Consider the following 72089-nt stretch of genomic DNA (forward strand, 5'->3'; position numbering starts at 1 on the left):
CATGCATGACCAGGACACTACAGAGCTCGGCAGTAGGCTACAAACTACTGCCCCGTAAGTCGTCGCTAGGGGTTAATGTGTTAATACGTGCGTATAATATCCAAATATAGGATCAATTAACATAATCCGCACGAACTAAATGAAACTACAGATAAATGACCTTACACAGTACAAGGACAAGGGGTGAATGATTCACAGTGATTTCACAACGAAAGAATGACGTGTTTTACTCAAAAAGTATAACGGTGGTATTTTACTCATAGTAAAAATGTATTCACTCAAATAGTGAAAATGATGAAAAGAAAGGGACATATGTACGAAATATCTTTACAGTCCCAAAAACACACTGGGCATTACAAACCCAAAAGAATAGCCCACGGCTAAAAGATTACATGTATGGAGTTATCCACTCCGTCACCAGCACACTTGGCTACCAGTCACACTGGTTGATCAAGCAGTCAGCAGTATTCCAGGTTGGTCAATCAAACAATCAAGGCCCACCAATCTCTGTCAGCAACGCCCGATCATTTGCTACTCGACCAGCAACACTTTACTTATCTCTACGGCTGCTATGGTTCAGCTTCACAGCTGTTATGGTCAACTTCTATGGTTAGCTCTGCAGCTGGAACCACGTTGACTCCAATCACTCCGATAACTCTGATCACTCTGGTCACCTATACACAATGATCAGCTGAAAATACATCTAACACCGTGTACTATGCACGACACGAGCATTACGATAAAACGTAATGACGTTATATCGTTAAGCTACACAGATTAGATTATCGGCACAAAACAATGCACAAGTTCAGAAGTTAACCCAACCGTGCCCGACAAGAATCCTACAGTACTAAACGTTTCTTAAAATCGCAACTTTATATAGTGCTAATTTAAATATCTTGCTAAGTCACAAAAAAGAATAGAAAATATTTGCATGATACTACGTACGCCGAAGCTACATAGAAAATACACAAAAATAAACGTGGTAGTACAATATTTATATTAGGACAGAACTTTTAGGTAAAAGTATTACGATTGAAATTTATTCTAAATTGTATTAAAAGTAATTTTTTATTAATATATATTGAAAATAATTTTCCACTAAAATATATGGAGATAAAATTTATATATTTGTGTAATACAACTGTATGCTATTTTTCTAAAGATCGCACTTTACGAGCAGGTACAGAAACCCATACAATACATTTCGCTCGTAACTAAATATCAACAATTGTCAGCACAAAATACATCAATTTAGATTGGGGGAAGCTGCTGAACAGATAAATTATTATATCAATAATGGATGCGTTACACAGATGGTTCACACGATCGCCATGGAAAAGTTCAAGGGGCATGTTCTCACTAGACTGGGCGAACGCAAAAAATGTATAAATAGCGAAGCAGGCTTACGAAGAATTAGTTCTTTGCTCGAGTCAGAACAGCTCTGTCTTTTCCTTACACCGATTCCATACCTCATTCCCCAAGATGTAGTCGTATCTCCACGGTTATTGGTGACACCCTTGTTAGAGAACCTGAATTCCTTCTTCTTCTTCTTTCTCTCTCTCTTTCTCTCTCTCTCTCTCTCTGTCTCTCTCTCTCTCTGTCTCTCTCTCTCTCTAACCATGGGCAAAGACATTTCCTAACTTTTGAGTAATCCCTTCTCATAGCAAGAGATGAGAAGAAGGTTATGATACAAGCCATGTCATAACAGTTATAACTATACACAAGAAATTAATAACTCACATACCTCTACAGCTGAAGATGTGCAAGTCCTTAAAGTATGTGTTGACATCTTTTATTTCTCCCCAGCACAAATCTGGTTTGCAGTCAAGAGATGACACCCTGGTTTTCCAAATGTGTGTGCTTTGCAATGTTTACTGCCCACCCATGATAGATGTGCAGTGTTGATGTAAAAAAGTAATAGTGCTAAATAAGTAGTTTTTGTCAGGGTTGATCTTGGTTCTGTTCTATCAATGTTTCTTTAGTTATCTCTACTGCTGGGCCCTGGTCTGAACAAGTTTCTCTGGGGATTCATTCGAGAAGCTGGAATGTAATATCTTTAACTAACACACCGGTGGAGTTTCTGGTTGGGAGGACTCTTTGTTCCTAACCACTCCCTAAAATCAATTAGAATAGGATTATCCGTGGACATAGTCCTCGTGGATTATTTTCTTAGAGCTCCGGGCACTTTCCATTCCTAGACCCTGCAGGTTTGAACTTGGGTTCGTACTCCCCTACCCTTGTCACCGTTTTCGCTCCCTGTTAAGGTTTGTTTATTTTCAGTGACTTTTGCCAAAATCGGATTTTGTCCTCTGTTATTTGGAGTGTTTGCATTGTTGAGCTGCGCCCCAGTTTTGTAAGAGGACTGGCACTGTCTAGATCTTGGTTTGGGTTATAGTCTATCTATGATCTGTTTAAAATGGGAAAGTAGTTTCTTTAGTGTAGTAAATCTATGAATTATAATTTTGGGAATCAACACAAAGTGGTCTGGGCAGATTTTAAATCCAAAATGATTATATAGTAATAAATAAATAATGTGTCTAATAGCATGTGTGTTTGTTAGGTGTTTCCATTTCTGCAATTAGATTATTAGAAGTGTGGAAGATAAAGTAAAAGAGTGAGAGAAGAGGCAAAATGCATATTACGGTAATTCTGTATGCAAGAAATTCGTTTTCTTTTGGTTCATTTTCTGTTTCGTTGTTAAGTTGTGCAAGTTCGTTTTTGTGGATTATACTGTTGATTCAACACTTGAGTAAGTTGGTGCTCTATTTCCTGTTTCAGATACCTTTTTCTTCGCTTCTTTTAGCATAATTTATGTCCTGTTTGTATCACTTATGTACATTTCCACCTCTGTTCTGTTATATTCCATGAGTTTACTAATCGTGTTCTTGGTTAGGCTCCGTGAAGAGTCGTGTTTTATGGGTAATACTTCATAAGAAGTACCTTATTTGAAGTTCTGTATGTATTTTATCCATAGTCCTGAATCGAAGTCCGTATATGTTCCTGATCCGTTGCCGTTACTTAGGATGCTCTGTTTTATCGGTTTTATTTCTTTAGAAATTCCAAGTCGAGAGTTCCATTATCCTTGTTTTAATCTTTAGACATGAATCAAAGTCCATATCCGTTCCTGTTTTGTTGCCATGGTATTGTAGATTTGTTTTATGGGTTATACTTCCTAAGAAGTACCAGTTGATTCACTCTCGCCTCGTGGTCGGGCTTATATACGCAATTTCCTCCCTTGCTTCTTCCTGGAATTACTCCTGTTCAAGTGAGCAACAAAGTGAATTAGACCATTCACTGACAAGACGTTCCGTAAAGTAACGATTTCGACCTACAATGATATATTTATACATAGGCGATGCCACAATACATCGTCTATGCGCTGGAAGTATTCGGTTCTTCCCATTGAAAGCACTTCGCACGTACGGCATAGGATGAACCGAACTAACTATTTCGAAATCTTTGTACAATATACTTAAATCACCCTCGAGCATCGTTGTACACAAAAAAGAAACCCGAGTACACGTATTTAATAAATAAAAGGATTTATACAATCCCATGACATCGGGCAGCTTTTAATATCTGACAGCCACTTAGATCACATTAAAAATGAAGTCTAATTGATGACAGTCGCCTTTAGACTGAGATAAACTGGTGTACCAACCATTTTATGGCGGTGCCTCGGTCTTTAAGCTGATATCAATCGTTTTCCTAAATCCAGCTAATCCATGCTTATATTCCTATCTTTGACTTTGGATTTCGTTCTAATGCAATAGAGAGCAAAGCTGTCTATAAGACTCTAAAATCTGGACATGCCGATCTTCGTCTATAGGCTGAAAAGAACAGAACACAACATTAGTCATACAATATTTCTCAGGCCGCTCCCAGGCAGCATATGAAAAAGAACAACACAAGTTACATTCAGGATGATGCTACATGTCTGCCGCATTATGATCCAGTGTTAGACACCTATATAAACTGCCACAATGCAGACATCATAGCGATATGACTGAACAATTGCTAAAGCTACGTTAAAAATCCAAATCACACACACACACACACACACACACACACACACGGTTGGATGCACACAAACGCACATTTTGATAGGTGCTTGCGGCCCATTCATTTGTCATTTGTTGAGGGTATTTCTTGAAAAATGATAAACAACAACTGCTTCGCTTTTGTTAAAAAGAAAACACAATTGGTCACTGATAGCTATCACAAACAGCCATCTCCTCCTTTTACACTTTATCAAGAGCTTAGCTCTGAGGTCTTGTCAAGCTGACTTAATTTAATTGTGAGTGTTTTGATGCAGTCCATACACATATTCTTGTTAAATAAACATACTTGTAACTTCCAGTAAACTATAGAAAGTATTGCAAAAGCTTAAGAATTAATTTATTTCAATAGTGAGTGTTATATACCTGCTAGGACAAGTCATCGCTACTCGCAAACGTAGATGTCAGGAAATAGGGGCAAAAGAAATTAGACAAATCGAAATTAATGTTACAGTTTACTTGTATGCATATTTTCTCATCCATGGATTTCACTTTAGTTAAATGGACTATACAGTTCATTGGAAGCTGCTCATATATTGATTTCAGTGACCAAGGATCAGTTTATAACTTGTCGTCAGGGAACTGGCTGCCGTCTTCCGATTGGCTGAATTCATGCACTCCTGGACAATTTAGAATGATTTATTTAATATATTTTTTTAAAAAATAATTGTAATTTTGTCTTTACAAGATGTAAAATTTAATTATAAGGATTGACCGATTAGTTTTATTACGTTCATTTAATTATGAACCCCAAAAAAACTCGGTGTAAACTGTATGATCCGCTTCAATGAACGTAACACAATAAATGTTAAATCCTCAAAAATACTGTAGATAGGTAAGTTAATGTCTTACCTTTCATGTAAAGCAGAGGTTCCCATCCTTTCTGGGCAGCAACTCAGATTAGTTTGTGGTTTTAGCCTCGCCAACTATCAAATGCTAAAAACTGCTTGGGTAAAAGATTTCAAACTATTAAGGTTGATCTCGGCGACCCACTCAAAACAGCCTGACGATCCAGTTGCTTTTAGTCGCAAACCATGGGTTAAGAACCACTGATATAAAGGCTGACAAGTATCGCATTCGCTCATGTTAATAAACATAAGCGAACAGATGCCATCAAGGACAGGGAAAGCAGGTAGATTCACTTGAGTACACAGCAATTCAATGGGTTAAAATATACATGTTACCAGTCACACGAAATGGCATGTTCTATTACTGGACTTGGTTCAACATATTATTCTACTACACCACAGAGAAAGAGTTTTTTCACGTGTCTAGTGTCACAAAAATTAAATCCTTATTTCATGCCAACTGGTCTAAATATGTTTCCGGAAGTGCCAACATATTGCTGAATGTTTATAACACGTTAAAAATTCAATATCTCTGTGGTATAAAGAATCTGACTATATTCTCATAATATCTGGGTTTCAGAAAAACAATTTAATCCGATCTCAATCATGTCATCTGAGAAGGAGATGGGAGGGAATATGTCACTTCCATTATTTAGTACGTGGTTTAATACACTTAGGATTTCACTCTTTGATATATTTATGTATTTCCGTTCTCATACAATGCATATAAATTCAAATTTGTCACATTTATTATGTCTGAACTTTAGAAATACTATATTATAACTATTGATAAAATGATTAAAATGTGTATCGGTGACTTTCTAAAACTGATTAGTCACAGAAGTGAATACGTCAAGGAGATGGAAATACAAATATAAATTGATCGTAGAGACAAACACTAGATGTTATTTGAAGAAGAAAAAGGTATTTTTACAAGCTTCGCCTTAGTAAGTCAGTGTTCAATTGAAATTTAAGGTGAAATGCAGTCATTTTCCAGTTTCTCTAATGACTTTTTCAAAAATACATATATTTTACCTGAGATTTTTTCAAGAAAAGGTTGTCATTCTACCAGAAAAGATATACATGACAACAACTTTGTCATGAGCTATCAAAGTTTATCATGCCGAAAAAGCGATAATTTAGTACGATGTAGTGCGTCACGTCATGGACCGTGATCAGCCCCAACAATAGACAGTCGATATATGTGCGCTTAATCTAATGTGCATTATAGCTTAAAGTCCATAAAACAATATACAATCGATATACGGGTTTTAATGTACTGTGTTCAACTTCAGGTCAGCAAGTGCCTTTGTAGGTACATACATCTCATAATTCCTTTGATCATGTTACCTTCATATCGTGAAAAAATTACAATACTTTTACATAATTGTTTACAAATATACTTACCAAACAAAGCGTAAAAAATACATTCAAAAGTATGTGTGCTTATCATAGTGTTTATACATACATACATAGATACACACACACACACACACACACACATATATATATATATATATATATATATATATATATATATATATATATATATATATATATATATATATCGTGAGAAGATCCGATTATACTTGAAAATAAATTAATTGCCATCATTTTGACACGATAAATACTGTATGCACTGTCATTGAATTTAAAGTAAAACTACTCGACAATGATCCAATCTACTGAACCGATATGACGTCAGTTGCATGCATTATTCTCCTTTAGCAGTAGTTGCATACTGTTAATGTCTTTAATTGTCTTGAAATAAAAAACGTTATAAGACATTCTATTTTCTCTCATATTGGACCTGATATATTGACTATACTCGGTTGGCATGTTAATTTATTGTTCAATTTCATAATTGCTGTTAACTTAACATGTTTGTCTGTGCAGAGTGGGTCTAACTCCAAATTACTAAAATTATCGATATGCAGGTGCAGAAGGTAATGAATTTTCTATGACAGAGATATGCCGACATGATGTTGCGCCAAAGTTCATATCATGCCCATGGCTACCATTCAAAATATAAAGGTTATTTTACGCTTGCAAATTTTAAGTAGTCTGTTAACTTCATTTTGGATCGCAGTATCTTGCGAATTACCATGCCTGACAAGATTACGTTAATAAAGTGCCGGTGAAATCTCAGAATAGTCACGTACAATGGAATCTAAGTCAAGATATCTGAGAAAAAGTCATATAGGTCTATGAAATGATTATATTCAGTCTCTGGCTGGCCTCCATGTCAATAGACTTGTGAGTACATTGATTATCCCTGTGTTAGCATCAACATTTGCACAAACAGCATGGGCAACCTGCTGCACTTTTGAAAATCTGTCATTTGTGGGTTTCACTTATTGTAAACAAACAAAAATCTATTCCAATTTGTCATCAGTACTTCAAGATTTTAATTGCTCAAACAGAAATGTTTTTTTCCAGTCGTACTTTTCTGAGGACATTATCTCACGTAAAAAGGCATCTAAAACCCGTTGGTGTACTTTTACGATGTTGACAAAGAACTGACAGCACATATGCAGCGAGCCGGACTTAACCAGGTCTGTTTCGTATATTTAATTTGTATTTTGTGATTGAGCTATGTCCATAACTAAGGGTAGAAAATTGGGCCTTCCTGACTATTGTCATTTTTAAACATTTTTACTAGGATTTGAGCTCAGAACATTGGGTTTGCCCCTTGGAAATTCCTGGTCTACCTGATTTTTTGTTATGTTCCTTCCTAAAATTTAAGTAAAAACCCCTGACCTTGTTCACAACTTAGAATCTTCTTAAAATGAACTTTTGACCCTCATCCTCGGTCCTCTTATTGTGTCGAATGCTTTTATGCTAAGAATGTTTACATCATAGTTGTTCATTCATATCTTAACATCCATAGTGGAATCCGTCTTTTAGTTATGTTCAGTTATAATTTGGAAGGATTTATTTGTTTAAATTAATCACTAGAATTACAAACTGTTCATCAATTTTAGGACTAAATCACTATTTTTGAATTAAGTTTTTTATTCATTAAAGGATACTTTGGATTATGTCATTGTGATACATCAAGACTTTTAGTACATCAGCACATTTAAGACTATTGACACATCAGCAAATTCAATATTGGAATTAACCACCAGAATGCCTTCAGAACATTCTATAATTTTTTACTTGAGATAAAAGTTTTTAGGACTATTTGAGATTCTATTCAGAATACTGTAATTTCCTTTTACATTTTCACTTTGTATTCTACGTAAATAATTTTACTAAGCTTGTTGGTATCGATCTTTTCTGTTACTTGGTTTAAGACCAGATATTTATAACAGCAAATAATTCGCTATACCAGTGAACATCTGTATCCGTTTGTACCACAGAACAATCTTAATGACCAACAAGAGACAGGAAAGTCATACTTATTGCCACCATATTGTATTACTAGATAGAGAAGGCTTTAGTCATTTGTCTGGTTATATACCTTCCTTCTTTTTTCGAGTCTTTAATTTCAACACTCTAGATCAACAAGTTTGGGCGCATTAAAGACAGTTCAGCAAAATAAGGAAATATATTTTGTGTGACGTGTAGAAACACGTGGTGGAGAAATCTTTCTAGCTTCTCTGAGTTTATTTATGGCTTCAGAAACGATCAAGAATAGGCAGCTATGATAAGTTTCTTGTGTCTTTTGCGTGTGATTTTTTAGTAACATCTCGCTCAAAATAACATAGTACAATACATAGTCTTCAAAGCTAAGTAACACAATACGCACATTCTTCATCAAGACTAAATACTTGATGTTAGTCACCGAAGAGTTAAATTTGAGGAGTTTCAAGTTTGAATACAAATAAGCTTTTTGTGGTTTGGATTTTAATACCAAACATACTAGGAAGGACACAATGATATATACCAATAACAAAAATCTACTCATCCCATGCATTGTATCGACTTATTTATTTATTTTGCAAACAATTCCTAATTTCTATTAAAACGTATGTAGTCAATCACAGTTCCATCTAATAGGAACATACTGTTTTAGAGATACATTCTTTGTGTATAATGGACTGCTACAATGTCTATATTTGTACAAGAAATGAGAAAAATTAAAACTTTTGATGGCGTTAATAAATTTAGATAAATTGCACAAAATGTTTGAATTTACTTAGAGTAAATTCCTAGACGGAGTATGCCTTTAATCACAAGCAATTAAAACAATTAAATAGGCAACCTCATAATAAAGTCAAAACGAAAAGCCAAATCTGGTATATTCATGAAAATAAATGGAGTGTGTGCAGTCAAACAATCCATCATCCCGAGTTACATCCGCATGTAATAAAAGTACTTTGTATGCGCTTTGGTGACTTTACGGATAGCAAGGGATAATTGCGTAAACTTGCCCCTGTCGAATTTCTTAACTTATCGCTATGACGTAACTTCTTAAGTTATTATTGTTTAACAATTAATTATATGGATAAATTAGTTAATTAGGTAGTTTCGGGCTAGTGTTGTTCTTGAAGCTGATGTGAGGCGTCTGACCTTCTATAGTTACTTTGCTTTATCTAGTGAGTGAACACCAACAATCGGCTAGTAAGCAGTTCTGGTCACCCATAGCAACAGACACGCAGGTTCAAGGCAAATACATTGTCTATAAAAATGCCTTGGATGTCAACTGTTTTGAACTGCATCAAGATGTTTAGAACACTATTTTTGTTTCAAAATTATCACGGGGGAAAGGGCTTCAATTTGTACTATATCACTTTGTGTCAAAGATGACCATGAACCATGAAAAAGGCATGTATAAGTTTGGAGCTGGTGTGCATACACGTATCATGCGATAAGCTTTCATTGACTTGTGAATGATATTCTTATGTTTTGTTATATCATAACTTGTCAAGTTTGGGAGAGGCTGAACTGTAAACAATATAATATACCTTTGTTCACATTGTTTGTCATTATGTTCATAACAAAGACTCTTGTTTAGGACCATATTAACTTGACATGATATTTGACGAAACTAACTCGAGGAACATCTTGTTCTACTTTTATGAAAGGCATCCTTTTCTTCAGAAATGTTTTAACCAAGAAAAAAAAATCATTAAACGTTGTATTTTTCGAATAAATTAATGTTGTTTAGTGCTTGTTTAAAATATAACATCTGAGGAATTGAATTGCACATTACAAAAACTTGTTCTTATAGATGTAATTCTTTGTATAGATTAGTATAAACTTAGAAACACCATCTGTCTCCTGTCTATTATATTACACGAAACGAAACACTTACTTTAGAAAAATTATATTTTTTTATAAGAGTTCGTTTTTTGATAACCATGGCATAAAGTCTGTCCAAAACTTCTGAACTATGCAACATTCCCATACACCACCACCACCACTACCACAGGTAGCTGCCTAAATATATATATTATTAATACTATCTTCTATACCAATTTTAAAGACAATAATATATTTGTAGCGATAATTCTGTACAGAAATTTGATTTGAAATCAGTATCAAGAGAGCAAATAGTTTAATTATGCTACTTGTACATGTATTTCATGTGTAAGATTGGTTCATGGTCCACTTTTTTCATTAGAGTAGCATCTCGGTGTAATTCTCACCTCCTTGTGTTATGAAATTTAGCTTAATATATGCTTTCAATGTCATTTGAGCGATATTCTTGCATTACACGAAGAGTTGAGGTTCCTGATGAAGCAAGAAAGGAGGATAATGGTTATGTTTGTAGAATGAGCTTTTTCTTACCAATCTTTTAACTGGTTCGACTTCTTAGATCTTTAAACATTTGAAAATGTAGGCTTACTAATGGCTAATAGAACTTTGTTTTGATATCTGGTGGTTTCAAAGGTGAGAAATTATGTCCTTGACCGCTGCCATTGCTACAAACACCGGAACTCTTGTAGATATAGCATGCGATTGTGTTTTCACATGAATTCTGTAATTATTATTATTATTTCCCAAGAGAAGGCTTCACCTAGAAACATATTCAGAATTCTTTACTTCTTTCTTTTGCAGAGGACAATTTCGGGGTGATAATTTTGCACAATTTTGCGACGTGTTACCTTGACAATCATCTTAAAAGTATGGTTAGTTGCTCATCTTGGAATCATGTTATTTAGATGTAACAATTTCTAATGAAAATTAAATATCACAACTCTGTGTTTCTCTGTGTATCCAAAGGAAATTACACTCCTGATAAATATACTCGCTTTGATGTTATAGGACACATTCTCAATACCAAACACCATTTCCATACATATTGCATACAAATATTGGAAGTCATACTTGTATACATGGCAAGAAGGTAAAATGCATTTAATATATATTCTTTTTTTATTTCTTCACTAGTCATGTACATAATTCAAATAATCTTCATCAGTCATGTACATAATTCAAATAATCTTCACCAATCATGTAAATAATTGAAATAATCTTCATATTAGGTAGTTGATACAAAATGATTTACTTGTAACTGAGTCGATTAGTGTCCAATTTATTAAATAATATCCTAAAATAAAAACATGTCCATCCAAAAATAAGTTGAAGAACATCCACAGCATGAAACATTCAGAAAATACTTAATGCTGTTGTGAGAAAATAAATGTATATGAAATGTATTTAATCATTTAAAGGGATGGGGTGAAAAGAAAATAAGCGGATATATTTTGGATAATAGTATGCAGAAACATTTTTATAGAATCCCATTTATAAAATATAATATTAAAATTATAAACTGTAGTATTAAATATCACAGATTTATTTATATTTACATACAGTATAGAAAAAGACAAATCAGTGGAAGTGCAGATTGCTAATTTATGTTTACATTAACACAAAACAAGTCTCCAGATATTTAAAAACAAAATGATACGGTATTCTACCCGTGTGTAGTCTGCAAATCCGATACATTAATCCATACATGTTATTTCATTAATGGTGAATCTGTCTGTCTTGTGTACAAAATAGTATCTACAAATATGACAACTTATTTTATGACGTCACAGATTATGTGTATGCAACAAAAGATTATTTCAAACGTTTTTGTGACGTGAATAAAATGACGTTATAATAAAGTACAAGAACAGTACGTACAGCTGATCATTCAGATAATGATTAATAGTTGATTTTTCATTCATACGCACATCTCTCTCTCTCTCTCTCTCTCTCTCAAGCTTACTTTTGTCAATACCTTTTGTACATATTATCAAAGGCATAAGTCATAAAATCATGAAAGAAGGAGGTAATTTATGTACACATTGTCTGTACCTTACATATCAGGCTTGTGTTTTCCTGAAGATTAAAACAATAATTGATTTTTCATGAATTATATGAATATATTGCCAAACTGATACCAATTTTATTTTTATTTCAATATGCCATATTTTTACTACATAAATCGTTAATGAACGAAACTACTGCTTATATCATCATCACTAATTATAGCAAGAAATTATTTTGCAAAATAAATGGTATAACGCGATGCAAACTAAACACAGAACCTTTTCATAAAATGATGTTATGCTACAACGTCGAAATCTCTACTCTTTTATAAAATCCCATTAATAAACTATAATATTAAAATTATAAACTGTAGTATTAAATATCACAGATTTTTTTTCTATCTACATACAGTATAGAAAAAGAATAGTCAGTGGAAGTGCAGATTGCTAATGTATGTTTACATTAGCACAAAACAATTCTCCAGATATTTAAAAATAAAGTAATATTGTATTTTACCCGTCTGTAGTCTGCAAATCCGATACATTAATCCATACATGTTATTTCATTAATGGTGAATCTGTCTGTCTTGTGTACAAAATAGTATCTACAAATATGACAACTTATTTTATGACGTAACAGATTATGTGTATGCAACAAAAGATTATTTCAAACGTTTTTGTGACGTGAATAAAATGACATGTTATAATAAAGTATAAGAACAGTACGTACAGGTGATCATTCAGATAATGATTAATAGCTGATTTCTCATTCATACGCACATCTCTCTCTCTCTCTCTCTCTCAAGTTTACTTTTGTCAATACCGTTTGCACATATTAACAAAGGCATAAGTCATAAAGTCATGAAAGAAGAAGGTAATTTAATGTACACATTGTCTGTACATTACCCTATTAGTCTTGTGTTTTCCTGAAGATTCAAACAATAATTGATTTTTCATGATTTATATGAATATATTGCCAGACTGATACCAATTTTATTTTTATTTCAATATCCCATGTTTTTACTACTTAAATCATAAATGAAAAAAAAAACTACTGCTTATATCATCATCACTAATTATAGCAAGAATTTATTTTTTGCAAAATAAATGGTATAACGCGATGCAAACTAAACACAGAACCTTTTCATAAAATGATGTTATGCTACAACCTCGAAATATCTACTCTTGTGTGGAAAAGACCCATAAAAAGCAAACAATGATGATAAAGTAAAAAGCACAAAAAAATGAACTTTTGATTTTACATGGCGTTGGTTCAGCATTAAATTCCATCAAAAGGAACCTTAATTATTCAAATATAATCTCCGAAACACTGAATATGCGTAAATTAGAGACGCTAAAGGTAGCACAGAGAACCTTACAATTAACACTAATTGATTATGAATTCTCTAAACGATGATTTCAAGGAGCTAAAACGGCTGTACACAGTATGGATACTGTTTATTATTTGCAGCTGTTAATATAGAAATATTCTGCTACAATCGTGTGTCTGAAATACTGTCTTTATTCGCTTACAAGTGGTCCAACTGACTGGCTATTGCATAATGCTCCGAGAGATAAGGGTCTATGTTATTTGTTCTACTGATTATTCCAAACATGCTGCATAGACCCAGACCTGATTGTGTTTTATGTGATGGTAGATTACGGTATGAAAAATATCTTTTGATAAGAAATGAATACAGAAAGTATTATATACAGAGAATTGTGATCGTGAAGACATGCCTAAACAGGTACAAACTTATTTCTCAACAAAAAAATAATACAATTATAAATACTCGTAAAAAGATACATTGATGCAAGAACAGCATAGACAAAGACCCACAGACAATGTGCGCAAATATTGCTACTATTAAATACACAACAAAGATATCTTAAATGGTTCGATATGTATTGGGATGAAAAGAAATGAGTAGGAAATATCAAGTTTGTAATTCTGAAAACAATTATCAAGAACAATCGCCCATATATTTAATTTACAACATGTCGAATCCGTGATATTAATATATAATAACTTCTCTTAAAATTAGTATAGAAAGGGATCTGGAGAAAAAAAACTTTCATTACATTCAACCAAATGCATACGCTGATAGTTTTCTAATTCATCTCCATTGACCGTTTGTTTTTACGCCCACGTTTCTGGCGAATTTTACGTGGGAATTGCGCAGCAGTAGTGATGCATCCTCTCTCTTCATACTGGTTGATAAGTCGCTTCCACACTTCATCGCACTGAAGCAGGTTCCGGTTTCCTGTAAGAAACTTGGTATATCTTTAATGAGGTAACGGTTAACGGTTATTCATGTTTCCAGCGTTTGTTTCTCTATTTGTGTGTGTGTGTGTGTGTGTGTGTGTGTGTGTGTGTGTGTGTGTGTGTGTTTGTGCCCATCAGACTAGATGAGTTGCTTGCCAAGAAAGACAGGGTAACAAGGCATATTTTTACTTGTTACCGCTCTAGTTATATTTACTCAACCGTGTTTTATTTGATGAAATAAATGCAATACTATGCAGAGTGGTTACGCTGGTATAATGTTTTGTTGTTTCTAATGTTCCTAATACTTACCCACAATGACAATCCCTTTTCTGGCCCTGGTGAGAGCAACGTTGATCTGATGGTGGTCAGTGATAAATCCAAGGTTCTGCTTGCACCAGCCTAATGTTGGATTGCGTTCTATCATGTACTCAGGCAGGGACCTTACAGTGCTGAACAACACGTAATCCCATTCTCCACCTACCAATTGAAAGCATTTCATTACTTACGTCAGGAAATTTAAAATTTATCCCTTTGCCTAACTGCCAATAGTTTTTCAGTTTGTTCTTGTATGGCCCTTTATCTAAGCTATTAGACCGACAAGCAGTCTGACTGACAGAAATAAACAAATAGATACTGTCAAAATCGAAAGAATTTATAGCATTGGGATTTTGCTATTTCAGCCAAAGGTTTAAGGGATACATGTAAAAGGCCTCATGAAAATCGTCTCCAGAAGAAATGAATGCTTCATCACCAAAATTGTTGCCACATATAAACAGCGCTATATTACATTCTGAACGAATTTTTAGTATCCGGTATTACTTCTACTATCTAAAGGAGAATTCTTTTGGATTGTTCGCAGAGGGCTACTTTTAGTTCAAACTAAAAATTTCGAAGTGCCCGAAACTGTAATGTCCTAATCTATTTAATGTGGCATTCTCAAAAAAATCAGTGTTTATATCTAGCCACCTTTTGATTATTGAAATACACAACACTTCGCTACGCCAAAACTATCTGATGTAAGGTATTTTGTATCGATGTATATTCGTCATTTTTTTTCTTCATAAGAACAATAATGCATTACATTATTTAGTGAAAGTTACTGAGGGAATATTGAGGAAGTGTGTGGTAAATAAGGTAGTCGTATTGATAGGTAAAGGAAGATTCATTTTCGATTAGAAAGCTAAACATCTCTAACAAGACTAATTTCCCCAAATGAATTGTATTCTCATTTCCTGGCAAAATTATGCATAGCGTACATTTGTGTCTGCGACACTAGACTGTATCCGTGTCATAACCATGCAGATGTTTACATTCATAGACCACTGTTGAAGGCGAAATGTCCGAAACGTTTTATAAACATAGAAAGACTTTCGTTATTAAAACAATATAGACTACGTGTGTGTATTGTTATGTATATTTAATTTGTATTGTGTACCTGATGTTTTGTCATGTTTTGCTACCTGACATTTGTCATAATTATGAGTGTAAAACAAGATGTTTATTAAAAATTAAGTTCAAGGCCTAAACGCGTTTGCAATTTTATTTTCCATAATATTCTGTGACATCATTGGTTTTGTGCCAGTTTGTATATAACGGAGACTAGGTAAAAAATTATTCATTTCTGTTTATGATTAGTCTGTATAAATCAGTTTTAATTGTGTTTAGATATAATTTAAGAGGAATTATTTATTCAAATTATTCATTGGAATTACAAAGCGCTCATTGAGTTTTTAGACAAAAACACTATATTAGGACCATTGAGAAGTCATTCAAAGACATCCTGAATTACATCATTGTGGTACATCAGGAATTCCAGATTGCTGGAGTTCATTCGGAACATTCTATACTTTTGGACTTGGGGATGTAGAATTAATTGGGATCTAATCCCCAAAGATGTAAATATATTTTGCATGTTCACTTTGTATTCTAGGTAAATTATTTGTTGATTTAGCTAAAATTGTGGTTTAACGTCTTTCTGTTACATAATTTAAGACCATAGAGTCGTAACAGTATGTGTGCATTATTAGTTTACTGTTTATGACATTGTGCCAGGGTTTCTTACTACTCTAATAACTTTTTATTTGTTTCCGCTAATGCCTCAGGAAATACAGAAATACACCGTGTCAATAGGCAATGTAACGAAATTATTACCCTCTGGAACTTTGTTATTCTTTCCACAATGTAGCAGTAATTAAAAAGCGGCGTTGATTAAATTGAACAATTAAATTTAACTAAAATCAACTGTAAACTTTTTAAACAATTTACGAATGTAATATTTGAAACCCAATAAATTGTACCACCAGTTTATCAAATATTTTCAGCTTTGTCGAAAAAAGAGTGATATGACTGCCAGTCATTCATTGTTGAAAACTGATCTAAATCGATCCGATCTTGAGTCGTTAAAAATTGGGTAATTTCTTCTCGCTTGAACGGAGGTTTCATAATTTCTTACATGATATAAATTTCCCACATCAGGACTTTTTCCTTACCTGAAATCGTTTGGTACATGGAGAGGGAACTGACTGTTAAAATTGTATTGAGTCGGGAAAATATGCTTCTCGTCGGAAAGGTTACATATATAGTGATCTGTGTAGGATTTTGATAAATTATCGCTGTTAATAAACTTTTAAAAGATCTTTATACAATATCCAGTTTATAAATTTCGAATCGACAGAATGAACTATGCCATTTTTTAATTTACACAATTGCCATTAACGCTATAAAACTGAGCACCCCTCACAGCTGTTCTGTAACCTTCAATCGCTACCAATTCGATCCAGAATTAAACAAAAAATCTTTTTACTATGCTACCTTTCTGACCTCACCTGTATGTACACCCCATCTAGAAACTTATGCTCCTTTTCTGACACTCGCATTCTTATTGTGCCCACTGTTAAAACGAAGTCATACGGACAACATTCTTTTGCGTATCAATGCCATGCTACTTGGAACGGATTGCCCATATATCTTAGGCACAAGGACACTGTGATCTCATTCAAGGGTGTCTTTACAGCTAATTTATTTTGACCAAAACAACAGACTTTCAGACTTAATAATGTTTACTTCCTTAACTATTGTCTGCATTTTCTTTTGTACCTTCATGGTGTTTGTTTTTATATTATTGTTGTTGTATATGTCTTTATGTCTTATCTAAGATTATAAAGCGCAAAGCGCTTCTAAAGGAGATGCTCTTTACTAAATCCGCATTATTAATATGATTATTATTATTATTATTATTATTATTATATACCTTGACTGGCCACGACGGTATTCACGTTGACGCTGGATTTGGTGAACCCTTCCTTTCTGAGAGCTTCCCGAAGTTCGTGACATTGGGCATTGTACTGTGAGACAACGTTAATCCAATTACTTTTCACCCCCTCTTTTCTTACCATGTGGAGGAAAATCTTAACCTTTTAAAACATAAGATAAAAATACATTTACACATTTACCTTACTTCAGTATTGCTCTTTGCGATTAATTTGGTCTATTCTGAAATTGTTCATGCTGAATGGCAGTAATTTTAACGTGATATCAATATTAGAAGTATTAGCCTAAAAGATATATATATATATATATATATATATATATATATATATATATATATATATATATATATATATATATATATATATATATATATATATATATATATAACTAAGGAACTAAGTTATATATATATATATATATATATATATATATATATATATATATATATATATATATATATATATATATATATATATATATAACTAAGGAACAAGAACAAATTTTTTATTTTATTATATGTTGATTTATTAGTCACATGTATAGTGATCTGACTTGCCTAGTTCCACAGTGACTTGAGTGATCTCGTCGTTATGCATTGTGACAGACACGACTTTGGAACTTCCGCTTGCTTTAAGGAATGATTGGTGAAACATGTGGACCTTGCTTGCAGCCACGTTTATGCGATTTGAAAACACAGGACCAAGGGTCAATATGAATACTGATTATTATCATCAGTCATTGTTTTACTTTGCAAATTGAAATCCGATTCTCGCTAGATCAGACAAAACACATCAGAGATACTGTTATTGAATATGCAAGTCCTTTGAAATTGTACCCTGAAATTTATTTAAATTGTATTGTGAACATTGGACTCACTATCTGTTCGACTTCGGTTTTGTTGCTCCTGGATTGCTCATTCCCTTCCTCTGTCCTACTGGGCAATACTTCCTCCTTTCCCTCTGTGTGGCAGAAAACATGAGGGAGGTCTTGGTCAAGCCACATTCTTAGAAATAGACCTTCTTCCCATAGGTAAGAAGATCTTGTCTCAAGCTTGCCTTCATAGAATTCGTGTGAAGGAAAGTCACAGAGCCGAGGATTCTGCAAGTGTAAATAACAAAATATTCCAAATAAATCAATAAATAAATAAAATTACAGTAAGATGCGCACGATGTTTGCATGTATCATGTTTGTTTGAATAGTATTTAAAGTTTCTACCCTTTCTTTGTAAAATAATAGTTCTAATGTCATGATTGTATGAATAAAAAAGGTCTTTGATACAATTTCAAATCTAGACGGACTGGTAAAGCGAATGCCTCTAACCTGAATGGCAGAATCATCACACATATCATTCACCTTAAAGGTCAATCGATTTTACTGTAGACTCGGTACACACTATTAGATAATGAACGGCACATTTACTCAACTGAAATTCGATATAAATTACAATTAATAAATAAATTAATAATAAAGATATAAATTCAAATTAAGAAATACAGACATGAGAAGGTCTCAAAGAGATTCAACATACCATGCGATACTGATATTCCAAGAGAGTGTACTTCACGTTGTTGCTTTCCAGGGATTTGGACAGGGCATAACGCTCAAACAAAGACTTCTTTAGGCCAAGTTCAGCGGCCTCTCTGCATTTGATAATTGGCTGAAGTTGCTTGTGGTCCCCTATCAGTACCACCTGTTCTGCTTTGGTGGCAATAATTGGCACTAGACACTGTGGCTCAGGGCACATGGCAGCCTCATCAATAATAATTTGATAAATATCAGTACCTGTAAAAATATACATATTTCATTCATTCAGATCCGCATTCAATAGTCATTAGATCTACTGTAGCTGTTAGATTGTCAATAAAGAGTACAGCTCATGTGTTATTAAACTGTCTCTGACGGATTAAATCTATGTTGTAAAAAAGATGTGTTTTTAAAAACATACAGTAACAGTCAATGCATCTCATCCTCAGACGGGAGTGTGTGTGTGTGTGTGTGTGTGTGTGTGTGTGTGTGTGTGATTGATGTGGGTTTTTAAAGTAGCTTTAACAATTTTTTCAGTCATAGTGTATGGCAGTTTATAGTGATGTCTAGCACTGGAACATGATGCCACAAACATGTAGAATGATGTCCTACCCAGTTACAATATCCTGACTCAAGGCGGACCACTCCTAACATTAACCTCTTAATGCTGAGCGCCAGCGAGGCAGTTTTTAGTACTATTTTTATAAGCCTTTCGTATGACTAGACCGGGGTTCTAACCTGCGACCTACCGTACCTGAGGCGGACGCTCTGGCCACTAGGCCACCGTAGCGGTCTCCATAGGAAGATAACATAACATCGGGATATATTAATGTCATAAGTATGATAATGCAAACAATTTTAATGAAAAGCAGCACAAAAGCATGTGGAAATCTATAATACAGCTCTGCACGTGGCTTGAATAGGTGAGAGAAAAAAAGCAAACTGTAGACCAAAAACAATGAGGTTTCAATAAAGTACTATTAATATCATTGATACTAATCTGTGTGCATGTGTGTGTATTTTGAAAAAAAATTTAATATTGATATATGTTGTATCAATATTGTTTGTGAAAACACGTTTTAAGCGACAGAAGAGGAATTAATAGTTTCGCTTTTCGCTCTAAGCCCGTTCCAACCCTGCCCTGCTTGTGGTGTAAATTCTTTCATACTTGCACTAAAACGTAAATTGTTATAGACTCATCGCCTACGTGTCATAGGTAACAAGATACGGTGTTGTTAATGGCAAATATTGTGTAACTATTAATTGCGGTCAGTTTATTTTAAATAGAATGGGGAAACTATTACTCATTGTTTGTTATTCTCAACCTCATCAACATAATTGACATACACAAATTTGCCACTAGAAGTAACCATTACCACATGGCAATTTTACGTGCCAGTAGCATAAATTAACAAAGGTAGAAAAGCTTTGATTTTCAAGAAAATAACAAATGTCTCTCACACACCTTCCAGAAATTTGGCATTTGAAGCAACAGCTGTAGTACAGAGGATAACATCATGCCTCTTCAACTCATCAACAGTTGCCAATCTCAAAATATGGATGTATTTTTTAACCTCCTTATAGTCAAGAATATAATCAGGTTGTCCAAATTTCTTGTCTAATGCATTGATTTCCTCTGCGTATTTCTTTCCTTTCTTCCTAATGAGGTGATGAAGAGAGAATTCTGCGATATCTTCAGAAGCTTTCGATTCACGCATGCTCCGTTTGGACAGGAAAGTTTTGCCTGGAATTGGAAACTCGACTGCCTCGATTGATCTTCCATACATGCGGACAATGTTAGGACAGTGCTCCTCAAGTCTGTTGATCATCCACTCTGAGAGAAGGACAAATCAAAATAACTTGTGAGAATTTGCAATCTATTTGACAATTATCAAGAACATTGATCTACAGTTGACTTATCTGTTGAGTATCCATGGAAAAATAACTTCATTTTGTTACTCCGTATTTGTTTCCTATATTTTATTAGAGATTTTGAGCCTTGGGTTCATGTTATATTACAGAACTGCTTTCTTTATTAACTTGCTTTAAGTGTGCCAAGATAGTGTAAATGTTTAGCAAAGAAGATTCAGACAAATATTCCACAGATTTACAGAGAATATAATTTAAACCTTTTATTTGAATAAAATTTTTCAGTTAGAATAAATAGTTCGTAATGCTGAGCGCTTTTCCTAAATTACATAATTGAAGAGTATATAATCTTTTGTATCGGCATGTGTCATCACTATACGTGCATTAAACTGGAAGCTGAATTCAATGACGATGAACAATCGTTTCGTGTTTTATTTGAAACAAAAACGACTTATGTTAAACAGTAAATATTCCGAAACAAGCAATACTTGTTTTCTGCTTTTGGACAATTTATTGAAAAAATTACAACACCAAAGTTATGAAAATATATAAAATAAACTATAAGATAATTAGGTAGTAGTAAATGGTAAGGACAAAAAAAAAAACAACAGAAAAGAAGGTTTTCAGGATAACTTAGAGAAGTGTAAATTACAATTCAATCAATATGTTTCTAATTTCATACATACATACATGCATACATGCATACATACATACATACATACATTGTTTCACCTTATCTACGTTGTTTGCTATTAGTAGAAAAGATGATATCATACGCAAATTGAAATATCTCAAATATTTTGCTTGAGATATGAATATGGATATAGAAGGACAACACATTCTTGAATGGATCGAGATATATATTTCTTACCACGCAAATTGTTTTTTAAAAATAGGTTCTGATAATGGCCCTGAATTTGGAGACGATGCCGTACTATCATAAGTTAATCTTTTTATTTAGGTCAGCAATATATTTTAGTAAAGGCGATATTTTAGAAGTCGTTTCATTACGTTTACAACCTGCCTCAAAAATGTTAAAATTTACTCTTTTTTTCCAAAATGAGCATAATCTATCTTCGGCCATAAACATGTTTTCATTTGTGGACAATAATACCGGCTCCATTAGTAGAGCAGAATTTAAGGAAAGTACCACACTGATGCATATTGCGACAGCTGGAAATGTTGCAAATATAACAGGTGCAATGTCTAAAATTTCTTGTATAAGTAAGGGTTTGCCAGACAGTACTCGATAACACATGGAAATAAATGAAGATTATTATGCCCCAGAGCAATCATCAATATTTGGTTAATGTAGGGATAAAGACGCTAAAACTAGGGGTGTTCATTTTGGGTCGACCTAAGAGAAATAACTGCGTAAGTAAAACTGAAAATACAAACCAAATTCATATGTATTATTATTATTATTATTATTATTATTTCCCGTACTTAGGTAGCAGTGAGTCGGGGATCCATCCCACTGACTACCTCAGAGTTCATAATAAGTGCACATTATTTGCACGGGATTGTGGTTAACACTAGTACATGGTATCATATTCTATTTCTAAATTTCATTACAGAATTTAATATTGGTTTCCTATATATATATATATATATATATATATATATATATATATATATATATATATATATATATATATATATATATCAATGTTACTACTAGATTTAACATTCATTTCTTACATGTTTAATACGGTAACTATTTTCTTTCCCGAAAAGCAATAATTCAATCCAGCATTTGATTCGGACAAAAGTCTTGTTAAACTTACTTGTAACTTGGTCGACTGCTTTGTTAGAAGGTCCACAGAAAAGAACTTGCTTTCTTGTATTGCCTTCACGTTCCCACCATTTGTTGATTTTGCTGAAATGATACAGCAGTTTAATTCCTGTGTATGATTTTCCAGTACCTGCAAAGTGGCAAAAATTTACACTTTTGCGCTATAATTAAGTTCCAAAATTAGGAACGTAATGCAAATGATATCAAAACGTTGTATATGGTCTCGTAATCTGACAGTACGACGAAAAAGTGAAAGGGCAATGAGTGTACGGATACAATAAAGAACACGTGAAGTCAACCGCTTATATCCATTTTAATGTACTTCTTTAATGATTTGTGTCGTCGGTAAGTACTGCCCTCAGAGGTCAAGACGTGACCAATTAATTAAGGGTATTGTTTATAAATAATATCTAGAGGATATGAAGTGCATTCTAAATCCGTTTATTTACCTAAATGAGTCAACGAACGATCTCTAAAATGTCGTAGGAATGAAGAGAAGTTTCTGTTAAAAAAAAACACGAAGCAGCACATTGGAGGAGAACACAGTAGTTCCTAACCGGCTTTCAAGAGGCAAACAAAAAATAGACTGGCTCCACATCGCGATTTAATAATAGTTCTTCACATAATATTTTTCGAAAATAGTTCCAAGTCGATAAGATATAACAAAATGTGAAAGACGTGATATTACCAAACGCATCACTATCTGTAATTTAAATCAGGCAACAACACAGCGACAAAGAAAAAAAGCAACATCGCTTCGTGTAGAGACTGTACGCTTGAATCTTATTGATCAAAGTGTACAGTGATTTTGTCAGTAATGACTCTTGAATTTATGTCAGCTAAAATTATTTCCTTGAAAGCGACACTAGAAGTTTACTAGAGCTGCTATTCACATATATGGTCAGAAAAGCAAAAGTTATGTGGCATCTGTTTCCTTGTGCAGCTACATACAAATATGTAATTTTATACATTCTAATAAACATATCAACGGTTTAGATCTCTACAACTGAACTGTTGCTTAAAAACAAACTTTACTTACGGGTTAATATTTCTTTCTTTCTTTCTTTGTTTTGTTTGTTTGTTTGTTTGTTTGTTTGTTTATTCAGGAGTGTTATTTCCCATACATGTTTCGGATAGAATCATCTGACGGACGAGGGAATGGCAAATCGGTACACCAGCATTAAACAGACCCACAAAGTCCCAGACATACATGTAGAGGAAACTATAACGAGTCTCTTTTAGGAAAATGTGTAAGCAGTCTTGCTTATTAAAAAAGAAACGTATGCAATAATCATTGTAAGAGACCTTCTGAACGATCTTCCCTTAGTATTAGATATTAAATAGTAGTACAGTACCTGGAGGCCCTTGGATGAGAGAAAACCTTGATGTTAGGGCTTTAGTGATAGCTTCATGCTGTTTATGATTGTTTTTAGGAAGTGTTCCGACATTAAGGTCTTCCTCCCTAATTAGTCTCTCTGCCAGACGTAGGTGATCCTTTTCTGCAAAAACAAATATGTTTATTGAATTTTGGAAAATGTATAATTGTTTTAGTTTTGTTAATTGGCAGAATTGCTATGCCTCTGGAGAAGTTACAGTGTCACGTGTCATATTTTGTAAGACATGTTTATATTGTATTTCTTAGATGTGTGTACACAACCAAGCTAATGTTATTCCAATGAGATATTAAGTATATAATACACATATTCCCAGACAAATTCATATACAGTTAGCTCATTTCACAGATACCTGACAAATACGCATCGGAAATAAGATATTACTTGATTCTGAAGAAAACATCCGCTCGTTGTGATTTTCATTTACGTTTCCAGCAACCAAATACAAGATGCACCGCTTTTGTAATAATACGTAGAAATTAGACACGTTACCGATTAGGCATAATTATACAGTTTACCATTACGATTGGAATAATGCATATTAAATTTTTTTGTATGTTGGAAAGTGATACTTGGTTTCAGAGAATGAAGGGGCCGATACGGATGGAACTGTTCCTAGACACAGTAAATGGTATTTAACTCGATAGGAATAAAGATGGTATAAAAAAGTGAACTGGAGCGTCTAATTTAAAAAAATGTTAGACCTTATGCTTAAAATAAAATCTTTAAAAATGAAGAATTAAGCAGAATTAAAGACAACATTATTTAAGAATGTGCATGTCTTACAATTTAATAAATGTAATTATCATAATGTGAGACCCACTATGTTCACTATCGTCCTGACGCGTGGCTGGTGAAAATCAGTTTGTGACAACAAAACAATAGCCAGCGTCGTCAAATAATCAAGTACAAGGGCTGCGTCCAATATTGGATTTATCATTATTTAACTGCATTCTTTTTCATGAATTTTTAAAACAGACGAAACCAAAACAAAATAAATTCCTTCAACTATGAGTTTTAATAATACTTTTAAAACTGAAAATATTTAAGGTTGATTGAGGACAAGGCAAATATAAATCTGTTAAGGTTTAAATTAATGAAAATGCGAGTATGAACAAGGAACTACATCAATATATTTCAAGATTGCGAGACGGATATGGTAAGCTCGATGAGTTCGTGCTTCGATGCTAGTATACTTGTCAATAAACACAATAGGGTAATGTCTATGAATCCATTTACAAGTCCACCCTTGACCAAAAACAGGTTTTATTCGGAGCAGACTTGCAGATACATATACTTTCATACAGATAACTACATGAAACTACCTGCTTGCCAGACAAACAAGGAATTATTGATGAAAGAAGACACTATCTGTATAGACCTACCTAAATTAGGTACTTTTTTGTTCAAAGCGATTCTCTTTGCCAGTTTACTCGATTTGTTGAGACACTTTAAATATATTTCGGTTCGCCTGAAATATGGAACAAACCTATAACACCTATAAGGCTTAATATTAACAATTACACACACACACACACACACACACACACACACATATATATATATATATATATATATATATATATATATATATATATATATATATATATATATATATATATATATATAAGTACGTATAATTAAAGGTATGCATAACTTCAGGTTTTCCAGAATTGATATATACCTATTTGAAGAAACCACAAACTAATATTTTCTTTAAAGCAACGAGATATGTTCCACAAAAACTTACTATGACATTCTCCACCATTTGTGCTGTCTGTGGTGCTTTCTACGTGTAATAATTCCCTGAAATTTTTAGAACTGCGAAACTCTTTATCATATTTCAGCCTATTATGCGACATTCATGTTCATTTTCATGAGACAAAATGGAATCATTTTCTTTGTTAGAACATGAAAGAATCAATGGAAACCATATTATACGACATGAGCATTATATGCGATAAAAATAGTTATGAAACTGAGAATAAATATGATACCATGTTTATGATTGGCACCCTTTTAGTAGCCGCAATATATTAACTCCATCAACGTCAGAATATGTATGTAGTAAACAAATCATATTTGGTATTGAACTATCTCTGATGTTTTTGTATTAATATTTGTACATGTTTACGCACCTATCAACATCGGATTTCATAAGTAGTTCCACTGTGCACCTTTCCACTCTCACGTTTTCGGGAAAGGAACTTAACGGATGAATCTGAAAATCGACAGATATCTCATCCGCACGTTTTCTCTTCCGAACATTTGTAATCTGACCATGAGTCACCCTGATGGAACTAGGAGTCAGACTCTCATTTACGGCAGGCTCTGCATGTCTTATACACAGCCAGTCGTGAGAAGTAATGGCATTTTCTTCTTGGCTCTCACTATCCCCGTCTTCATCCGTTTCCTCTGCCAAACCATACGCTTCACGACCGCTGATTTCTATATTACGCTCGAAACAAAATTCAGTTTTTAGTCTAAATTGTCCTTTAACCTCTGAAAATCGTACAGGGAGGTTGTTTATTGTGAAACCTCCTTCATTGTGTAAGGCAGTAGTTGCTGCTTCCATCAAAACAAGGGGAAGCCATCTATCTAGATATTCTTTCTCGTTGTCATATCTTTCCATTGTTGGCTTCGTTGAATATCGAAAAAGCCATTTAACCGGATCGTCTGCATGCTGTAGACAACACTTCACATTTCTGGTGACGTCATAGAGCTGAGGACATGGCACAAGAATTCCTTTTCGTGCAATTGCTGTCATTTGAACCTTCACGACTTGTCCATGTGAAAACGTAGTGCTGAACCTGGAATAGGGCTGTATCATTTTTGAGTCACATGTTTCCGTGCTGACATCTTCTACAGTATCATAGGAGCTGGGCAGAGTATAAAGTCCTGGTGTGATATTCTTCAACGCATCCGAAATCTCATTTGCATTTCCTTTAAATGCTGAATGCAAAGCACGTACCCAGTCTTTCTTTGGCACGTAAACCACATGCTGATTTGGGTCTATCCTTGAGATTTGCCTCTTGACTGATGAGGAGGAACGATAAGTATGATACAGGCGTTTCTGCCATTCAACCGTTACAATCTCTCGATCTGTTTGTGTGTCTTTCGTGAAAATCGGTTTTGAGCTTATGTCCAGTAAGCTGAAAGGCAACTCGCGAAAGCTTCGCTGAACAAACTTTAATGCTGGAGCGCAGAAGTTTACACTCGTTTCTGTAACGTCATCAATGATGCAATAGTAACTTGACGGTTTTTGTTTTAGTTTTTCTGCGATTGCCAAAGATTTGCAATTCTTCTGGTAGGACTTTGCTTTCTGTGCTGTGGTATTTATTCTCAAACACAATTCCTCTACTTCTTTCTGGGTGTAAACTGCTGACTTACCATCGATAACACAGTGAAGCAGTCTGTGGACAATCTGATCAATATATCTTCGGATTGGAGACGTAAAATGTGTATAGGGAAACATTTCTAAGGTGTAATGTTTCCCTTCTTTTGATTTGTTCTTCAATGATCCAGAGCATCTGTAATCAGCATGTTCCTGAATTTGAAACCATTCCTGACGCGCTAAGCATTGTAAGGGATGCAGTTCGTCCGTTCTCATATATTTCAAAGCTTTTGAACTGTATGCACTGGTCAATGTCTCAAAAACGTTTTGCTGCACAGCAATCAAATGCTTTGAATTGAGTTTTTGTGTTGCCCCTAAAGAAACTGTTCTGTAATTTGCAATACGTCTATCCTGAAGGAAAAACAGCAAATCCACAATTCTCTCCTGTCTCTTCAACCATTTTTGCAACTCTTCTTCTGGAGGTGGGTTCTGGCATCGAAGTGGTACCAGGTTGGGAAACTTTTTTAGCAAGATATCAGCAACTGTTTTATTGGCAAGAACCATGAATTCTTCAACGAGATAGTGTGCCTCAAGAGTCTCAGACAATAAATCGTCATCAATTTCTTCATCCCATTCAAAATTCATGTCATACATCGAATTTCCAAGCCTTCGTTTCCTCCTAAATGTAGAGAGCTTAAAAAGAATATCTATATCATCTCGTATACTTTGATCGGACTCTGCGCTATTTCCATTGATGATGTCCTGAACCTCTCGGTAGGTTAGCCTCCTTGAAGAGCTAATGATAGATTTTTCTATCAATGGCGGTTCTACTACTTCTCCGTCCTTTGACATGTAAAAGAACAATGATATGCATAATCTGCATTTTCCAGGTAAAAGGCTGCATAGATTCTGGCTAAACGGTTCGGGTAGCATATGATGTGGACTCTTCACTCCGGAATAAAATGTTGTTGAACGCTGTTGTGCTTCCATATCGACTGGATCCCCTTTCTGAAGAAAAGCCGTTACGTCTGATATATGAACGCCCACTCGAAAGCGACCATCCACTTTCTCTACACTGAGAGCATCATCAAGATCTTTTGAGTTTGGAGGATCGATCGTAAATATTTTTACATTTGTTAAATCTTTTCGTCCTGTTCTCAACGCGTCTGTTGGTTCAGCATTCGCATTTCTGCTCATGACGCTTTCGACACGTTTCACAGTTTGAGAACTGTAAAGTCCAGGAACTTCGTACTGAATGTCTAGCAGATGGACTCCAGAGTCAAGGTCCTCGGCACAGCGTAGGACCTTTATCACAGCTCCTCTTGGATATATGTGTCGCCTTGTCCATCCTATATAAACAACGAGAAACACATAGCTGTTTCGCGCTTCCGGTGAGACGTGAATCAAGTTTTGAAACTCTAGCGTTTCCGACACAGGATTATAGTTATATATTTCAACTTTATATTTCTTTACTTTTGGACATGTACGCAAAATATTTTTGTTTAGTACATGAATTTTTGGCAGTGTCTTACAAAGTGGCCTCATTAAGTGGCTTTCCATATCATCCATCGTACACACATATAGTGGGTGCTTTATGTTTTCTTTTCGATTTCTTTGACTTGTTCTTATGACCTTGCCAAATGTTTTTCCTTCTTGTGTCACTGGTTCGTCCCTGTCGATGATTTCAACCCACACTCTGTCACCGCTGAAGGCCTGTCCTGCTTTTGATCTCCCAAGTATCTCAATTTTTCGTATGTTATCATTTTGATTCATAGGTGTGCAATATGCCACGTGCGAAGACTCAATCTGGAGGATGCATTCTTTGTATCGATTAGGATGCTCTCTACGTTTCCTTAAGACCTCCTCTTCTGAAATTTCGTCTTCATAAAAGTTTTGCTGATGTGATCTATCGTTAAAACTTTTCAAGAAGTCTTCGTCAAGCTTGATGCCGTTTTGAAGCAATGCTACAGTATTCATTGTTTCATCAGCTTTGCTATCGCTTTGTTCACTGAAGAACATTCGACTTCTTTCAAAATAGGACTCTTCCGTTGAATCAATTTCAATTTGGTCCTCAACCTGCAAGTCTTCCCTAGATGAATCAAAGTTTGAATAAATGTTATCAGAACTACAATTGATATGGTCATCTTCAGACTCAGACCAGTGTACAGAGTCATCGTGTTCGATATTCAAAGAGATCGATCGTTGCCGGAGATCACTGCATGTACTTGCTTTAGATGAGTGCCTTTGTCTCCTTCTGCGCCTTGCATTCCTTGATTGAACAGGAGTGCTTATTTCCGAATGTGAGCTTGAAATATCCAATTCATTACCAAGACTCTCTTTGCTAGAACTAGAACTGTCATACATTATTTTTGACCCGTTATTGAATTCTAATGATTCATGTGTGCTAGACTTTGCCAAATCATGTCCTTCTGTTGAAGTAGTCTTTGAGACATTAGTTTCAATAGCTTTTGGTGACTTCTCTCTCCGCTTTGCTGCAAAAATAGAATAGATTGCAAAATTAACCAGAATTGTAATTAAAATCTGGAGTGATGCCGCATATTCTATAAGCACGCTCTTCCAAGTATTCCATCCCCTTTTCGCAACACTCACTCCATAGTCGTTCACTAGTAGTGGATGAAAATTTTAATATACCCACTGACTAGGACGAACTACTTGTGCCTTAATCAAATCCCGAAATGTGATTTCTCTATCTCGAGCAGTCTGGGAAGAGTTGCTACGCATGCGTACAAGTATACAAGAAAGCACATACAGCACAGAATGATATGAAACTGGGGAAATTTTAATTTTCTCAGAAACAAAACAGGTAATAAAAAAAAGTTGTCCTGTGTGCTTCTAGTATGAAAATTCAGTAACTCTGCAACATAGAGGAATTGTAATGTAATATATAGGTCGTCCAGTAATGTAATAGTGTAAATGTATTCATTCATCATATAAAATATTTGCACTATTAAGTATATTGGCTTTTAAATGGACTTAAAAGTGTCTGTCTGTCGGTTCCAGGCTTACAGTCTTTTGCCTCTCGAATAAAAAATATCCAGGCGCTTACAAATAAATTGCCACGCAACTCTACGCACGTGACAGCGACTCGTGTAGAACATGGTATGCATCTCAGAATGTAAAGTAGAATATATGTACCTAACATGAAGGTTTCCTGGTAAGTTTTTAGTGATTTAGAAATTTACATGATTTTTCTAATTCGCTTTAATTTTCAAGATTTCTCCTTCGGTTCATCACCATTGTTACCTTCAGGACAAACTCTAGAAATGTATGTGGGTATGTATTACTTAGAGGCTAAATCTATGTCCATTCAACCTGGATGCTGCACATGTATTCAAATGAAGCACCGAAAAATACCTGCCGAAGGAACAAATATTCAGAATAATTTGTAATGAAAATGCAATTATAAAATACGCACGCCTGTGTCTCTTGGGTCTCCTCAGATGTGTACTTTTTGCATCCTCAGCTCTTTGTTTTTCCTAAGCATTAAAAAAGAATAAAAACAGTAGTATAACCCACAACTTTCAAATTGGCCAGTATAGACACATCTTGAAATTTCGAATAAATGCATATAATGCAATCAACCCAGATGCAATTAAATCAACTCTTTCTTCAAATGATATACTTAATGAATTATGCCGTCAGTGCATGTTTTGACGATATCCTTTTAGCACAAGTCAGATAATATACGTTTGTTTCCTTTTGCTATAATTAAAGATGTTATGTACCGTATGTAAGTTTTCTCGTGCGTAGGATGTACTTTCAGTGTTGATTACAACTCAGCTGACGTCTTTTAAGTATATAAAGAAAGTCATCTGACCTTTCAGAAATGTTCGGTCGCTGTCAATTGCGTCTTCATCTTGAGAGCACGTGTTGTTGAACTTACCATATGCAAGCAATTAATAATAAAACCTAGATATAACGTATTACAACAAATTTGAAATGATACAGACATACTTAATGGTACAATTATTTCTTATGCTAATACTATCTGCAAAATGTAATCAAAGCTTATTAACACATGTAGCATGTCAACAAATATATTTTATTGTACACCACAGTGCGGGCATATGCAGCTTCCTCCAAGCCGCGAGCCGAATAGCGATTTTTAAATGTACCCGTGTGACGTAAACCTATATTGATAAAATCAGATAGTAGGTCTAGGCTGCACGTGCCCGCCATAGTGCAAATTTGAGAAATCCCATAACATCTATAAAGTATTTACAATATTGTTCGAATAATTACGAATAAACAAAATACATGTCAAGTATTACTCTTAACATCATGGCATCTTAGAAAATTACCTTTATGAAACTTTAAATAATTTATTAATCCAAGTTATATTTTTAAATTACATTTATTTTTATCTACTTAACTAGTGTTTACTATTGTAATAACATATACATTGCTACAACAAAAATCGTAATTTAAAGTTGGTTATACATTTAAATTTTTGTACCTGTACGTCTTGGCCAACATTCGTACCAATCAACCATTCAGACGAATCATTCTCCTTATTTTCCTCTTGTTGATCAAGTTTGTTTTGCAAGTCACTTATGAGATCTTGTACTTTATGTCTGTCTTCTGTAGACTGGAAGAAAATATATATAAAAAAATATGCGCTTTCAATGGTGTCGTTTGATTTGAGTGGGAACATTTGTTTCAAGTTCAAATTTGGCATTACTGCAGTACGCTGGTGTACGAGTTGAGACATGATATCACATCAACAGTAGAATGCAGAACTTTTAAAACTTTCCATCTTGTAAATATTGAGATGTATTCTACTCTTGTTTTTGCAAATACATCCCCGTGTACGCCATATTGTTTGCTACCGTACACAAATAAGTGAACATCCCAATCTGGTTCAGCTTTCGTTTCCTAACTACGCCTTTTATTCCCTGATTCCAGGAACATGCAGTGAAAGTAATGGACATTTATTTTACTATTTTACTTTAGTAAAATGAAATTATCATGATTAACTTAATAATGCGTGCTTGGCAGGTGCGACACGCAGAGCATGTTTGTAACCTTTAGTATCTACTTTTAATTCCCTCCTATTTTACGAACAACTTCTTCATGTTATGTGAGTTATTATCATAAAATTGTAGTTATCTATCACTACAGAGGATGTTTACTAAGGTGTGTTCATTTTGAGATACTACATGCAACACGAAACGTCTTAACATTATGGCATTATATATATATATATATATATATATATATATATATATATATATATATATATATATATATATATATATATATATATATATTACTGACGAAAACACATCTACATAATAAGAGAAAAACGCAGGTCGTCAAAAAGTACTAGAATTTGATTTTTTTTTTAAATTCTTACAATATTCAAACTTATTTGGCATTCTATAGTATAATTTGTATCGACTGCGACTGTACAGGTTTGAGGATCTTTTGTTAGGATATAGCTTAGGAAATTAATTTCTTTAACAAACACAATCAGCTCAAGGTCTCTTGAACTAAATAATATGTTCTTTCGCAAGAATGATAGACATAAATAAACAATTCTCACTTTGCAACAGCCCAAAGCACTTTCCGCTTTTTTCAGCGCAGTATCGTATTTCTTCATTTCCTTCAAGGACAAGGTCCACAGGTGTAGAGCAGAGAAGCAATCATAGTCACTTAGTTCCTCCAGAACTAAAATACAATATACAAAGGTAATGTATTTGTAGATGATAGTTATGTTTTAAAAATTTTATTAGAAAGTGTACCAATGCAACAATACAATCAAAATGGACATACAAAGCATATATATATATATATATATATATATATATATATATATATATATATATATATATATATATATATATAGTAAATGTATTCTTGTTTATACGCTATTCGGGATACATACATATACCCTAAAAGGTATAACTTGTTAATTAGGACTTGCACTATTCTATCGTCTATCCACACAGACAGACATGCATACTTTCATGTATATATAAGTACATACCGACTTTGCAATTCGTAATAGCAGCTTGGAAATCCCTCTGAAAAATGACATGGAATTCAATTATATTTATGTAACAATTTCAGCAATATCTTGGACCTGTTGACTAGTCATAAACACATGTTAGACGAATTAATCATCCAATGTACGTTAATCAATACACTTAAATTTATATTGCTTGTAATTAGCAAATATCTACATCCATATGCTAGTCTATTAATATTGTCTACAATATGTTACTTTTCATTCACATCATATTATACTATCAATTCTGTATTTACATTAATATCTAATCACAAAACAAATCAAGTTTGTCATAAATTCTTAAGAATTCAAATTCGATAATTCCCAGAATCTTGTATTAAAGAATATATATGTCAGCGTGATATTAAGTTTGTTAATTAATTAGTTTGCCCATTTTCCATGTAAATTTATTAATAAATGAGATCAAAGACACATCAAACTGTACATCAATTGCAGATTATTTGAAGAGGGTGGGTAGTCTTTCTCTTTTATGAAGCTTTTATTAAATAAAGTTTTGATATTCGTCCCTATAATATCATAAGGAAATTACATATAATTTTGATTATAGGACATGTAATTATGTATAATGCTGTTAACTAATGGGTACATACATCTGCGGTAACATACTATCTACCACTGGGTGCAAGCAGTCAACGTGGTCCACTATTTACTACTGAGTACATGCAGCTGACATGTTATACTATTTACTATTGAGTACATACATCTGACATGATGTACTATTAACTACTGAGTACATACATCTGACATGGTACAGTATTTACTATTGAGTACATGCATCTGACATGATATACTATTAACTACTGAGTACATGCATCTGATATGATATACTATTAACTACTGAGTACATACATCTTACATGATAAAGTATTTACTATTGAGTACATACGTCTGACATGGTATAGCATTTACTATTGAGTACATGCATCTGACATCATATACTATTTACTACTGAGTACATACATCTGATATCATATACTATTTACTACTGAATACATACATCTTAGATGATAAAGTATTTACTATTGAGTACATACGTCTGACATGGTATAGCATTTACTATTGAGTACATGCATCTGACATCATATACTATTTACTACTGAGCACATACATCTGACATGGTATAATATTACTACTGAGCACATACATCTGACATGGTATAATATTACTACTGAGTACATACATCTGACATGGTATAGTATTTACCTCTGAGTAGATACATCTGATAAGATATAGTATTTACTAATGAGTATATACATCTGACATGGTATACTATTTACTACTAAGTACATACATCTGGCGTGGTATAGTATTTAATACTGAGTACAAACATCTGACTTGGTTAAATATGTATTACGTATTACACACATCTGACGTAGTATACTATATACTATTGAGTACATACATCTGACATGGTGTACTATTAACTACTGAGTATATACATATGACATGATATACTATTTACTACTGAGTTCATACATCTGGCATGAGACAGTGTTTACTACTGGGTACATACATCTGACATGGTATAGTATTTACTACTGGGTACATACGTCTGGCATGAGACAGTATTTACTACTGGGTACATAGATCCGACATGGTATAGTATTTACTACTGAGTACATACGTCTGGCATGAGACAGTATTTGCTACTGGGTACATACATCTGACATGATATACTATTTACTACTGAGTACATACATCTAACATGGTATACTATTTACTACTGAGTACATACATCTGATATGGTATAATATGTTCTACTGAGTACATACATCTGACATCATATACTATTTACTACTGAGTACATACATCTGATATGGTATAATATTTACTACTAAGTACATACATCTGGCGTGGTATAGTATTTAATACTGAGTACAAACATCTGACGTGGTTAAATGTGTATTTCTTATTACACACATCTGACGTAGTGTACTATTTACTTCTGAGTACATACATCTGACATGGTATAATATTTACTACTGAATAAATAAATCTGACGTGTCATATTATTTACAACCGAGTACATACAGTAGATGCATCATAACCCACAAGGGTGCCCCGAGTGGCCGGGTGGGCTAAAGCGCTCTCCGTTACGGATCACTGCCATCTCACCTCTGTCTGCGTGGGTTCGAGTCTCAGCCAATGTGGGTATGTGAGAAAGCTTGTCAGTAGCTTCTCGTGGGTCGATTGTTCTTTCCGGGGTTTTCCCGGGTTCTTCCTCCACCATTAAATTTACCGCCATGTATAGCCTATCGTGTGCTGTGTACGCATATGCATGATTTCATGCCGTGATACAAACTAATATGATACGTTTATACGTATATGCATGATTTCATGCCGTGATACAAACTAATATGACACGTTATGCGTTTGAGAGCATAATTATACATATCTGCGGCAGGCAATTTTACATATAATTATAGCTATATAACTGTGCATTGAACTTTACTGATATAACAAACTCCAAGTCAATCTCATCTATCTCTTCCCTGGGGTATTAAAAGAGTTACCCATAGTAACTGATACATATTTAATAATTTTAATGTAGCATTAAACGAAATATCGTCTTACCATTTCATACGTACACACGGCCATGCGAAGGGCCGATCTTTTCATACCGACACTGATACAATCTCTACTCCAGAGCGGATTGCGACCAGAAAATTGGTAGTATCTGAATAGATCACTGGAAACAGCCAAGCATCTTTCCCAAATCTTTTTGTTCTCAAGATTCTCCGAAATAGTTTCGAGTTCTTGTAGAAGCAGTTCCAGCTCCTGACAATGAAATACACCAAAATAATGCTCGTTAAAATCATCATTTATTTAGCAGTAAAACTATTCATTCTTCTACAACTTTTCAAACGTCATTGAAATGAAACCTATTCACCGTAATTTAAGAATTTAAGTTATCAAGAAAATTCAATTGCGATTAGAGTATCCACACATGGGACATCGCACAACGCGTCGTCATATCAAAGTCTACTATTCGTTCTGATTTTGGTTTCATGTAAGCTGAATAGACTCAGATCTGCCAGAGCATTGTGCTAAAATAGATCGGGTCTACGGTGTTGGAAAAAATGTGCAACTCACACAAATAAGAACAATGTGAATCCTTGAAAGTGTGAACAAATGTTAAGGTCTCATCATCGTTACATGTTGTTATACTCTGCCAAACAATCAATTTGTTGAATTTCACGAGAGCAGAGGAAGCTTAGCAGGTAAAGAGACGGGCTCATATGTTAGATGATTTTAAACATTTAATTTTATGTAACATCTCAGTCCAAATTAAAAATGATGGGAAGAAATTAAAGTAGGATAATTACTTGAAGTCCATTAATTTTATAGAAAATGTTGCGAAAATAATGCAAATATATTTTGGAAGCTGCTTATTCTCAGATTAGCCATATTAGTGCACGATTGAAATGGTTTGTCAGAATTAGGAAAATCCTCAAAACAGTATAAAATAAGATGCATATCTCTACTTACTCGTTCACGGAAAGGTATATACATTCCAAACATTAAAGCCCACAATCCGGCGGCTTTAAAGATGTGACCATTTATCTCCCAGTCTGTCTGATATTCCACACCTGATCATGTAAGTAAAATATAATTTTTGTATCTGTCATATTTCACAAACATTAAAACTTTTTTTAAATCTACATGTCAACCAAAAGCGTAAGACATAAAAGTCAAGATATTATACCAAGAATATATTCCAAAGTGTATTTTGATTTTAAAAGTCTAAATGAATTATGTATGGTGAATTCAAGTAACATAACGATATATTTTCCAATATACTCAAGAGCTCGCAAAATTATGCATAAACTAGTAATATTATAATTCTATTTAGCGAAATAGTCACGGTCAGAGTACTTTAAATCGATATAAAGTTAACGGAAAGCCGTTAATGTCGTTAGAGTTATACAGTGATATTACCGTATATACAGACATATAAGTCCGATCCAACTTCAAACAACATACATCAATATGTCTTTGCATAATGCATCGGCTGAACAGACTCGCTGTTGTTTGTAATACTGATGAGTCCAAACAAGCAGCATAGACCCGGATCTTCGGGAGGATATTGGGACGGCAGATCTGTGTCTATACTGTTTGCAGTGAGTTCTGACTTATCAGCAAATATATACCGTATCATCTAAATTACGTCCCTGACTTTTCGACAATTTAATAACGAAAGAGTTTTTAACATACAAAATTCCTTTAAACTTTGTAATAATTGTTTGCTCTTATTTTCTGTTGCAAAGCATACCTATGTAATAAACTACTGTAAATAGCAACGTACCTCGATAAAAACTTCTTACTGCAGCACCTATTCTCCCAAGCTGAAAATAATTTCATAATGAGTTGAAAAATGGTCCAATAAAGCAAGTACTTTCGTTATGTCTGAAGATTGGTGCATGTTAATACGAACTCAAGAGAAATCGCTTTATTTCTTAAATATTATTAATTTACACATATTAGGGAACGTATTTCTTCTTCTATCCTATTGTTGCCAGGGAGGGTGAAAGATAGGAACGATTTAGCATCCCACTTGACTGGCACAGCTCGAAAATATTCCGTAAGACGCATTGTTGCTAGTGGTTTCATTTAACGGGTATTATAAGGCGATACTCTCTTAAATGAGATCGAAATTTTGAACACCAGTAAGACAAAAGTGCACCATTTTTTTATTCTGACTCATCTTTCATTTCAGTTTCCCAAAGAGTTCCATATTCTCTATCATTAAATACGTTAAATAGTGTCCCAATGTCATCCGCTTTATTTACCACACAATAGCAGTGTTAGAATGATTTAGTCCCTGGTAAGCTGAAGTCAAAATCTTAGCCTGCGGCCGGAGATGAATATGAAAGATTGGTCTCATATGCATTCCCCAGACTTCCGGGACTTCTTGTACGTAATAAAATAAAAGGAGGTACTGTATTATACTGATACATAGATTACGAAAATATAATAGCGGTGCTTCAAAAGACGCAACCGTCGTGCAGGAAAATACGTTGTTGCGAAAGTATCTTATTTATTTAATGTATGGATCATTTATCTTAATTCTGCAACATCTGAACATAAAAAAATAATCTGAACAGAAGAAAATAATATTTAAACATACCTATAAACAAAATAAGTGTATACGGTGAAGACGCTGGTTTATTTTTAACTTCACATTAATATAGGAATGCACATAACAAGCGAAAACATATTTCGAGACAAACAGCATTAATCAATCGCCGCAAGTTTAAAAATTTTCTAAAAGACCTGTTGATAATATATAATTTCAGTAAATATAGAAAGCACATCGCTTTTACAATTTTTCAGTCATATTGCTACGGTGTCTGCATTTTTTAGTTTATAGTGACGTCTAGCACTGTGGCATCATGACGCAGACATGTAGCATCATGACGCAGACATTTAGCATGATGTCCCACCCAGTCACATTATCCTGACACCAGGCCGACCAGTCCTAATACTAACCTCTTAATGCTGAGCGCCAAGCGAGGCAGCTGTTAGTACCATTTTTTTCAAGTCTTTAGTATGACTTAGCCAGTAATGGAACCCACGACATCCCGCATCCAAGGCGCACGCTCTAACCACTAGGCCACCAAGGCGGTTGGAGTTCCCTGGATGAATCGCCTTTGCTATGCGAAAACAATCGGTGTATACGTATACCTGTCTTGCTTGAATATAACATTTGCTGACAGATAACAAAGTTCTATTTGCAGAAAATGTACAGCTAATAATCTCATGAAAAGCAGCATCGGGTATTGGTTAGTTTGATCTGACCCCTCCCAACCGCCACAGAACAGAAAAAGATATAAAAATGTAATAATGCTTCTTGCAGTTTTTATTGCCTTAAGTTATAAAGAGAACAATTAAGGTACACCGGCTCATTATTCCCAATGGTACTGAAAAGGTGCTGAACATGTTATACTATTGTAGATTTTTGTTCAAAACAAGGTGAGACTGTTTAATACTTACGCAAACAAATAGATCAGAGCATGTGTCATACCCCTCTGCTACGACGTTATCTTCTACATTGCCAGCCATATTTTCTAGGGCATTGTAAGCACTAGTTACAAGCTCCCCTGCAAGATCCCTGTTTCCACTTGAAAGATGTTGTCTACCTGTCTCTAAAAGCTCGTAGATTTGTTTTTCATCACTTGTCACCTTCTATATAGAAAATGCAAACGATTGTCTCACGTAAGAAATTGGTTTCATGTTATTTACGGAAGTATCATCATGGGATGTTCTTACTGTGCATTTTGCACTTGCTACATAAACGAAAGGTAAGAGAACAAACTTTCAAAATAATATTGGTACTGGATGAGAATAAGTTATGCATATACATGAGAAATATGATTACTTTATATAACGGAATGCAATGCGTAAATAGGTGTATCAGACTGTATCTATAGTTAGTATATAATAATAGAATATATGTTTGTTGACAGGTTAATAATAGACTTGTTCTGAAAATTACTTCAGAGTTGTTTTAATTCTTCCTTAATTTCGAAATCACGTACGAGATTCTGAGCATTAACATATTTCTTTTAATTTCTACATGTAAGACGTTTACCGTGCTCTTTTTACAGACAGCTGCCTGATTTTCCATTACTTGGACATTTGTTAATGAAGAAGCTGAGTTTCTTGGTTGTCCTTCTAAGCCACCGCATGCGACCATGACGTTGCTGGATTCTGAATCAGTATCATTCAACTGGTCAGTGTCCGAGTTTTTTGCTTTCGGTTGGTGAGTATTATTATCAACAGATATCTTCTTCTCATCTTCTTTGCTAACACCTTCTGCTAGGAAACCTTGCTCTTCTAAAGTTTTGGATTCACCATTTGTCCCAAAGGAATCGCCAGAAATCTTCGTTAAATGAACAGTGTCTTCGAATCTTCGTTGCGGTTTTGGTACACCATCGTCTATATGTGTTTTGTTTACTTCCTGATTTTTTTCTGTTGGGCAGCTGTGGTCATATAATGTGAGTTGTTGATGCAAGGTGATGTGCTCTAAATCATTCCCAGCCACTTCACAGACCTGGATATCATCCATTATAGAAGATGATGATGCTGGTAAAGGAGAGCCGAATACAGAGGAAGCAATGTCGTAAGATGACGGCGAGCTCACCTGGCCCAATGCAGGCTGATCTCTCTTTACAACAACACTGATGTCTGAGTTACACCCTATACTCTGTAGCTTAGATTGAGTGTTTTCAGCCTTTTCTCCTTGAGTTTCTTCAGGATCCTGCTTGACATCCATTATGTGGATAATGACACAAATTGTTTTCAATTCATCTGGTTGTGAATTCTGAGATATTTTTAAACTTCCTGCAGACCTTTAAATTTTCGTTTTAGCCTTTATTTTCCTTCTTCGAATGATATCTCACATACTAAAAGCTAAGATCTCCTATTTCAAATGGAACATCTTGCTACTGACGCATTTTACAGTTTGTCTTCGTTTCACACATTCCTTGGATTATGCAGTATACAAAAATGGGGGACGATCCATATCATCATATTACTTTGTCTGTTTTATGGAAAGGAAAAAAGGATGTAAAATGTTTTATTTTAAATTTATTATCTGTACCCACAAAGGTTACCGTAGTTATAGACTGGACATAAGTTTGCGACTCTTACACAAGGAAAGAACGAAAATAAGAAATAACGAAATTGATATATGCATAATATATCAAATGCAGGTGATGTTAAGTAAAGAACAGCATGTATATAAATTTGTTGAAGTCAAACTTGGCTGCATAACAAACATTAATGCATAAACATAAAGCGTCTTGTGTAATTATGTACATACATTTAACCGACTTTTGTGTTGTTCAAACTTTGCTCAGATTAGTGGATTTCGAGTGCAACATTAATAGCTGGGTTATAATAGGAATCATACAGACTATAACAGGCAACAATCTACTATACATATAAGTACATTAATATGGCATTTCCTTTTAATGGCATTAATTATATTCATCATAAAAGTGTATTATTTATATCACAGTTTAGTGAGAAATATAGAGCTCTTTTTATTTTAATAGAGAACTCTGAACAGTGTACATGAAAAGAAAGCTTGTTACAAACTTGGATATTTGACACAAGGAAGAGACTTATCTTACTTTCGACTATTTTGAGACAATCATCTGAAACAAAAAGCAACAATTGAAACTATAATAGTTTCGTATTGATCATTACAGAATACTGAATGCAAATAAAATTGCAAATCTCATATTCCAGGGTATCATCAACACAAATACACACTCATAAACACATACATTGATGTACTAAGTGAAACTCTTATCATTAACAATGTATTTGATAACGGTTAAGTGTGTTATTTATATTTAAAAATTGATTATCCAAAATTATAGCATGGCCGGTATCGGACACAGCTTAAAGACAAAATTCAGTCACGCGAAACATGAATATTGGTATGGATTAAATAACATTAAACCAGTACAGACAAGCGGTGGCTCGTAACGAAACTGATGTGTTCTTTCGGAAGATATCGTTAACTGAAGCGAAGAACAAACTTTGAATGTAGCATATGCACACATTTCATGTAGTGCGTCTTCTTATAAAAGTGGAATGACTTTCAAGAAGAAACAATTTCGATTTATTTTCCGTTTGAGTTGCCAGAAGAAACCTGTTCTTAATTTCAATTTAAACATCGCATTTGTACTGATATATTTAGTTTTCTTCCATGTATTTATTTGTATATGTATTTATTTATTTATCTCTACATACATGTTAGACTATAAAAGAACGTGCTACATGTAGGTATAAATCCTATGTTTAGCCATTGTTCTCAATCTAACACCCAATCGTGTATTATTAGCTTACAGCAAACCGAATCTATGAGTTATGCAAGCCATCTTCTATAACAGCAGAGAGGGTGGCATATAAATTAGATACAATTGGACCGAACTACATTCAATACCTCTATCTCTCTCTCTCTCTCTCTCTCTCTCACTCTCTCTCTATCTCTCGTGGTGCTTGTGATTCGAAGAAATCGCTGAATGATGTATGTGGTTGTCATGAACACGACACGTTCAGAAATACTGGATCTATTGACGAACCCTATTTTTTGTTATTTGCTTGACATATTTACACTTCAGGAACTGGGTTTTGTTACGTGTAGGTATAAATCCTATGTTTAGCCATTGTGCTCAATCTAACACCCAATCGTGTATTATTAGCTTACAGCAAAACGAATATATGAGTTATGCAAGCAATCTTCTATAGGTAACATATGAGTACCACGTGACCGTACTATTAAGCCGTAAGCAATAACGGCACATATCATGGGCAAAATTTTGTTTGTTTGTCTGATTTTTTAAATATACGTCTGAGATTCTCTCTCTTGCTTATTTATTATAGTAGTTGCTAAGTGGCTGCGAGACAATACAGTAACATTGATTTAGGGTAGTTATGGCGTGAAAATTTGAGCCCGTTTTTACCTTATTTTAGACGGGGTCCAGCACAGGCTGATAATTTTACCCTATAACGTATAACCTGTTATTTTTATAGAAATAATCTATTTGTATGATATAAACAGTTTGTGGTTAATTTTGTCTTTCTCGCTCTAATTAAAAAGGTGAAAAAGAATATCATTGTGCGAAATACGTTACACCTCCTTGGTAATCTAGAATAAGTAATTAATGAGGAAATGTATGTTCTTAAAAACGCAAATCACAACGCTAACAACAGAAACAAATGCTAGAAACAGCGGTATATTCTTTCTGGCGACCAGATATGTGTGTTGTTTTCTGTATTGTGAAAATTAAATTTTTGCGTTTTGATAAATTTCAGGCTTGTGGTTAAATATTGGTTTGTCTGATTTATTTTCAGACGATTTTATGATCTTTTATTTCTTTTCCACTATTCTTACCGACATATTAAAATTAGATTGAACATATTCCAGGATCTTCTTTATTCAACTTGTAAGCACAGGGCATGGTGAGGGCTTTGTTAATATGCCCTCTATTAATTCCGTCGGAGAAGGAAAACAAGTTACTGTCATATTGATTGGCGTTTGTTTATTGACTTTGATGAATACACAGACCCGTATGATTGATTGATAGGCTAGTTGGTTATATTAATGCCACCATAAGGAATAATAGATTTACTTATGCGAAATTAACTTTGGAAAATTTTAGCAATTATTCAAACAAAATGTATGATGTACAAAAAGGACAAAAAGTTAGGCAGACATACAGACGTTTCAATTTAAGAATTCTTTATATTGTAACAAAGCAATGTTTTACAAATGCTACATGTGCAACCTTGGATGTTTCACTTTCACCTCATTCAAATGGCCCACTGAACAAGGTAAGTTTTTCATGTGTTTACGAGAGAGAGAGAGAGAGAGAGAGAGTTTTGATCTTACCTAATTTGAATTCATTGTCCTTCTCATAAACAGGTAGACACTAGCATACGAGCAATTAAATTTTTTACAGATACAATCTTTCACATATTTCCTCTCATCAATCGAATGTTTATTGTTTTCTACCCGAAAACTTACATTCTGTTTCTGCTCTAGATTTAAAACTTGCAATGATCCCGGTATTTGTACTTGTGCAAATTCTTCCGTTTACTGTTTCAAGGCCGACAATATATTACTTATCGGATGTTCCCATAAGTTATTCTTAGTGCTGATGTTATTTTTAATTTTAGAATCGGGGTTCCTTCGTTCTCAGAAAACACAACGACATTTAAATGGAATTCGAAAGTAACTTGTTGACAAAGCAATTGATCCCTTTTGTCCACAGTTTCTTCTTTCCAGGGATCGAGGAATTATCATAATTACTGGGTAATTTAATGAGCTATCAAAAACCTAATGTCAGTGTTTGTATGTGATTTAGTTTTACCATAAATGTGATTTAATACAAAAGCAAAACCATTCTCGTGTCATTTTGATAAAAAACTAGTTGTTGTAGCAGTAGTAGTTGTAGATGTAGCAGTACTAGTAATTGTGAGATCTTAGTTTCAGTACTTTCGTCACGAAATCAAGCCTTACAGCTAAATTTAATAACTGGTAACAGTTGCTGTATATGGTTACAAGTACATGGCAAACATTACACACACACACACACACACACACACACACATATATATATATATATATATATATATATATATATATATATATATATATATATATATATATATATATATATATATATATATGTGTGTGTGTGTGTGTGTGTGTGTGTGTGTGTGTGTGATATTTCTGACACGAAAATCAACTTTGTATTTGGTTCCTTTGAACATATTCTGTGTTCAGATAGGTGATCTGCGCGTCAAAGACATTCGTACGTAACTACGAAACAATTCCTCTAGTTATTATCATTACAAAATTCTATGCAATTATGGAAAAAGGATGTATGAACCTTATTTATATAATGTCAGTTAAATATGATAAAGGTAGGGACTCCGTTAATCTATAATAGCATGTACATTTTCAAAGTGGCAATAATCCAGAAAGGTGCCATTTGTTTCTATTTGAATATTCCTTAATCAATTAGACTTAGATTTGTGAAACTTTTTTGTCATTTAAAAAAAAACTAATTTCGTCATGTTTATGTTGTTACTGAATTTCGGTGACAAGGATGAGTTTTAATAATATAATGGGAAAGAAGAAGACGTACGAAAGAAACAATTGATGCACATTGTTTGTACTCACTGCTTCATCCTTTATTTTAGCATTTGTTACCATCATTTTATGATTCCACTGCAAAGAAGCATGAAGTAAATGAACTAAGACAAAGTCCTAGGTTGGGAAATGTCTATGGCCAAATTGAATATTTCTTCGTTTAATATTTGTGGGGTTATTTTCTTATTTGAACAAAGTGAACCAGGTGAATATGGGTCGCTTTCAAATCTAGTGGTGTACCGGTACACAAAGGCTGAGATGAAATGTTGAGCAGATGAAAATGACTGGATGAAATGCCATTCCCAGAAATTACGTATGATTATTTTTAAGAAAGAATCTATATAGACATTATGTTTTTATGTTGGATCATAGTTTCAGTAAAAAGGAAGCTTTTATTTGTGCGAATTCAAACAGTAAAGCACGACAAAATTAATACATTTGATAATTGTTTAATGAGAAATAAGCAATCATCTCGTTTTAGTTGATTTAAAAGGTTCCCAGTCACGGAGAGAGAGAGAGAGAGAGAGAGAGAGATGTGGGTCTGGTAAACCACGCTTTGCAATCTATAATGTTTGTATTTCCATTCTCATACAAGACATTTAGATTAGGATCTGACAAATATGCTTTAATAATTGTAATGAGCATCAGGAACTTTGTAAGCTGATTTATTCAATTCGTCAATTAATTGAACTCGTCCAGGTGATAGAAATATCAACATAAATTTATCTTAAATTATCTCCATTGAAGCATGACAGCCAGTGTTGACTTGGAATTTGAAAGGCGAAATACAAGCATTGTCCTGTTTCTCTTAATACGCAATGCATTTCTTTTTTTTAAATGCACTTGTTTTCCCGAGAGATTTTGTTCAAGAAATTATTGGCTTTCTGCCAGAAAACCAGGGATAACAAATTTTGTTTACATAAGTCTTTAAAATATCCTTTGCTCAAAGTACCGGTAATGTGTCACGCCTTGTACCCTGATCAGCTCTAAAAATAGACAGGGATATATGTGCGTCCAATTCGCCCAAAGTTCATAAAACTCGATATGTGGGCATGTAAGGCAATGTTATTGTCAATATTTACGTTTCGTGAATGTACTCTGTTCACATTCGAATCAGCAAGTACATTTGTGTGGTACACATAGTTCATATAACTATAGCGTGACAAAAATACAATCCTGAAGCGTTTGCAAATCGATTTACTGAACAAAGTTATAAGAGTTTATTTGGAAATGAATGTATTGCCATATTTTGGACAAGATAAATAATGTGCACCGTCATTCATTTAAAACAAAAATACTCAGCAGTGGTCAAATCCAGTGAGCTGATATCGTATCATTTACATTTATTAGTATCCATATGTCAGAGGTGGTTGAATAACATTTTTTTCATATATATATATATATATATATATATATATATATATATATATATATATATATATATATATATCGACAGTAAAGACAAAAGAAAGAAACAAAACACAGAAGTAAAGATGTCATATCCATAAGCATTATGTTCTTCTCGCTAGTTTTCTTCTTCCTTTTTCATATTTATTATTATCATCAGCATGATCACCATAATAATCGTTATTGATTTCCGTTCACTCATATTGCACGTAACTGAATAATTTAAGGTAGTATTTTGTTAAAAGAAAGATTTCATGTAACTAACTATCTATCTATCTATCTATCTATCCATATATATATATATATATATATATATATATATATATATATATATATATATATATATATATATATATATATATCATTACTAATCTCTTGTTACATCATGCTTGTCTAGCCAACAGAGTCTCTAATCTAGGATGATTTTTTTTAAAGATATATTAATCCCAACAACACCCTCATTAACGTCGGCCGGATCCATCCGAAGAGTTTCCGATAATAAGCTTTCTTCAGAGTTAGATGGAAATGCTTAAACTTTATGAACGTTTCTGTGATCTTCACCCCCTGGCAACTACAGGGGGTTATGTGGCACAGATCCATCGAATACTTCTTTAGGCCTAAAGGATAGTTTTGGATCCAACCCTGCTTAATATTTTCATTGGTCACCAATATGTGAGACCAATTTCCTTACTAAGATGGGCTCATATATTACGGGGGACTTAAATAGCGAAGACTTTAAATTCCTGGTTTAAATTCCTGGTTAGAAGGGGTTAACAGCACGTTACCATCCCGATATGACTAGCAGATGATAATATACATTCTCCTATATTAAGAGAACTAGTTTCATTAATGACTTATATTTTATCAGCATACGCGTATTTATAAGTGTCGACATAAAGTAATTTGATATATCAGTACATATATTAACACTTCGTCCGCCAATATAAATACTCTAATGCTCCAAAGGTTAGAGGTCATTCGGAGTTAAAAAAAGGTCTCTGTTTAGAATAAATGATGCAGATATTGAGGCATGTTATATAAAATTTTATCCATGTTGTAAACGAGAGCTGGGTACCATGAAAAGTTTGCATTGCTGTATACCTCTGTATTTATAAACATACCGCAATTATATTAGTGACCAACAATTTAATGTTCTCGGGCATGAAGCCTGACAAGTTTTAACATTTTTATAAATAGCTAGAGAACCATCCCGCTCTGATTTATCTTTTTTATATCAGAATAACAGCATAAAATAAAATATCACAGATCAGACAAAATTGCAGCCCTCCATCCCCCACACCACCCCAAAATAAACAATTAAATGTCCAGTACGTTATTGTAGATGAATTTGCTATGTGTATGTTAATTGCTGTTAAAGTTTCAATCTGAAAATCTGGAACTAACATTGACCGATTAAGCTTACACTATATATGACACCATTTGAAAGAAATTGTGCTGTCGTTAGAGAGCATTGTTGATAAATGTGGGAAGCGTTGAAAATGAAGGCTACAGTTTACAAGCTGCACTAGGTAAGGAAGTTTTGAGCGGGATGTCAAGATCCGGGTAAGTCATTTATTATAGAAGGCAAGCTAAACGTTAACACAATCAACAAACGAGAAAATAGTATGTAGACTTAAGAAACTAAGTAATATTCAAACAGAAACAATTGCTGTCTTGAAAAATCTTTGGATACATATGCTTAAGACATTAACGTATGCAAGTCGATCAAAAATGACCTTTTGAAAACTGGTTCTTTTTGAAACGTTGGACATGGCCAGAATATCGTTGATGACATCCCATTTGGCCATCATTTGGTAAACGCAACACCTGTCAAACATATAATTAAAGGATTATAAACATAATATTAGTTGTGACATTCAACAAAAAATTGAGACAAAAAGATCTCTTATTTAATAATAATAATAATAATAATAATAATAACAAATTTTATTTCATTATTTTGTAATGAAAAATGCAAACATGCTGTTAGTGCCATTCAATTTGCAACGCGATTTATGTGGGATTTTAATACACTCATTAATGACGGATACTCTCGAAGTACCTGTACAGTGGAAAAGTACCGTGATCCAGAAAAAAAAAAGAAAAAAAACCACACCACTGTAACCGGTGTACCGGTAATACTGAGCACCTCTACGGTAAACTGAGACCGATATCTTGGATTGTTGCACTTAAAGAATTCTTATATCGAATCTGAATTAAAACCATCCTGTGCTCAATATCTATTTATCTTACTGACTTTTGACCTTATTGGAAAGGAACGTTACTCGTATCTATCTTTGGAGAAATATCGATGGGTATGTACTGAATGTATTTCAAAATGTGACTCGTCTATGGCGTAAAAATGGCACGTATAGTTGTGGTCTCAACAGTAAACTATTGCTCATATTCACGGCTCCGGTGACCTAAGTGGTTAGAGCATCCGCCTTGGAAGCGGGAGGTCGCGGGTTCGAACCCTGGCCGAGTCATATCAAGGACTTATAAAAAATGATATTAACAGCTGTCTCGTTAGGCACTCAGCATTAAAGCTGGCTATTACATGTTTGCCCCCACCCCCGGCCGAAAATAATTCTGTGGTCGCTCCTGGTAGGGATTCTAATTTATGTTAGAAATAAAGAAAGTTCAAGTTTTCTCAGTTTACATTTTAATCAGTTGTTCAGTTTAGATTTTAATACAGGGTTTCAACTGAAGTAAACAGATTTCCCAGAAGCTGTTCTATATTCCTGGTCGATCGCGTGACAGTTTTTCTGTTTGTTGAAAATCCAATAAAACTGGTATGGAACTTGAACGTAGTTTAATATCAAACTGGACACCTTCGTTTTGTCTCTGACTTTGTATGTGATTTTTAGATCACGTAATTAAGGTATCTTTATTGTTTCTTAAGACTACATTCACTCTTAAAAAGTCACAGTATATCTGGTGTACGTGAAGGTAGCTGTGAGCAGAAAGTATAAGACTGAGAGAAAGAGGGAGGAGGGAGGGGATGGTACAGCTATAATATGCATTTTATAAATACTATTTTCAAAAATATAGCTAGAAGTACCGGTTACTTCAGAAGCTGGATAATATCTATGAATTCCGTGAAATGTTAGAAGTTAAAATGCTTTAGCAGCAATTTTCTATCTCAATCACCTTTGTACTAAAACAATAATTTACGTAATTATATCAGGAAAATCGATGAATTTTGTTTGAGAAACATACAGCTAAATACAGCATATGTTAGAATGACGAACTATATTTATAATATATACCGTGAACACAGATCTACAGTTGTATTATGCGCCAGCAGATCAGAATTAGTCTACATTATCTATATTTCCCATAATTCTTCGTGTATACCGTGCACACAAATGCTAACAGCGGAAATCTAGATCTATCATCACTTCATGCAAGGTCTACACTATGCATTCTTCTTATGATTCCTTGTGTATACCGTGAACACAACTGTCAACAGAATAAACCAAGATCAACCGTCGCATCATGCGCTGACAGTCTACATTATGCATTCTCCATATCATTTTCAGGCAAACAGCGTAAACTTTGTCCAGATATTTCTGGGTAGCCCCTATTCACAGAAGGGTAAGTAGTAAACAAGGCTGAATATATTGTATACATAAAAGGCGATTTAATAAAGTACTTCCTGCTCACCTACAAGTTGTGAAAGATAATACTGCACAAATTGTGACTCATTGTTATGTGAATCAAAATGATAGTGGAAATGCACAAGAAATAAAATTATCACGTATGACGATGAAGAGGATTTAAAAGTTGTACAAAGTATAAAATTGGAAATAAACTAAGATGCATCAAATTTGGGTAGATCAAATGGTACACGGGATGTTCTTAAAGAAAATGATAATTTTAATAATTTTGAATAAATATTTTTGATAACGTTGATCAAATATGCTACGGAAATTAACTATAAATGTTGATAAATTAACTATATGAAGAAGGGCCTTAAAAACCTTTTATCTGTGATATAAATGTGGATGCAAATGCATTGTATATGTGTGTGAGTTAAATTTTTAACGTAGCTTTAACAATTTTGCAGACCGCTCCGGTGGCCTATTGGTTAGAGCATCCGCCTCGGATGCGGGAGGTGGTGGGTTCGATCCCCGGCCGAGTCATACCAAAGACTTACAAAATGGTACTAACAGCTGCCTCGCTTGACGCTCAGCATTAAGATATTAGTGTTAGGACTGGTTGGCCTGGTGTCAGGATGATGTGACTGGGTGGGACATCATGCTACATGTCTGCGGCATGATGCCCTAGTGTTAGACATCACTGTAAACTGGCACACTGCAGACGTCGTAGCAATATGACTGAAAAATTGTTAAAGCTACGTTAAAAATCCAAATCACACACACACACACACACACACACACGCAATTTTCCAGTCATATCGCTACGATGTCTCTAGTGTGGCAGTTTAAAGTGATGTCTAGCACTGGGGCATCATGCCGCAGACATGTAGCATGATGTCACGTTATCCTGACACAAGGCTGACCAGTCCCAACACTAACCTCTTAATGCTGAGCGCCTGGCGAGGCAGCTGTTACTACCATTTTTAGAAGTCTTTGGTATGACTCAGCCGGGGTTCGAATCCACGACCTCCCGCATCCGGGGCGGACGCTCTAACTCCTACGACACCGGAGCGGTCCAAATGCATAGTAACTTAGTCACCTATTATGTGCGTTTGTGTATATGTGCATTTTGATTCACATGCAGATAGTCCTTTACATGTTTCTGAATGTAAAATAAAAACTATATGATACTAACTGTGCGAAATAACCAGAATGCACGTCCACAAAGAACTAAATTATTTAATCGATCAATAAACAAAATTAATCAAGAAAGTTTTGACTTGAAACTTTCTTAGGAATTCATTTTTTAAAGACCGATGAACAAGTAGCGGCTTTGTCTTGCCTGCGTCAGCAGTTACCGAGGCATACGTATTACTTATTTCCGTCCACGACTACAACGAGAAAAGTTCAGTATTGGATTTAGAAAGACACATATTATTTTTGTAAACAACATACCATTTCTCTATGAGTTTAGATTAAATATCCAGATCATTAGAAATGGAAATAAACATGTTTACTTCTATCTGAATGTAGGATATTATTTTTATACTTGGAACTTCTTAAACTTCTTTACAAATTTGAATGTTTTAGAAAGGAGACTGACATACATCCTAGCTCTACTATTCTGTCTTAGCTTTTCATATATTGTAGTTTACTTGAAACATTATTAATTCTTGCCTTATCCTCCGAAGCAGAATTAGTCTCTTTGTCGTATTCAGTTTTAATTTGGGTGGATTTATTTATTCAAATTATTATTCACTGGAGTTACAAAGTACTCAATAATATTCTTGTACTAAAACATTAATTTGGAACTATAGTGAATTTAGACAGTGACATTTTTTGGATTAATTTATTGTGATACACCAAACAACCTTTAATACACCACCAAATTCCAGCCAATTGGCACATTAACACATTCGAGACCACATACATATCAACACAGTCAATATTGAAATTTATTTGGAATACTACTGCAATTCAGTAGGAACTTCATACATTTGGACTTGACATATAACGTTTAGGACTATTTGGGATGTAATTTACAAGCTTGTAAGTTTTTTTTTTAGTGTCCACTTTCTATTGTAGTGAAATAAATTATTAGTTAAATTTAAAAAACTTGTTGATTTTCGCTGCTCACTGCTACTTAGTTTAAGACCATATATATATATATATATATATATATATATATATATATATATATATATATATATATATATATATATATACATACATACATACATACATACATACATACATACATACATACATATATATATATATATATATATATATATATATATATATATATATATATATATATATATATATATATATATATATATATATATATATATATATATGTGTGTGTGTGTGTGTGTGTGTGTGTGTGTGTGTGTGTGTGTGGATGTATTGATGGATGGATGAATGGATGCATGCATACGTGTGTGTGTGTGTGTGTATGTGTGTGTGTGTGTGTTCAAAAGCCTTTTGTGGTGGTTATTAGAGACTCATGCAAATCCTCTATGATTATGGTATTTTAAAAGCCCTGGTTACACACGTAATGGGCTGAACAATATAATCGAAAAGTTATAGTTGTAAATCTTATGACACATGCAAGTAACGTATTTTTTATAGAAAGGATGAATTAAGTTTTTTTACTTCTTCAGCAGTATGTGGAGCATAACTTTAAAATAGATGTGGTTCCTGGAATAAAGATTCCGCCGTATTTGGATTCATTGCAAATAAATACAACATTTTCACCAAGTTTAAAAACATATCGATCATTCTTTCGTGAACCAAAAATCATGATTATTGTCTAATTTATGTTAAAGTTTCACAATATAGCATATTTTTTATATATAGAAAACGTTTACATTCTGTTGGAAACAGTCTGCATTCATAACAAAAATGACAGCGTAGTCGGCATATATAAGGTTTGACAATTTAAGATAGATTATAACTAGTAGATTCAATGTTTGTCCAAGTATATTGATATGGCTAGAATAGGAGGTGTCTGCAGTTGGATCCAGCATCACCTAACCCTATTACGCGAGGTTGGAAGTTGGAAAACAGGATGGGGAGGTGCAGCTAGCAGTAGACTGGATGGAAGGACAACTGTACCGCAGGCTGTTCTGAATCTACTGGCTTTCGAACTGCAAATTTCAAAATGTATCTGCCGGTAAGTAATAAGGTACACTCATATGTATAGACTTTCTGGCTGTGACAATCAAGCAGCCGGAGTAAAAGGTCACCATATTTCCTCTGTGTAAGAGACATATGACGAAGATGATGATGATGATGATGGTTTGTAAGATACTGAAATATTAACTGCTATTAATTCCAGTGTTTTTTGTTATACTTCTTTTTTGCAGCGAGTTTTCATGATTATATGCTAATCTGCAAGACATGTCAATAAATCGCTTGTTCTTCGAACTGTTCATCCATTGCTAGTTCTTAATTTCGTTTCTGAGCGAACATACAAGTCCATCAAGGGTTGCTGATCAACATTATTTCTGCCAGTCACTTTTAACATTTCTTCTTATAAAGAATTGACAAATATTGCGATAGACTCCATAGAAACACACCGCGTTTACAAATACATGATTGGCGCCATAGTTATTCTTTCCTGTCCTAAAATGCCCATTGCGAAACGTGTTGATAGTCTAAGTCCCATCACAAGTACACAAATATATATCAAAAGATGAGGTGATACTGGAAATGGGGAAGAAAGATGCGCTATCAACCATTATTTGCGTAAAAAGTTTCCAAATTGTGTATTAAGAAGAAGTAGACTAAAGAAACTGCCAATTGCAAAGCAGTAAAGAAAATTGAATGTTGTTTATTACACTAGTAAGTGCAAATTTAATTCCCTCACTTAAAAAACATAGACTGTATAGAAGCTTGATATAAAGACCCTTCAGCACAATCGTTGAAATGTAGCTACAGGCTACATTATGGTTGAAAGGAAATCGCTATCGCTTATTTTCAATGACTATGTATTCTTTCGAACATTGTCAATAGTCGTAATGGGCCTTCTTTCCCCTTGTCGCACCAAAGGCCAAAATATAGATCTAAGTGATCAAACATAGTGTTAGGGATCTAAGTGATTAAGTAATGTGTTAGGGATCTAAGTGATCAAACATGGTGTTAAGGATCTAAGTGATCAAACATGGTGCTAGAGATCTAAGTGATCAAATATCGTGTTAGGGATCTAAGTGATTAAATATGGTGCTAGGGAACTAGTAAGTGATTAAACGTGATGTTCGGGATCTATGTGATCAAATATGGTGTTTGATCTAAGTGAACAAACATGGTGTTAGGGATCTAAGTAATGAAACATGGTGTTATGGATGTAAGTGATTAAACATGATGTTAGGGATCTAACTGATTTAATTTTATGTTAGGGGTATAAGTTATTAAGCATGGTGTTATGGATCTAAGTGATTAAATTTGACGTTAAGGATCTTAGTAATTACACCTTATGTTAGGGATCGAAGTAATTACAAATGATGTTAGGGATCAAACTGATTAAATCTGATGTTATGGATCTAAGTGATAAAACATGCTTTTAGAGATCTAAGTGATCAAACGTGGTGTTAAGGATCTAAGTGATCCAATATTGCGTTAGGGATCTAAGTGATTAAATATGGTGTTAGTGATCTAAGTTATTGCACATGGTGTTAGGGATCTAAGTGATAAAAAGTGGTGTTAGGGATTTAAGTGATCAGTTATGATGTTAGGGATCTAAGTAAATAAACATGATGTTATAGATCTAAGTGATCAAACATGGTGTTAGGGATCTAAGTGATCAAACATGGTGTTAGGGATCTAAGTGATTAAGTAAGGTGTTAGGGATCTAAGTGATCAAACATGGTGTTAGGGATCTAAGTGATCAAACATGGTGTTAGGGATCAAAGTGATTAAGTAAGGTTTTAGGGATCTAAGTGATCAAACATGGTGTTAGGGATCTAAGTGATCAAACATGGTGTTTGGGATCTAAGAGATTAATCTATAAGCATAATGACTCAAACCGTAGATAAGAAATACCAAAATTTGGACTGCAAAAACTAAAAATCGAAGACTGTCTGAAATTACATCTTTTGGTTGTATTGATATTGATGAGTATGTAAAATACCCAATCTAATATAGCCAAATCGACATTCTCTACTCCTACCCTTTCCTGATAAGAGTTATCATATCTAATAGTGATTTTACCTACTGAACAATGTATTCATTGTGTTTCTTATCCATCAATGAAAATATAATACTGTTTGTATAGGAACATAATTGTAAATGCACGTATAGGTCACACATCACAAATAAATTTCTATAAAATAAACCACTGTAAACTCCGTGATATTGACAACTCATTATGTTTTGAATGTCTCAGTACTTAGGACCAAACCTATACTTCACAGCATAGAATCATGCTTAATGCATGATTCCATGAAGAGAGAACCATATGAATAGAACGTTCTTGCAACGTATAACGCCCATTCTGTACTTAAGGACATCACCGCTACTTTTTATGACGGTTCCTAAACCAACTGTTCAATGTAAAACAAACTAATAGTGCATCAAGATAATCTTTTCACCATCGCATTAAATTAATGATAGACCAACTTTGAAAAGACATTTTTGCCTCTTTGTCCCTTCACGTTATGAACCATGCATTATTATGTATTGTGAGCATTACTTATTATATGAAGATAAATGCAAATGACACGAATCTAAGAGTGCGTTGATCCAAATATGCACTAAATAAATAAATTGCGTCACAGGCCTGTATACCCTCTTTTTAATGTTCGTCCATTTCAAGATTGGTTCTAATCATTTAGCTTTATTACTATCGCGAGTCCTATAACCAGCCTTGATTTACTTCAAAGACGTTTGTGTGTTTGTCGGGTGCATACGTTTTGCTTTACAAAGAGAAGCGACTGCATACCAACATCAGCAATGCCGTCCGATACCCGTGTATCCTGTTTTGTATGTCAACCCATGCCTTGACTGCTTAAGTAACAATGTGGTTCCTCAAAAACAAATAGGTACAGTTCTCCTTGTGATCATGGTCAATGTGCATTGTTTTTAAACGAAACCATCTTTTATTAAATTTGATTTAAAAAATGCACAAAACATGACTATATGGGTAATGCTTCAAAATAGCTTTAGGAGCTCTGGGTGGCCGAGTGACCTAAAGCGGTCGCTCTACATTTCACCTTTCTTCTAGTCTCGGCACAGCCAATGTGGGTAAGTGAGAACGCTTGACAGTAGCTTCCCGTAGGACGATGGTTCTTCTCGGCGTTTCCCATTTTCTTCTTGCACCAAACATACTAGCTGCCACATTTAGCCTATCTTTTGTCGGTTATATTAGCGGAGTCAAAAGTTTAGGGCAATGACTTTGGATAAATAATATCAATAATGTAAACGGACGATACATACAAAAGTTGTTTCATTCAGCAGTAACTCAGTAATATATTCTTTGTATCGTGCATATATATATATACACACAAATAAGAAAATTGAAACATAATTTGTTTCCTTTTCTTTTCTTTACACCTCTTACTTTATGTAGGCGATGCCATGCCTTTCCTGTAAACTGCCGTTTCAGTGGAAGCCGCCATTAGTGAAGGGATAGAATGTATGCATTTTTCTAAGACTTTATATTTCCACATAAAAATGGAGTCATTCTTCAAGAAGTCAGCAAAATTCTCATTTTTTTGTTGTTTTTTTTTTTACAAATACTTGTATTATTCTAGGAGCTTATTGGGGGCATTTAATTCGGTCAATATATTTGTGCATGATATGTCTAATTGATTTTGAATTTTACTTTATTTTCTGAAGTATTACTGGGTAATTGTGAATTCAGTGCATACTAAAGATTATTATTAAATGAATAATTTAGAGTATATATATATATATATATATATATATATATATATATATATATATATATATATATATATTCGAATTTCTTCAGTAAAGATTTAAAACTGCGTATTTCTTATATGACTTAGCAATACTTTCCTTTGTAATTATTTGATTGTTTCTAATTCATGCTTGAAAGACTCTCTACAATCCTCTTCTGTAAAGAGTAATGCAATGGAAGAAATGTTAGTGTTGTTGCATTTTCGTGATTATGAAGGATAGAAATAAAACCTTTGCAGATTCTGTGCTAAAATTAGTATTTCATCTTTATTGGTGTTGATTTGGATATAATCATACATAACCAGTATTTCATCAGAATTGATGTTGATTTGAATGCAATCACAGATAATCAGAGATTTCATCATTGTTGCTGTTGATTTGGATACAAACATATATAATCAGAGATTACAACAGTGTTGGTGTTGATTTGGATACAATCACATATAATCAGAGATTTCACGTGTTGGTGTTGCTTTAGATACAAACATATATAATCAGAGATTACAACAGTGTTGGTGTTGATTTGCATACAATCATGTATAATCAGAGATTGCATCAATGTTGGTCTCGACTTGGATACAATCATACATTATCAGAGATTGCATCAGTGTTGGTGTTGATGTGTATACAGTCATATATAATCAGATATTTTACTGAGATTTCATCAGTGCTTGTATTGATTTTGGATACAAACATAATCAGACATACTAGCGATAATTAAGGTTTGATTCAGCGTGATGCATAACGCACAAAACTAGACTATGTCGACTTCTGTCTAACAAGGCTGACAAATACACGGGTAATTTGCATGCAATCAAAAGTTAAGGCCATGACTTTGGATGGAATTTCCTGGATTTCATTTTTTCTTTCTTTCGCTTTTATGTTCAAAATTATTGCAGGTTTGGATTGTGTTAAATGTGGAAGTCTTCCAGAAATAATAGCGTTTTCAATGTGAGATGTAAAACTTGACAACGCCACTCAAAAGTATTTTCCATTCAGTAATAGGACATTGTCTGGTTGATACGTCATTATTGTCATCTAAATTAAATACAAATGTCACAAAAAATATACAAGCTGTCATTAATTAAAAGAACACCAAATGTGTTTCAAACATTATATTTCTTTCTTAATCTCTCCATCAATCATATATATAAATCAAATAATTTCACTTCATTATGTAAATCGTACAAAAATTCGGGATATAAACTTAAATTTTCTGTTTGCTCTTTATTAGGAACAATATTGCTAGACTGTAACGATGATAAATAGACACAGATCGAACTTAATAATAAAAACTAATGTATAATAATAAAATAATGCACGATCTAGCGAAAATATATGGAGGACATACATATTAAAAGCAAAACATTTTTGATATCTAAAAATCTAGTGCAGACCAAATTACATTTCAGTATTAAAATTAATCGCGTGACTGATTTGTTTTCGTAAATAATATAAAGTATTACATTAAAATATATACTCTGTACAGAATGTTACATAAGTCATCAAATAATATGAAAATTACGAAATGAGCTAAATAATTTTACTTTGCAAGCCTTGGTATACAAAAATATTGAACATATTTGACGGATGGAAGTGAAAACAAATGTACAGCTGAGGTTATCATATGGCGAAAAACAGTTATTTTATTCAATTAACCAGCACGATAAGTGTAGTGAACTAACTTCATTTCATTTACATGAATTAATTCGTGGCGTCATGATTGCAGCATTGTTGTATGGCCCTAATTAAAGAGAATTTATGTTATAATTAGTACTATTTTCTGTCGTCTTGAAAAATATCAGACCATTTTCTTGCAGATGTTGCAGCATAAGCGAATGTCCATTAATATACTGTCTCTATGACTAATGACGTATCCAGGTGAATAAAGCAATTTATCACATAGTCGGTACACTTTGCCTATAGTGTGTGCAGTTTAATAGTTCTGATATTATAACATGCGAACAAATCATTTTATTTGATTATGATTGTCCAGATATGCCCATGAAATTATTGTGAAGTATTCTCTTTGCTGATTGGCTGATATCGTGGGATATTCGACTTGCGAAAGGGAATTGGGGAAAAATGGTCTCGTTTGTTTCACTAATGCCAATTTACCCCCACAGGGGTTTGTTGTGTCATGTAAAACATATCATAACATGAAAAAGGTAAAACCCTCATAACAAGAACTATATCTATAGCTATATATGTAGCATGGATTCCACCCTATATACAAGCTTGGTTTAAATGTGAATTTACTAAGTAAATAAACTCAACTTTCTTCACAGAAGAATGTAGACATAAATCGGTCTCCCTAACTGGCGGAATTTTATCCAACCACAGCATATTTACGCGGCAAATATGTGATGCAAGTCCGATTCAAAACGAGATGCGTTTACGTCTTCTGTACAATCTAATGTTCCAAATAAAATACTGCAAATATCCGATCACAAATACATTACAGTAAATATGTGTATTTCTGCATCCAGTAATCTCCTTTTCACAAAAATATCGCAACAATATCTTTTATTTATAGTTAGCAAAAATGTATAATATACATTTACTATTTCAACTTTGTTTGGGACTATTTTTTATGCACAAGAAATGAAAGGTATAGCATCTGTCAGAATGAACGAAATTAGTCATTCTTCTTTCTATCTAAATAATTTCTACTGAAATAAAACTATGTGATAAAAAGAATCTCAGATGGGTAATGATTTAAGATTCAATTTATGAAGCTCGTTAAATAACGTCCAGCTTTTGCTTGCCAAGGCTCGCAAAAGCAGGGAATTACAATTCGTTTCATAAATTCAATATTAAATCATTACCCATTTGAGATCTTCTATTATTTTATATAATAAATTATTTAAAAACACATATGACGTCGAACATAGTGTCTTTACGTTACGTAAAGCAAAGGTGTAATGTCTGAAGCATCCCAATACGCTGAAGTGTCATTGTGCTACACGTAATTATGGCCAGTCAAAAAAATTATTTGTCTCACGTGATGAAGAGTCTTATACAAATGCTCAGTTGCAAACAAAATTTATAAAATGGTATGAGTCGTTTCAGTAGTTTGCTCACCACGACTCTCACAATATAAAAATTATTCAACTTTAATAAATTTCGTTTGATATAGGCACTGATGTAGTTATCTCTGTTGTTCATTTGTTCATTGAACTCTTATGCGTTTATTAACAAAATAGAAAAAGCATAATAGTGAAATAAACAAGGAAGAGAAATTTCGCTGCTTCATATATTGTAACTAAAAGTAAACGCATCGAGACAGACAGACTTTTTAACAATTTTGATATTTCACCTCATAAAGGATACTGTGGTAGACTCTCTCTCTCTCTCTCTCTCTCTCATCACTAATATATAAGGCTACAAAATGACTGACTCCCATCTGCATTCCTTGCTCATTGGTACGTTTTTCAAAGGCAAGGTAATGCACAAAATAAGCATACGATACAGACAATTTTAGAGGGCTGAGATTTGTATTATGAAGTCATGTGTTCTTTTTATTCAGTATCACTGCTTTTACGCTTTATTCTATACCTACAAGAAGAATGACGAAAGCATCATTCTCATTGACTTGCGTGGCCGCGAGTAATAAACTAGACATAGCATGTTAACTTGTGCTTTAATTCCCCAGTAATTCGTTTTCACTGAAACGAAAAATGCAATCGGTTCTTCCATTACGTACGTGAAAATTGTCACGAAGAAAGTTATTTCAATTATGAAATGTTTGACACGAAAATATCATGACATACCTAATAACACAGTATGACAATCAATTCTCTTACTTGGTAGAAGCAAAGGCTATACCATAAAATCATGTCATATTACCAGATATAAAATAAAATAAAAAACATAAAAAAGAAACAATATAAAAATACAAATAAAATCTTCACTCTTTAACAAGAATTCTGTACAACGCGTACAGACAACAAAATGAAATTATCTTTTAAAATGTATTTTTATAACACTGGCCATGTTGATCACAGTAAGTGTAGCACATACAAATCAATTATTATTAAAACTGTTCTCTCTTCTTATAATAAGAGAAGATATTCCCATTCATCTCATTCATCCTAAAGGTATCTTTCAGACACAAACTAAACTTTGACTTGGAAAAAAGATAAGACAGATATAAACGTGCACTGTTGATTTCTTCTAAACAGATGAACATACAATAATATTCAAATAAAAATAATATTCTATATAGCAAAATGCGGTATCTTATTAACAAATTTCAAAATTTAATAATTTGTTTGTTCAACAGTAAAACTAACCTTAACTAAACAAACCCGTAGTAACTTTATTTACGAGTATGAAAAAGTGACCATAAGCGAGTACAGACAATCTTGGCAAAGTTGATCATGTATGCATAAGAAAATATATTAGATCAATTTTATGTACTCTAGTGCGTATTCGTCTGTATAAAAGCATACTTTCACGTATTTCTACTACACACAGTTTGGAATACAGTCACACTGAGCGTCGCAGCATTCATGTTAAATAATTATTTTAAATAACATGTGCTCTCTCTTGAATATGTACCTTTAAGAGTAATCGCTGAGAAAAAGTTTTGAGTGTATCTTCAGGAATATGCTGATAATACTTTTGGTCGTATCCATTCACCGTCTATTCATACGTATCTCTCTCCGGGAAACGTTAGGTGGAAATTCATTCGCGGTCTTCATACATCCGCTTTCTTCATACAGGGTGATCAAACGTTTCCATACTTCATCACATTGTAGAAGGTTCCTGTTCCCTGTATGAAAATTATTACATTAGTAAAAGGAACAGATAAGTCACCTTATTTTCCAGCTTGAAATTAGCATATACAGAAACGAAGGACTCGGTTTGGTAAACAATCGAAACAGCAAACCTATCGAAACCAAATAGCCTAGGGTTTCATAATCACGGGTCGTATTAAGACGTGTAGAAAACATAACTCTAAGTCGTGATCAGTTTGTGTGATTGATTCATTTCGCAGAGATTCAAATATTTCGCTGTTTGATGCACTGAATGAATACATTATTATGCAGTGGTTGTTTCTGTTGCTTGTCGAACACTGTGTGTAGCCTTATCGAAAGGTGTATATCACTTTATAGAAGAGTGTGTGGCACCTTATAGAAAAGTGTGGCACCTTATAGAAAAATGGCATTTTGTTAAGACAACTTTAGATGTTCTTTCTAATAAGTCTACTTACCCACAATGACAAGCCCCTTTCTTGCCCTGGTTAGAGCCACATTTATCTGGTGGTGATCGGTAATAAAGCCTAGATTCCTCTTGCACCAGCCCAGTGTGGGGTTGCGTTCTATCATGTATTCAGGTAGGGATCTCACAGTGCTGAACAGTACATAGTCCCATTCTCCACCTAAGCATTATTATAATATGTCATTCTGAATTATTTTCATTTAAATGTAATGTTATCGCCTTAGCTTCAAAATGAAATATTATGTCGTAGGGGGTTGTACAAAGACAGTTGATCTAGTTTATCTTTGCTGTGCGTTGACATGTGTCGCTGTTCAGAGACCTATCAACGAATTATTGTCTGGCTATTTCCCAATCGATTAACCATCAATATGTTCTCATTGTCATAAAATGAAAGTAAATACCTGTTTATAAAATTCTCTAAAAATAGATAGAGCGTGAACATTTTATACGTTTAAATCATACAGTGAATATACATTTTAATCCCAGTATTATTATTGATTGAAAAGGATTTACAAATCTTGAATGCTAGTAACACAAATTGCAGTGACAGCAAGAAGCACAAACTCCAGTGATACCAGTTTTGGAAGATGACGGCTGAGCATGACAAAAATGCCCTACACTGGAATTTTAGTACCGAGTATGGGCGCCCGCACACAGGGATTTCGCATAGGTCAAGGGGGTCACGTGAGCCCCCACCCCATCCCCACCCCCGGAAATCATACCGCAAATAAAATTTCCCGCGTTTACGCACGGAAATACGCAACTAATTCTCCCGACCGTGACTGACTGACCATCCCAGCCCTGCAAAAATCATGCGGGCGCCCATGTATGCACCCTTATGTTTATTTCTCGTGCTAGCAAATAAAAGTTTGTTTATACTTAAGACGAGATGTTTTATGTGACCATAATCACGCATTATCCATTAAATACCACATCACGAATTCATTACTCTAACTAAAGTTGTCTGTTTATATGATACGCTTGGAACAATCATGTATGGGATATAGATTATGTGAGAACTGAAAAAGAAAACAGACTGACCAGTAACAAGTAAACTTGTGTATCATTTTCGTCCTGAGTAACTGACGAGAACAGGCATGCAATTATTTACCTGGATGGACTATCACGTACACACTAACATGTACACACTAACATGTACACACTAACATGTACACACTATCACGTACACACTAACATGTACACACTAGATGATGTCACTTCTATTCCAAAATGTACTACCATTTATCGTGTACGTACAAACCACGAAAGCCTGTATATATTGAAAAACTTTAAGCTACTTATCGTATAAATTGCTCAGGGTACAGGAAGTCTGCAGTGATCTGTCTTTCACAAGAACATTAATGATTACTGTCAATTCTTCCGTGTTCCTTGTAATATAGGTTTCAAATGACAGTAGCAGATTTCCCAAAAGTTATTTTACTTCAGAAGTTGCATAATATATATAATGTTAGAAGTTAAGACGCTTTTCTCTCTCAATCAGGGGCCCTGAGTGGCTGAGTGGTCTAAAGCGCTCACCGTTACGGATCACTGTCGTCTCACCTCTGTCTGCGTGGGTTCAAGTCTCGGGCTCGGCCAATGTTGGTACGTGTGAAAGCTTGCCACTAGCTTATCGTGGGCCGGTTCTTTTTTTTTTTTCTAGGGGTTTTCCCGGGTTCTTCCTCAACCATTTATAGTGGCTATCTTTTGGTGAAAAATGGCGTTAAACAATACAACAGCGACAACAATAACTCTCTCAATCAACTTCTTACTACGACATTATTTTGTGTAATTATATCAGAAAAGTCAATGAATTTTATTTGAGACACATACACATACAGCTAATACAGTATATGATAGAGTAACGTACTATATTTTTAATGTATACCGTGCACACAATGATAAACATCTTCGACCCAGATCTACCGATACGCCAACAGATCAAAGCGATACGCCGGCAGATCAAAGCCAGTGTACACTATTCATATTTCCTATAATTTATCGTGTATGTGCACACAAATGCCAGCAGCATAAATCTTTATCTCTCATCACAGTATGCAAGATCTACACAAGTCATTCTTCGTATGATTTATCGTGTATACCGTGAATACAACCGTCAACAGCATAAACCCAGATCAACCGCCACATTATGTCCTGGCAGATCAGTCTAAATTAATCGTTCTACATATGATTTCAGGAAAACAACATAAACCTGCTCTGCCAGATCTGGGTAGACCCTATTCGCAGTTAGTGCGTAGTAAAATCAAGGATAAATATATACTACACATAAAAGGGCGACTTAATAAAGTTCTTCAAGCTCACCTACAAGTTGTGAAGATATTATTGCACAAATTGTGACTTATTGTTAAGTCTATTGTAAATGATAGAGCAAATACCCAAGAATGAAAATCATCGCATCTGATGATAAAGGGGATAAAAAAGTTGTACGAAGTATAAAATCATCGCATCTGATGATAAAGGGGATAAAAAGTTGTACGAAGTATAAAGTTGGAAAATAATCAATGATGTATAAAATATAGTTAGACTGTTACAACTGTACCCTGGATTTACAATTGGAATCGTTCCTTAAGGAAAACGATAATTTGTATTGATTTCGAATAAAGATGTTTTAAAATGGTGATCAAATATAATGTGCAAATTAGTTCTAAAATGATGATAGCATCGCTGATAAATTGATTGTACGAGAGAAGGCATAAAAACCTTAATCTGTGATATGAATATGGGTGCAAATGCATCATATTTTTTTTACCCTATTACATTTGTGCATGTGTTTTTATATCCTGCATTTCGATTCACATGCATATATTTTCACATATTTCTGAATTTAAAATATAAACGATGTGATAATTATTGTGCGAAATAACGTGAAAGCGTATACACGTACTCCGAGAACTAAATTATTGAATCGATCAAAGAACTGAATTAATTCGGGCAGTGTTGACTTGGAATACTGAAGTCGTAATGCAGTTATTATCAAACCTTCCTTACAGATTCATTTTAAAGTTCTTTTTTTCAGCCGATGAAAGTTGTTGAGACATACGTATTACTTGTTTCCTTCTAAGGCAATAACTAGAATATTTCATTTATTGGAAAGGCATACATGATATGAGAATCTGACAAATTTTGTGCCTGCAGCCCGGAGGCAAGCAGAATTTTGGGTCCGGTCCACCACATCATGAATTAGGGAATCCTCACGGGTTTCTATATGATATGAAGTATAGAATATGTTCTTTTTCAAAATGTTTCGACAGAAATACATTACAAAAGGAAAGAAATTGTGAATGATTCGTTTTGAAAGTTAAACATTAAATTTGTACCTTTTCATGCCTTTCTGCTTTGTCTTTTGCCACTGACTTTAAGTTGGGCTAGAGGTTATTTTTCTGGCTGCGCGCTGGGTGAGACCTAGTGTCATACGGAACCTTTTACCTAGCACTACTGTGTAAAAGGTAGAGGGGAAAATATAATATAATTTCCTTATGGGATACACATTTTTATCAGGATACGTTAAACTTGATGCTTTGATATTTTAAAAGCAGTAGGCTTTGTATCAGAGAAGTCCTGGTCACAGAACGCTTTGATATTATGTGGTGTTTGTTAGAGACTCATGCAGATCCTCTATAATCTTGGTAGTCTGAAAGCCCTGATTACACACCCGTAATTGGCTGTACAATATAATCGAATAATTATAGCCGTAAATCATATGGAATATTCAAGTTACTTATTTTGCATGTAAGGGATGAAGTAAATCGTTTTACTTGATCAACATTATTTGAAACATAACTTTAAGATATCCATTACAAAGAAATATATTATTTTCACCAAGCTGAAAAGCGTATAGATCATTCTTTTGTGAACCAAAATTCCTGATTTTAGTTAGTGTCTAGTTTATGTTGAAGTTTTACAACACAGAAATGTATCTATGGGCGAATTCATGAATATGGTTGAAAAGTGGTGAGAACACCGAGAAATCAAAGAGTTATGCGCTGAAATCACCTATTTTCAATCCCTTGGGATTCGGACCATGTCAAAAGACGTAATTTGCCATCGTACCTCCTTGTTGTCCCAATAGATAAGAAATATCAAATTTTTTAAACCTCAGAAACTACAAATAGTAGACTGTCTTAAATTAAATATATTTGTTGGTGTTGATACTGGAGAGTATGTAAACTATCCAGCCTAAAATAGCCAATCCACACTCTCTACCCTTACCCCTTCCTGGGAAGAGTTATCATATCGGAAAATGTACTTAATTTTCCGCCACTGTAAAATGGATTCATTTAGTTTATTATCCATAGATGCAAAAAATAAATATCGTATAGGTAGTAATTTAATTGCAAATACATGTATAGAACCAATGTAAGGCTAGTTGTTAGCTATAGGACATACAACACGAAAACAATATTGATTCAATTCCTATATAATAAACTCTTCGAAACACCATTATATTGACAATTCGATGTGTTTCGAATTTGTAAATAATCAGGACCCAATCCGTATTTCACAGCATAGAACCATTCTTGATGCTTGCTGAGACGTACTTGAAACGAATATCACCACACTTGAGGTGAACACCGCTGTCTTTATTATCAGGGTTCCTAAATAATACCTAGTAAAATAAAACAAATTGACAGTGTCATGTTGTCTTTTTTTAAAAATTGCTTAGGGGCTCCCGGATGCCGAGGGGTCTAAGGCACTAGCCCTACATCTAACCTCTGTCTGAGTCTCAGCTCAACCAATGTGGGAACGAGAGAAATCTTGACAGTGGCTTCCTGTGGGATGGTGGTTCTTCTCGAGGGTTTCCCGGTTTCTTCTTCACCAAATATACCAGCGCCCATGTAGAGAGCCTATCATATCAAGGTTATTTTAGCGCAATCAAAAGTTGAGGGCGATAGCTTTGGATAAATAACATAAATAATAATAACGGACCTACACTGGCTATCCATTCGATCCAGAATCAAACACAAAATTTGTTCTCTGTGCTACCTTTCACTGTCGAACTCTAGTTCAACATACCTATCCGATCTCACCAGTCTGTACAGACCATCAAGATATTTACGCTCCTCTTCTGACAATCGTATACTCATTATTCCCACTATGAAAACAAAGTCATATGGACAGCGTTCTTTTGCATACCAAGGCCCAGCAACATGGAATGAATTGCCCACTGAACTTAGACACAAAGACACAGTGATCACATTCAAGAGGGCTCTCAAAACTCACTTATTTCGACTGCAAGAACAAACTTAAAGACCTAATAATGTTTCCTACCTGAAATATTCTCAGCATGTTTCTTTATTTTTTTAATATTTTTCTAATTTCATGGTGTTTGTTTTTGTAATAATATTATTATATTTTTTTTATCTTATAAGTGTTGTCTAATGTTGTAAAGCGCTTAGAGCTTCTAAAGATTAGGCGCTATACAAAGTCCTCATTATTATTATTATTATTATTATTATTATTATTATATACCGCTACGGTGGCCTAGTGGTTAGAGCGTCCGCCTTGGATGCGGGAGGTCGTGGGTTCGATCCCCTGCCGAGTCATACCAGAGACTTAAAAAATGGTACTAACAGCTGCCTCGCTTGGCGTTCAGCATTAAGAGGTTAGTGTTAGGACTGGTCGGCCTGGTGTCAGTATAATGTGACTGGGTGGGACATCATGCTACATGTCTGTGGCATGATGTCCCGGTGCTAGACATCACTATAAACTGCCACATTGCAGACATCGTAGCGATATGACTGAAAAATTGTTAAAGCTACGTTAAAAATAAAAATCACATCACATCACATCACATTATTATTATATAAAGGTTGTTTCATTCAACAGGAACTCATTCATATATTCCTTGCATCATACATATATACAAAGATCAGCAAATCGGAACGTATAGTTTTTGTGTTTTTCACACCTCTTTGTTTATGCTGTTGCTGCCATGCGTTTCTGATAAGCTGCCATTTCATTGGAAGCCGCTACTTATGAAGGGAAAGAATGCACGAATTTTTCTAAGACTTTATATGTACACGTAAAAATGGATCTTGAAGAAGTCGGCATCGAATTGTTGATTTTTGTTAGTTTTACAAACATATGCATTCTTCTAAAGCCTTTTGGGGGCATTTAATTCGGTCAATACATTTGTGCATATGCCAAACTGACTGTGGCTTTTACTAATTGTTTCCAAAATAGCGCGGAACGTGAATTCTGTTTCTAGCATATACTTGAAAGACTCTCGGCGAACCTCTTTTATGAAAAGTAATGTATTGGAACAAATGCTTGAGAAGTTCTATTTTCGTAATTATGGGCGATGGAAATATAAACTTTGTTGATTCTGTGCTAAAATCGCTATTTCATCAGCGTTTATGTTAATTTGACACAATCATACATAATCACTATTTCATCAGTATTGGTGTTGATTTGGATACAATCATATGTAATCAGTATTTTATCAGTTTTGGTGTTGATTTGGATACACTTATACATAATCAGTATTTCATCAGTGTTGGTGTTGATTCGGATACACTTAAGCATAATCATTATTTCATCAGTGTTGGTGTTGATTTGGATACACTTATACATAATAATCAATATTTCATCAGTGTTGGTGTTGATCTGGATACACTTAAACATAATAATCAGTGTTTTTATTTGTTGATTTGACACACTCATACATAATCACTGTTGTATCCAAAATCAACACCAGCGCTAGCGAAATAATACATAATCATTATTTTGTTTGTAGCAGTGTTGATTTGGATACACCTATAATCATTATTTCATTAGTGTTGATGTTGAGTTGGATACACTTATACATAATCGATATTTCGTTAGTGTTGGTGTTGATTTGGATACAGTTATACATAATCCGTATTTCGTAAGTGTTGGTGTTGATTTGGATACAATCATACATAATCTGTATTTCGTTAGTGTTGGTGTTGATTTGGATACATTTATACATAATCTGTATTTCGTTAGTGTTGGTGTTGATTTGGATACAGTTATACATAATCTGTATTTAGTAAGTGTTGGTGTTGATTTGGATACAATCATACATAATCAGAGGTACTAGTGATAATTAACGTTTGCTTGATCGCAATACATAGCGCACATAGCATGTCAGCTTCTGTCTAACAAGGCGAACAACTACATGGGCTGTTTGCGCGCAGTCAGACGTTTAGGGCGATATCTTAATTTATGGCTCTTATATTCAAAACTGTTAGAGGTTTGGAATTGTTTAAATGTGGAAATGTTCCCTAGACACATGCGTCTCCATGTGAGATGTAAAACTTAAAGCCACTCAAAACCATTTTCCATTCAGTAGTACGACATCATCTGGCTGACACGGCATCATTGTCATCTAAATTAAATACAACTGACACAAACCAAATTGTCATTAATTTAAAAAATGTCACATGGATTTGATTCATTTTATTTCTTTTCTAATCTTTTCATCAATCGTATACACAAATCAAATACTTTTATTTCATTACATAGATAGGATAACAACTTAAATTCTCTGTTTGTTCTTTGATTAGGAGGAATGCGATTGGTCAACTGTGGGAATGATAAATAGACAAAGATCGAACTTAATAATATAAATAGACAAAGATCGAACTTAATAATACAAATAGACAAAGATCGAACTTAATATTCAAAGATAATATATAATAATAAAATGATCATTGCAGGATCATGATAAATTATGTGGAGGATATTCATATAAAAACAAAGAAAATAAATACAAAACATTTTTTAAATCTAAATATTTAGTACAGATCAAATTACATTTCAGTATTAAAATTAATCTCATGACTGATTTGTTTACGTAGATACTATATAATATCACATTAAAATATATACTCTGTAGAAAATGGTACATAAGTCATCAAATAATATGAAAATTACGAAATGAGTTTAATAATTTTTCTTTGCAAGCCTTGGTAATCAAAAAGATTTAACGTATTCGACGGGTTGAAGTGGAACCAAATGTACAAATGAAGTTATCCAATGACGAAAAATATTTATTACATTAAACAGCACATGAAGTGCAGTGAACTGATTTCAACGTATATTAGGATGCCTCAGACATTACGTCTTCTCTTTACCTGAATTAATTCATGGCGTCATGTTGTGTTCTGATACGTTCGTTGCATGACAAAATTGCAGAATTGTTGTATGGCCCTAGTAACAGAGAACTTATGCTATAAATAGTACTATTTTCTAACGTTTGAAAAAATATCAAACCTTTTTCTTGCATACGTTGCAGGATAAGCCAGTTTTAATTTATATACTGTTCATATGATTAATGCCTTATCCAGGGTAATAAAGCCGTATCCTATTTTTATATCCTGAATTATTTAATAACACATTATGACGTCAAACACAGCGTCGTGACGTTACGTAAAGCACAGGTGTAATGTCTGAGGTATACAGATACACTTCAGTGTCATGGAGTACAATTAATTATGGCTAGTCAACAAAATCATTATTTGTCTCATTTGATGGAAAGAATCTTACTCAAATGCTCAGTGGCAAACAAAATTTATAAAATATTCCGAATCATTTCAACATTTTGCTCACCACGACACTAAAATAAATTTGTTTAATAAATTTCGTTTGATATAGGCACTGATGTAGTTTTCTCTGTTGCTCATTTGTTCATTGAAAACTTATGCGTTTATTAATAAAATATATAAAAATAATACTGAAATAAACATGGAAGAGAAATGTCACGGCTTCTTATATTGTAAATAAAAAGTTAATGCAATTATATGTACGTTGTGCATTTGAAATGGCTCACATTTCTAAACCGCCCCAGACATAATTGTTTTGTAATAGTTCTGATATTTCACCTCGCAAAAGATATTATGGTAGACTCTCTCCCCCCCCCCCCATCTCTCTCTCTCTCTCTCGTCACTGACATATAAGACTACAAATCGATCGACACCCCCTGCATTCTTTGCACAAATCGTATATGTCTAAGGCAAAGTTAATGCACAAAAGAAGTATACAGCGCAGAGAACTTTAGCGGGCTGAGATTTCTATCACGAAGTCTTGTGTTCGAGTTCATATAGTGTCAGTGTTTTTATGCCCTATTCAAAAGCTACAAGAAGGACAAAATCATCATTCTCATACACTTGCGTGGCCTCGAGTAACAAATAACAGAAGATACATTACGTTAACTTGTGCTTGATAAGCCATGACGTGTGTGATATTGTCAAACTCATTTCAATTATGACTGTTTGACACGCAAATAACGTGACGTACCTAATGACCTTGCATGGCAATCAGTTCTCTTACACGGAAAAAGCCGAGGCTATACAAAATAATCATGACATATTACCAAAAACTAAATAAAATAAAACAAAAACATAAAATATACAAAATAAGTATAAAAATATCACAAGAGCTCTGTGCAACGCGTACACTCATGAAAATGAAATTGTCATTTAAAATGTATTTCAACACTGGCCATGCTGATCACAATGAGTGTAGCACAGCACATGCAGATATATTATTACTAAAACAGTTTTCTATTTTATAATAGGAGAACAAATCTTTAAACAACATGCTAAATATTAACCTTGAAAAAATAGTACAGATACAAAGCATTCACT

The 72089-nt window shown here is 34.0% G+C and overlaps 2 protein-coding genes across 3 annotated transcripts in view; both read right to left on the reverse strand.

Annotated features, from left to right (window-relative positions):
* Positions 1-11217: 11217 nt before the first annotated feature.
* Positions 11218-44208, reverse strand: LOC149806828 (3'-5' exoribonuclease HELZ2-like). Of its 2 annotated transcripts, XM_089958198.1 has the most exons (21): positions 44036-44208; positions 41766-41789; positions 40220-41170; positions 39622-39813; positions 37934-37973; positions 37117-37217; positions 36202-36405; positions 33586-33622; positions 33142-33266; positions 32053-32184; positions 31012-31072; positions 26380-30067; positions 25627-25712; positions 24203-24346; positions 22840-22977; positions 20649-21017; positions 19188-19441; positions 18536-18757; positions 17640-17802; positions 14699-14866; positions 11218-14387 (listed from the first exon to the last, which is right to left on the reverse strand). In XM_089958198.1, the coding sequence occupies exons 3-21, from the start codon at positions 40901-40903 to the stop codon at positions 14236-14238; spliced, it is 6960 nt and encodes a 2319-aa protein (XP_089814324.1). In that variant the 5' UTR covers positions 40904-41170; positions 41766-41789; positions 44036-44208; the 3' UTR covers positions 11218-14235. The 2 variants fall into 2 exon arrangements, with proteins under 2 accessions (XP_089814324.1, XP_089814328.1); XM_089958202.1 differs by lacking the exon at positions 41766-41789.
* A 25677-nt stretch (positions 44209-69885) lies between these two features.
* The window catches only part of LOC149806829 (3'-5' exoribonuclease HELZ2-like), a 19789-nt gene continuing 17585 nt past the window's right edge, over positions 69886-72089 (reverse strand). Inside the window, exon 16 of the mRNA XM_089958213.1 lies at positions 69886-72089. This exon is cut by the window's right edge and continues 609 nt beyond it. The gene's annotated coding sequence lies outside the window, so the exon portion shown is untranslated.

The sequence above is a fragment of the Sinohyriopsis cumingii genome, chromosome 1 (assembly GCF_028554795.1).
Source record: "Sinohyriopsis cumingii isolate HCF-2022 chromosome 1, ASM2855479v2, whole genome shotgun sequence".
Lineage (NCBI taxonomy): Eukaryota > Metazoa > Mollusca > Bivalvia > Unionida > Unionidae > Sinohyriopsis > Sinohyriopsis cumingii.

Bases quoted from the DNA above. Each gene is read 5' to 3' on its own strand.
- LOC149806828 (XM_089958202.1), bottom strand. From the start codon at position 40,903: ATGGATGTCAAGCAGGATCCTGAAGAAACTCAAGGAGAAAAGGCTGAA. The intron at 37,218-37,933 runs GTACGTTGCTAT...TTACATGATCAG, and splicing joins AGTAAGAAGTTTTTATCGAG to GTGTGGAATATCAGACAGAC. The intron at 17,803-18,535 runs GTGAGTCCAATG...ATGTTTTAAAAG, and splicing joins AAACCGAAGTCGAACAGATA to GTTAAGATTTTCCTCCACAT.